Source organism: Zonotrichia leucophrys, chromosome 1 (assembly GCF_028769735.1).
Source record: "Zonotrichia leucophrys gambelii isolate GWCS_2022_RI chromosome 1, RI_Zleu_2.0, whole genome shotgun sequence".
NCBI lineage: Eukaryota > Metazoa > Chordata > Aves > Passeriformes > Passerellidae > Zonotrichia > Zonotrichia leucophrys.
In genome coordinates, this window is record NC_088169.1 from 5,883,624 (window position 1) to 5,955,001 (window position 71,378).

A 71,378-nucleotide genomic window follows, 5' to 3' on the forward strand; every position below is an offset into this window, starting at 1 on the left:
AAGAGAGTAAAAAAGGTAAGAGCATAAAAGGGTAAGCAAGTAAAAGGGTAAGGGAGTAAGAGCGTAAGAGACTGAGGTTCCTGTTACAATACCATAAATCTTCTTCTGTGCTGAATATTCTAATTCTCACTAACCAACTAGTACAATATACAAATCCTATAACATTTCCATACAGCCTATAAGAATCATTACATTACCATACTGTGTTACATTTTAAACCCTAAAAACTCCTCTTAGGACCCCTTCTGCCAAGCTAGTAGGGTCTGCTCTGACCCTTGGGCTGTCTGCAAGCAGAGGGCCATACCATTGTTTTCCAGTTGTTCAGTAACTAAGGGATCTCAAAGCTTGCTTTCATTTCAATCTCACTTATAGTTTCTATATTCTCAAAATCTTTTGCCGGACAATCATATTTATAAGGCTTTCCTGTTTCATCTTCCCCAACAGATGTCCCTGTTGTGCTCTACTCATCCTGCCCTCACACAAATCACTCCCAAAGTGAGCAGGAGGTGGGGGCCAATCCTGCTCAGGCTGTCCCTGATGTGAGCACACAGATGTACAACAGGCAAACGTGCACGTGGGGCTGTGTTTGTGGCCTTGGTTACCACAGGTGAGGATTTACACCTGCAAAAGTGATGGCAGTGGAAACCAGGCTCTGAGGGGCAGCCTGAGGTGAAGCCTGAGCCCAAACTCTCATTTCTCCCCTGCCAGCATCACCCCTCAGAGCCAGGTAAGTGCTGATGAGCTGAGCTGAAGCCAGGCTCTGCTCTCTGCACCTTGGAAAATTTTATGAGAAATCAAGCTGCTAATTTTCAAAGCAAAGAGCTCTAATCCTGTGAAATTATTATTTCCAATTATGCCTTGCAGGATGCCTGGTGCAGATCTTTTAGTCAGCCCTGTGAAAGCACAGGCATCAGAGCTGCTGCCTCTGACACAGCCCCTGAGCTGTGGTGCCTCGTGTGAATTCTTCCCATTGTTGTTTTAGCTCTTAATTTCAGGGCAGTCACTGCAGCAACAAACTTTGCTGCCACCTGACTAAGGAAGCAATGAGGTTGAGGAAGAAGAAAAAAAAATTAAAAATAAAAAAAATAAAGGTCAGTGTTGTTGCTAAGCTGTATGCTCTTAAAGCATTTCCCAGCAGCTTAGCAAGAAGTAAATGTTCACAACACCCAGCAGAACTGTGTTTTTGCAGAGCAGAGCCCAAGATCAATAGTATTTACAGCACTGGTTTTAGCACTGAGAAGCAGCTCTAGCTGAAGAAACACCAGCTCAGGAAGTAACACTTGGGGTGTGAATGTGTTACAGGAAACCCACGCAGCTCTGCACGGCCGCTGAAATGTCCTTTGGGTGTTGAAATGTCCTTTGGGTCCTGGGAAGGATCTGCTCTACTCTGGATTAGCAGAAGACAAAGGGAGGTTCCCAGGAGCCCACCTGTGAGGTTAAATTTCAGAGCAGAGCAATACTGAATGCTGCAGTAATACTAGACAGCAGTTTCCCCACAGGATTAAAATCTGTTTGAAACAACCACAAGCAAGAGCACTGGTTTCTGTTAACTTTGCTGGTATGAGGGAGCTGGAAGGTGGCAGTATCACAAAGAAGGAGCCTGAACTGTACTAGAAGGCAGCTGAAGGCACAGCTGGCATGAGGCTACTCAGCCATTTAGCCCAAATTAAAGTCTCCCTGTGCATTCATTGATGCTGCTGCTGCTGCAAGGTTTTTCCCACTGCACCTGGAGCAGCTTTCCTGCAGCCCTGGGCTCAGGTGTGCACTGCTGATTTCAGTTCTCTGGCCCATTTTGCCTCTGGTTGTGGTGAACAGCCAAAACCCTCCCCATGGACCTTGTGCAGGAGCCCAGGGATGCTGACTCCGGGCTGGCAGCTGCCAAGGGCCCTGGGGTCCCTCCCCTCAGCTCCCCCCAGCTCCCAGACTGCAGAGACCCTCTGGGCTGATCCCAGAGAGATCCCAAAGGGAGGCCAGCATCATTCAGGAGACTTCAGAACCATGCTGCTGCAATCTCAGTGAGCTGATCTCACAGGTCCCAGTGAGTTTTCCAGGTCTCATCTAACCCAAAAAGGGCCTGAATTTTATTTCATTACTGTCCTTAACAAAAGAAGAGATGAAAGTGCTAAAGATGGAGTTAGACTGGAGGGAGCCTGCAGCAAGGGGCTCGCAGGATCCACTGATTCCTTGCCTCTGCTTGGGGCTGACACACCTCTAGGGAAGAGGCTGTTAACCAGAGGCTGAAAGTGGCTGTCTGCACCCTCACCTGACACCAAATATTAGATTTTATTTAAAAAATGAATCAGTTGTTGGCCTAAGAAGTGCATGCATTAACTACGGTTTTGGAAAGCCTAGTGTAAAAGAAGTTCTTTTGAAGGAAATGGTGTCTGTGGTGTGTAAGGAGGTTGTTCACCAGCCTGAAGTGGATCTGAACACAGCCAGGGAGTCGTGGGCAGTGGCTCCATGTCCAGCTGCAGGCCGGGATGAGGGGTGTCCCTCAGGGCTCTTGCATGGCTTCCCCATTGGCACAGAGAGTGGATCCAGCCCACCCTCAGCACATTGGCAGGGGATGGGAAACTGAGAGGGGCAGGTGACACTATGGAAGGATGGGACCATGCAGAGGGACCTGAGCAAGCTTGGGAACTGAAAGCACAAGAACCTCACAAGGTTCAACAAGGCCAAGTGCAGGGTGCTTTACCTGGGTCAGGGCAGTCCCAGACACAAGCACAGACTGGAAGAAGAATTTACTGAGAGCAGCCCTGGAGAAGGACTTGGGGACGCTGCTGGACATGAGTTAGCCATGTGCATTGGCAGCTCTGAAACTCCCCATGCTGCAAAACAAGGGGGTGTCCAGCAGGCCAAGGGAGGTGATTGTCTCACTCCACTCTGCCCTCACAAGACTCCCCCCTGCAGTGCTGGATCCAAATTTGGGATCCTCGGCAAAAGAAAGTCCCATTGGAGCAGGTCCAGAGGAGGCCACAAAGACGATGCAGGGAATGGAGCACCTTTGCTGTAGATTCAGCCTGAGAGAGCTGGAGTTGTTCAACCTGGAGAAGGTTCTGGGGAGACCTTGTTGTGGCCTTTCAGTATTTAAAGTGGGTTCAAAAAAAGGAGGGAGTCTGATTTTGTATAAGAGCAGACAGTGATAGGACAAGGAGGATTGGTTTTAAACTAAAAGAGGAGAGATTTAGATTAGATACTGGGAAGAAATTCTTTATATGAGGGTGGTGAGGCCCTGGCACAGGTTACCCAGAGAAGCTGTGGCCGTCCCATTCTTGGAAGTGTTCAAGGCCAAGTGTTCAGGCTGGATGAGGCTTTGAGCAAACTGGTCCAGTGGAAGGTGTCTCTGCCTACAGCAGGGAGTTGGAGCAAAATGATCTTGAAGGTGTTTTCCAACCTAGACCTTTCTATAATTCTGTGAATGTGGGAATTACCTCCACAAGGTGAAGAGGGATTCCTGGGCTACCTCTGTGACAGTCATTAAACCCAACCACTTCCACATCTGCAGTGGCAGAGCAGCAGCACATGCCCATCCCAACCCTTTTCCACACAGGCTCTGTGCCTTTGTCTCTCTCAACAAATGGGAGCTGCAGTGAGCACCCTAAGGCAAGATCCACGGCTCTTTAGTCACTCTGCCAATGCCTACAAAACAGCCTTCTTGTTTAATTCCCCTTTATAAACTGCTTTCCTAAGCAGCTCTCTTCACTGGAATGTCATGAGAATTTTGCTGTGTTTCTAGACTAGAAGTGGTCCTAAAATCATGGCTGCAAAAAACGTCCTGTTAGCAGAGCTTGGGTGTTGAGCAAGTATATCAGTGCAGGCTCACCTAAAACTGCTGTCTAATTACACATTCCACTAAATAGCTGGATTAAAAAGGTCCAATCCTACAGGCTGTCATTGCTCACTCTGTTTTGATGTGGTATGTGAAAAGGGCATATTACATGGCTCTACACAGATATATTACTGTATGTGTTATGTTGTATTGATTAGTAGTGCTGTATTAACTTTTTAGAAGTATCGTAAATGTAGTTTTGTCGTTAAAATGTAACTTTTGTAGTTAAAATAGGAACTATGTATGTGGGATATTTTTTGTAAGAAATGAATGAGGTACTCACACCAGACAGCAGCCACAGGACACCTAAATCTTTCAGAGAAAGAGAATTTATTGCTCCATTATCAGAAGAAATGAAGTTCTTCCTGCCATGCTCAGCCATGAAGATGCCACTAGGATTCAGAGGAAGAAGCTCACGCTGACCAGACAGAATCCTGTGTTTGAATGGAATTTATGCATCATGGATGAGGTGTATCAATATGCAACAAGCTATTGTTTTTAAGGGTTAATCCTCTGTTAACGTGTGTCCTTTTTTGGGCTTATTTTGCCCAGAAAGGGGTACCCGGACTGTCCGTAACTCTTTGTTTTTATTGTCTCATATTGTCTTAATCCAAATTGTCCAAATTATTATTACTCTAATTGTATTACTATTTTTATAACCATTTTATTACCATTAAACATATAAAAAATTTAAAAACAAGTGATTGGTGTTTTTCACCGGTAGATGATGTGTGCTCCTGAGCACTCCTACATCCAGGTAAAGGTCAGGAAAGAAAAACTTGCTGCTGTGTTCATTTTTCCTGGTGATTCCCCATCTCTGGTCCATCCCTGTGGCCATCTGCAGCACAGATCCAGCTGTGAGGGGGCTGTGTGTGTCACTTTTGGGCAAGCTGAGCACTTGGTGCAAGGGTCAGAGCATGTGGGAGTACAAGAGGCTCCCTGGCCGTGGGTGCAGCAGCCTGAGGAGGGCTCAGGCTGGACTTTTCAGCTCTGGAATCTGTGCAATGATTTTTAGGCTGAGGGTCACATAACAAGGCTTTGCTCTGGAGCTAGCTGAACTTCCCGTTGCACTTGGAAGGGTTTAGGGAATGAGCTCAGGCTGAGAAGTCATCCTGCATGGGCACGTTAAAGACAGTGCTGACCTCCAAAGGGTGCTGCTCTGGGAGATGAGCTAAAGAGGTGTGAAACAAGGCAGCAGCACGGTGAAACCTCAGCTCTTTCCTTTGCACCTCCTTTTCTTTGGTTGATAATGTGATTTCCCCACCTCTTGACTATTTGCACCAGGTATTAGAAGAATATGGCCCATTTCTTGGGGGCTGCTTGGGAAAATCTTATTGTCTATGGACCAGAATGGGCTGGGAGATGAACACTTTGAAAATCTGATGTGATTTAAGGGTGAGAATAAGGCATCTACATTTGTCCATTATGTAGGGAATAAGAGACAGCTAACAGAGCAAGTCGCTGGGATGGATGACATTCCTGATTAATTCAGGTCTTCTTGTCAGTTTGGGTGTTGGTGCTTTTCAGAGGTTTGGAAAAGCTTTTTGCAGTGCCTGGGAATGGCAGCAATGACCCCTTAGCACCCCTTCCAGAGCTGGGCAGATTTGCAGACCCTGGAGCACATTTTGCCTGAGTGCTTTGTAAAGGAAAAGCCAACTCTGCAGTGTGGCAACCTCTGGGAATTGATGTTAAATGGATGTAGAGCATATTGTGATCTCAGGGCTGCACATTGCGTCTGATGTGCTGTGAACACACTGGAAAATCTGCCAGCACTACAGTTTCTGGGGATAAAAAGCCCTTGCCAGCCACTGTGAGCCATGGAGCAGCCACGTCCAAACCCTTGGAATAACATTCACTGGAGAAGGGCAACGTCCCTTCTGCTTGGTGTTGTCAGGAAAATTAATCCACAAACACCAGAGGTTTATGTCCAAAAAGGAGACAGAGGTGTCCTTTTACTTTATTCGAATTAAGGGAGAGGCCATGGGGCATTCCCCTGGGATCTCTCAAATTTTTGGAGGACACAGACTCCTTTTTATCCCAATTTCCCGGCTGTATTTCCCTTCTCTCTTTCCCCATTGGCTGAGGTACTTGAGAGGCATGGACTGCCCAGAATGCCTGATACCAGAGATTGCCCTCTAATGTATAACCCTCCTTTGGAATTTTTAATTCTTATGGAAATTAGGGTTTTTTCTTCCCCATTGTTTCTTTCACCTTTCAATATCCAGTTTCATTTATCAGCAAACATAAAGTTTATTCGTAAAAGCAAAGATCTTCTTCCATTCATCAATCAGTGGAACCCTTCCCATTGTTTCTTTTATCTCCCAGTGCTGGTTTTATCTACCAGCAGACCCACAGCTTGTTTGTAAAGACAAAATCTATCATTCCTCTCAGTGTGAAGGCATTTATCACAGTCCTTACAAGAGCTGCTCTTCTACTTACATGGCCTGGAATTCTCAGGTTCTGGGAATCCCAGAAGGACAGATGCAGTTTTTGGGAAGATTGTCCTCATTTTCTTAAAGACACATGCCAATCTTTATTGATGATTTATTGATCACAGCAGGTATTCTCTTGGCTGATTTTTTATTTCTTCAACACAAGTGGATTTTTCTTTGAAGGCTGAGATAACCCATCCCCCTGGATCAGGGCTTGCAAATAAAGCATCACAGCTGCAGCAGTGCACAGTGGCTGAAGGACTGGGTCATTCACAGTTGCAGCCTCTTGAAACTCTTGTCTTCAGAAAAAACAGAACCCCCCAAATTCCAGAAGAAGGTGGTGCTTGAGAGGAGAAACATTGCCCAAGGACTGGCTAGGTTTAGTGACTGGAAGAACAGGAGGAAGGGTGCTGTGTGCCAGGGTGAGTTGTGAGACTCAGGAATACTTTTCCCATAGGAAAAGTCCCTTTGCCCTCTGTGGATGCTTTCTTTACACACATTTTGAGTGGGGCCAGTACTACAGCCAGTGTGGTCATGCCTGAATCCCCTTTTCCCCTTTCCAGGCTAATCAGCACCAAAGTGTGAATGTCTCCTTGCAAGTAAGGGTAAGCACCTGGGAAGCAGTGCCTACCCTTGAGAGGAGCAGGGCTGATGGAGCCCCCAGGACCACATTTTGTTGGGGTCATAGGGATGATTTAATGTCATGATTTAATGTCATGATTTAAATCATCCATAGGAATGATTTAATGTCTGCCCTCCTTCTCTTATCCCTCCTGTGCTTCTGGGGCAGGAGCCAGCTTCCTGTCCCCAACACAGGCTGGGACAGGAAGGGGATGGGCACAACAGGGTCACAAAAGCAGTGAAATCTTCATGCCCTTCAGAGAATGGTGGTGTGCTTTTAACTGGATTGGGAAGAGCAGGCAGCTCTTGAGAAACACCAACTCTTTTCGGAACCCTGGAACAGGTCTGTAAAGCAACACAGACCCAGAGGAAGGCTGAACAGCACTGACAGGATTTAATCACTCCACAGCACAGAAATGCACAGGTTTCCTGGCTAATATAAAACTGGAAAGTCAGAGTGAGAGCAGGACAAGGCTTTGGAGGTAGAAAGGAAGGTTGAACACACTCAATCAGTGGCAAAACAGTGGATATCACTGAAGGAGAGTTACCTCAGATCTCTCTGTGTGGCTGCAGAACATTCCTCCTGCTGTGCTCTAGGTGGAGAAAGAGCACCAAGCCTTGGGCAGCAACTGGAGTTTCATTTGCTCATCTGCCTGAAAGCAGTGAGAAGGCTCCAGAACCATTCTCCTCCATCCACAGCTGATCACAAAGTGCATTATTTAAACCTCTCTGACTGAGAGCACCCTCTTTGGGTCACTGAAAAGCCCCTCTGTGATCTACAGGTCACTGTGTCAGCCTAAGGAGTGAGAAAAGTTATTCAAATGCTTTTATGTTTGCACACTGAGAGTTTAGATTAGGGACCTTGCATTTAAAAATTATTGTTCTGAATTTCCCTCTGTTATTGCACCCACAGCTGCAACTCCCCTCCACTGCACCACTTTTCCCAGAACTAACATACAAATTCTTTTATTTCTTTTGCTCAGCAGCTGCAGCAGGGATTTTTCTGTTTGCTTGTTTTCCCTCACTATATTTGGCCCCCCAGCTATGACCTTTTGGCAAAATGCATACAACATCTGGGAAGGAAAAAAAAAAGAAAGAAAGTGAAAAGAGGGGTTGTTTCAGACTGCAGATGCTGTGACAATCTTTATCATTTAACCTTAATTATACACAGCAGAGCCATGGCCATTGGTGTAGCATCAGCAGCAGCAGTGATCCCATCTGCTGTGCCTGAGCACAGCACTGTGCTGTGGGTTAAAGTCTGGGGAATTCTTGGGACTTCTACTGCTCAGAGTGACCCCAAGATATGTCAGAAAGTCTCTTTTCCCAGCCTGGCAGTCGAAGAAGGAGTCAGACTCTTCTATTCTAGTTCTCACGGTTGTTTATTGTTCCTTATCTATAATATTCTTTCTTCTGTCCAGCCAAGGTCCGTTCAGCAGGACAGTTCCAGGCACTCTGCCTGCCCCCAGGGCAGTGTTATCTTTTTATACCAAAAACTACGTGTACAATGTTTACAATTCCTTTCCAATACCTATCACCTATGTTAGACAGTGAGTTTCTACCTTAAACCAGTCCAAAAGTGCCAACATCACAGCAGAAGATGAAGGCCAAGAAGAAGAAGGGGAAAGGCTGGACATGCCCAGATTCTTCATCTTGCCTCTTGAACCTCCATTCTAAAAACCCCAAAAATCTATTTTTCAGCCCGTCACAAATTCACTAGTATTCTACTTCAACTTTCTTGACTTATAATTCTTCATATAAAGGTGGTAATTTGCTCTATGGGTCAAAATCAAAGTTACAGGTGTCTTGGGCTGTGTGCCAAGGTCTCTGAGCCCCCCGGGCAGGGGCTTGAACTATCCAAGACAGCCAGAGAGATGTCTTGGCTTCTGACAGGGAATGTGATGCTCTCCAGTTTGATTGTCCCATAGTCTGCAGCTCCTCCCCCAGAGTGTGCTTCTGTCTGGCCCATATAGTGGATATTTTCACCCCTAATGAAGGGGAGAGAAATGATGCATCTGACTCCATCTTATCAGAAGGCTAATTAATTACTTTACTATACTATATGATTCTATATTATATTGCACTATATTACATTACATCTGAACTGAATCTGCCAAGCACTCAACTGCATAGAATCTCGTGACTGTCACCCAACAGTCGTGTGTCCCCCCCCCCCACACACACACACACTGGGCCCTGATAGGCCAAGGAAACAAAACACCATCACTCTGGGTAAACAATCTCCATATTGCATTCTGCTTTTGCACAAACACAGACGCAGCAAATTATAAGAATTGTTTTTCCTTTCTCTGAGGTTCGGAGAACGTGAATCTCAGAAATATTCTCGGGAAGGTGTGCCTTGCTTTTCTCTGTGAAGAGAAATGTGGGTGCATGTTGGGACCCAGGACATTCCTCTGGCTGCTCTGGAGGACTTGAGACCCTGGCAAGGGGGCTCAGAGACCTTGGCATGGAGTCAAACACACCTGTGACTTTGATTTTAACCCATGGAAACAATTACCAACTTTGTGTGAAGATTTACAAGCCACAAGAGTTTGAATAGAATGATAGTTAATTTGTCACAGGGTGAAAATGTAGAATTTTTGGGTTTTTAGGATGGGGGTTCAAGAGGCAAGATGGAGAAATCTGGACATGTTCTGTCCTTCTCCTTCTTCTTCTTGTCCTCCATCTTCTGCTGTGATGGTGGCATTGGTTTAGAGTATAGACAGACTGTCTAACAAAGGTATTGGGAAATGACTGTAAATAAAGTACACATAATTTGTAGTATCAAGTTAGCAGCATGCCAAGGGCTGTCGCTGTGCCACAACCTGACCTGCTGAACAGATCTCAGCAGGTCAGAAGAAAGAATATATTAGATAAGAGAAAATAAACAACCTTGAAAAGCAGAGCTGAGGAATCTCAACTTCTTCTTCGGTCGCGGGGCTGGAAAAAAAAGACTCTTTAATACCTCGGGAGCCATTCCAGCAACACAAAACCCGAGAGCCACAGGCCTGTGTGCTCTGTTTGCCTCACAAGCTCTGAAAGAGACGTCAGGGAGGATTTTGTGGCTCTGCTGTGACTCTGGGGACGCAGAGCAGCCCTGGAGCTGGGGTGAGCACGGCAGAGGAGCCCTGCTGGCTCAGGCTGGGTCTGTCAGTGACGCACGGAGCCGGGCTCAGCGCTGCGCTCCCGCTCTGCCGCGCTAATCCTTCCTCCGGTAACCCCCAGCACCTCCCGCTAATGCTCATCCTCACATCAGTGCACACAAATCCAGCAAGAGGATTTGGGAGCAGCTTAGACAAATGGTTCATTAGGGTCTTTTCTCTGCCAAGGGATGTTTTTTTTTTTTTTTTCTTTCTGAGGTTCCCATCACTGAGCTAGTGTAAAAATAAATTCTCCAAGTCACCAGACAGCTGCCACCCTAACAGACTTGTCTGGCATCCAGGCGTGAGGGACAGGGATCATTATCCCATCAAGAGATGGCTATTTTGCTCTCTGCTGGATGGGCAGAGTGGGTCCCTTTGAGCCAGATAAAAGCTGTGATTATTTTGTGTTTCTCTTCAGCATGGGCAGATTTGCAGATCCTGTGCTGCTGCTCAGGTATTTCGGAACCTGGTAGAGGTTCATAGATTCACTCCTGTGAAGAGTCCTGCTCCCTGGAGCAGTCTTTGGCTGTTCAATCACTGTAGGTTTTCTGGTTTAACTTTAAATAACCCAATCATACAGGTAGCCTGTGTGCACACAGAATCTGGTGGAGAATTGAGTTGGTTTCAGTGTCTGTGGTACCAGCAGGTGTCTCAACACCTCCCACTCCCCAGCCTGAGTCAGTAACAAGCCTTGCCAGTCCAAACCCCCTTCATCAGTGCCCCTCTTAGATCTGATACTGCCTTCCTGCCCTGTCCACCATCTCTGCAAGGCACTCTGCACTGACCAACAGCTCAATTCCCAGTCCCCCATTGCACCTGAGCACTAAACAACTCCTGCAGCATCACCTGCAATCAGGCAGCTTGTGGAGCTTTCCTGGGTGGCTCAATGATTCATGCAATGATGTATGCATTCAGTGGTTAGAGCTTCCCCTCCAACCCTGCTCAGAGAGAGGCAGACTCAAACCAGGACTGGGTTGTTACTGCACCATCACCAAGTGGCTGCAGGGTTTGCAGAATGCCTTGTCCTGACCAGACCACTCTCTTTCCATGATATCTTCTCTTCCAGGTCTTCTTTCCTCCAGACCTCCTCCTCCTGCCTCTCCTTTGCCACTACATCACCACCACTTCCCCCACACCAGCAGATAAAGCCACTTTTCCTTCTGGCTACTCACTCTTCTTGCTGGCTACCCACTCCTCCCTGTATTCCATACTTTCCCAGTGCAAAGGCTGGGTATCAATCTTTGGAGAAGAAAATATCAAACCTTTGGAGAAGAAAATATCAAACCTTTGGAGAAGAAAATTCTATATGATCACCCTGCAGTGGGCTCTGTAGGATGATCTGCTCAGTGCAGGAATGCTCATATGGACTCTGAAGAAATAACCCACATGTAAACAGTCAAGAACACTGGAAGAAAAAAGAAAATTACTCTATGGATTCAAAGTTATGGCAAGTTGTGATTTATCTTTGGAGAGGTCTCTATCTAAAGAGGTATTTTTTTTTTTTTTTGAGGTTCACACCAAACCAAGAATGGACATAATTTCTCATTTCTTCTGAAAAAATAGCCAGATTTTAATTCCTCAAGGTGTTGCCTCATTTGCCATAATTATTTGTTTTAGACAAGTAAACATCACGTCACAAACAACCATATGCCCTCAAACTCTCTGATCTGAAAATAAAAATGGGTCTAATTTCAGAGCCAAGGGAATATTTTATACAAGGGGCCATGGAAAGCTCAGGGAGATGAGATCTGGTTGCAAGGCAGGGGAACCCAGCAGCAAGCTCTGTGAAGTTGCAAGCCAGATAATTTTATTTAAAGAAAGGACCAGGGGAGTGGAAAGGGCTGAAATTGTACCTCTGCCAAGTCATTTTACAGGATGATACTCACCTGAGATCTACAGATGGGGAGAAGCATCACTGCTAAGCAGCTGTGAACTTCCAGACCTGCTCCTGTCCCTGTTCTCCTGCTCTCTGGGCGTGTGTGAGATGCTCTGTCCACATCTCCCACCCTCTGGGAGCTGCTGCAGGCTGGGAAGCAAAGAGCATCCCTCATTCCCTATGCAAATCCATTGATGAAAACATAAAATGCATTGTGCCGCTAAAACTTGCTGAGCTTGTTTGACTAAGTGCCAAGGATTAGCAGCACGTAAATTCACCATTGATTTGACAACAATGATATTATGTGCCCTAAACACTGATGGGATTTGTTCAGTGTTTAGGATGTGGGCTCTGATGTGGAAAAAAGGGATTGCTAGTAATTTTTTAAGCCTCTTTGGCTGCACCAAGGCAGACTGTTGATATTATATAAATTCTTTAGATAAAATAAATATCAGTCTTAGGATAAGTAGAGTGGATGTTTAACTTTTCCAGCATACAGCTGAATTGTAAAGCTGACTGTGGATTGCTGTGAACTGTAAAATGAAAACTGCCCCACGCCTCTAAAAAGGGCAAAAAGGAGATGTTGCAGTAGAAAAAGAATCACAAAGGGCAGCAATAAAACAGATGATTATGCCTTAAAAGTGGTGGGGTGAAGATTTCTTTGTCAGTAGAAAACCAAAAATGTCCCCTCCACGACTTGTCCCCGCTGTGATTGTTCCCTCCCTGGCTCTGGTGTTCAGCAGCTTTGTCCCTTTTCTTGGAACAAAAGCCATGTCAGCATGAGTGGGGACCACCTGGGACAAACCTGGGGGTACAGGGCTGACCATTCCTTAGGCAGGAGCTGCAGAGGTGAGGGAAGGGAGGGTTGTGGTGGTTTGCACCAGGACAAGCTTGGCCAACTGTCTGGAGGGCAGGGGCTGCTCACCTGTTCCCAGCTGGGCAGCTCAGGGCTGTTTGAGAGGCACAGGAATTTGCAGGGATCTCAGGGATATGCTGGTCTTACAGAGAGACAAGCATATTCCTGAGAGCCCTGCAAATCCCTGCAAAAAAGCAAGCCCAGTTTGGTGGTGGTTTTTTGGGTTTTTGTTTTTTTCAAAGGTGCTCAGCATGTAGTGACCCACTAACCGGCTTCTTTTTTGTTGTGAACTATTCCCCAAGAGTTGTTTTCAAGTGGTCTTTGCTTTTAATAAGAATCACTGATTAATCTAATTAAAAAAAAAATAGTGCCTGCCATTTCTCATGCCAGGCCTGCAGCCCCAACCCCAGGTAAGCATGGTGTAAACTGCACTGATAACGTGGCCTCCCTTCCTCCCATCCCTTATAAACCTCAACAAGATGTCACCAGCATCCAGAACTCATCAGGATCACTGCTGACCTGCTTTCCATGGTGTCTGGTGGGGAGAGAAATGAGTCTCACTGCTGTTATAATCACCTGCTCCTTCCTCCATCAGCATCCCAGGTCCACCGTGGTGGAAAGTTTTGAAGCTCCTGGCCATGAGGAACAGGAAATGAGTCTTATTAAAACAGGACTTTTCCCTTAAAAAGAAAGAAAAAATTGCTCTGTGGTCATTTCTAGGAAAAGCTTTTAGTAAGTGCTTAGCAGCCAAAACTGATAACCAGGAGTGAGCCTGCCCTTTGTGCTTGACTGCTTGCATTCTGACTTCTATGACTTCATACTGACTTCTTGCATCCTTTCCAAAGCTTGATCTATGCAAGATTAAGAAAAACATGGTCTTTTCTTTCTTTTCCCCACTCAGCAGCTTTCTTACATACGTTAAGTGGTATTTTCCACAGCAGCAAGAGTGGCAAGAAGAAAACTTGCAAAAAAAAAATCACATTATTATTTACTGTAGCTTCATGTCCCTCTCATGATCTTGTTTTTGTAACTCAGAGATTTCTATGAAGTGGAAACAGTCTGACTGGCATGCTGCAACAATTTTATCATTAAATATTGCCAGAGATTGCTCAATCCCTTATATCATGACTAAAAAGCTGACATCTAAACACAGAGGACCTTTTAGATGAATATAGTTGTATTTTGGGGGTAGATATGTGTATTTGAAAGAAAAAACACTGGGATGCATTCCTGTTTTCCATTAGAACTATCTCATGGAAGGAGATTGCATCCTCTGCAGGGTGACAGAGTGTGGTATTTGCTGGGTCTCCAGGATGAAGGAAAATTGAGAATCTGACTCCCTGTTCTCAGAAGGCTAATTTATTATCTTATGTACTTATATTATATTAAAGAATGCTATACTGAAACTACACTAAAGAACAGAGAAAGGATACAGACAGAAGGCTTAACAAGATACTAACTAAAAACTTGTGACTGACTCCTCAGACACAGCTGGAGGTGATTAGTCATAAAGTTAAAACAATTCACATGAAACCAATCAAACAATCACCTGTTGGATCAACAATCTCCAACCACATTCCAAAGCAGCAAACACAGGAGAAGCAATCAGATAATTATTGTTTTCATTTTTCTCTGAGGCTTCTCAGCTTCCCAGGAGAAACAATCCTGGTGAAGGATTTTTCAGAAAATTTGACAGTGACAACAGGGTACACCTGACTTGAGCAGAAGTGCAGATCAGAGCAGGGTCTGTCTTTCTTGGCTCTCCTGGGGCTGCAGCAAAGCAGATGGGAACAGGAACCTCCCTTCTGTCAGCACTTCAGAATCTCCTACAAACCCTCCCCAGTCACTACAACTGACCAGTGTCAGCTGCACTTCAAAATTTGCTTTTTTCTTCACCCTGGGCTTGCACAGAGCTTGGCAAGGGGGTTGGAGACAGCCCTGGGCTCATCTGGAAATGGGGAGGTGGGAGTCAGTCATGGAGACAAACTGGGAGCAGCTAAACACAAGCAAGGGCTGGGATTGCTGATGGCAGCTTTACTCCGGAACATGGTCTGGGATTTCTTCAGTTTATCCTTTACTAAATGTCTCACTCCCATGCTGGCAATTACACATCATGGTTTAGGAAGGGATTATTTCAAAGGTAAGCTGGACAGCAGAACATTCTGGAGGAATTCCTCAGTTTGACTCATGTTCTAAACTTGCAATGAATATTTGGGGAAAAACTGCCTTTGATGCATTGCTCTGGGATGTGCTCATGACCATATGCATTAATTTTCTTCCATTCAATTTCTGGCAACAAATCTCACTGCTGTTGCTCAGCAGGTGATAATGATGCTCAAATGTTGCGTGTCTTGTGAGGTCTGGGCTGCTGAACTGATGCAAAATGATCATTTTCTCTTCTCATACCAAATTCCCACTGGATGGGATTCATCTCAGCAGCTTTGCTTGTGCAGAAGGAGATTAGAATTAGAATTAGAATTGCCTCCTCAGCTCCCTCCTGAGACACAGACACTGCTAAAGGGGTCTCATTCCACCTTTCTGCTCACCCACATGATGATGTGATCTGGAGGCATCTGTCCCCCCAGGCAGCATGGACAACTCATCTGAACAGGACACAGAAGCTTTAGACCATTGCAAGTCACATGTGATGCATCTCAGGAGATTGGTCTTTTCCCCAGAGACACACAGGCAGTGTGAAGTCTGCATCAGAAAAAAAACTGTAAGTGGTATTTACATTTCAGGGAAATATTTTTGCCCACAAAGGACAAAAATGTCTGCCTAAGACATATGGATATGATTAATTCTAGGGAAAGCCATGAAAATGTAGGTCCAGAAGAAAATAAAGACATAAAACCACAAAGTTGGCTGATGCTTTTCAATTATTTGAGTGTGTGGTAATATACATAAATTCAGATAAAATTCACTTGAAGACATATTTCTCATTTTTCTCTCACAAGTCAATTCCTTTCATCTCTCTGAACATACAGAGGGCTCTGGTTCCCTGTATATTGCCCACTGGCACAGGGTGCCCCGAGAAGCTGTGGCTGCCCCATCCCTGGAAGTGTTCAAGGCCTGGTTGGATTTGGCTTAAAGCAGCCTGGGCTCCCTCCTTCCTCCTGGCCTCAATAATCCAGGGAATAATCTGGGGGACACTCTGGAGGTCAGAGCTCAAGGGTTTGGCAGTTTTGTGAGGACTGAAGGATGCCCAGAGAGGATCCTGCCATTGTGTGCATTGCTCCCTGTGCTCCCACCATAACCCCTGATTTGGGAAACACAGAGAGGATGTTCCCAACACCCTTTAGGGATGGCATTCACACCTCACCCCTCACCTGGGCCCAAATGGTCTGTCAGACCCCCAAATCTCATTTTCTGTGTGAGCACAGTTCCCACAGTTCCTCTACCAGCCAAATAAATAACTCGCTTTGTGTGTTCTAGTGAGTGCTTTGGGATTTGAACTTGTTCCTGTGTCTCTCCTCTCATTTTTCCTCTTACCCTGCACATCAGGTGATGGATTCTACATCAGGTCACTGCTGCCAGCTGGATAAATACAGGTTAGCAGGTCTCTGGAACTGGCTGGCTGACGAGAGATTTTTTTTTTCCACTGCCAGGACAAATCTCACAGAGTTCTTGAAGAAAAAAGTCTTGGTAGTGCTTCATGACTCGTTTGCTTCCCCTTAATTCCTCTAACAAAATGACAAATTTGGTACAATGGGAATAAATGAGGGGTTAGGTCTCTCTTGTGGTTTCCCCCTCCATGGCTTGAGGAGTGACTGATCTGTTTTTAACACTTGATTTTAGAAAATCCTTCATGCCTGAGAGCCAAGGCCAGACCATGGGACCTTTTCTTGCTAGAGCCACGTAAGGTGGAACCTAAGCTCTTGTCTGTCTTCTTAGCAGCCTTTACTGTGGTTTTGCTTTTCATGAAGGAAAGTCTCTGTAACAGGATCTTCTGGCTCCTACAATTCCTCCAAGGTCAAGGATTTTCCAAGACCACACAGTGCCTGGATGCCAGGTGATTCCCAACTGGATATCACTCAGTGCTAGAAAAGCCTCAGTGCTTTTCTCAGTTCAGCTCCTCTGGCCTGGAATGATCTGGTTTCTCCCAAAGAAGAGGACAAGATCTCAACCACCCTTAGTTTCTGTAGTCCCTGACAATGTGAGAGGATGATTCAGCCCCTTGTATCTGGAGTGCCTTTTGGAAGCGCCCTTTCCTCTTTTTCTTTTGTTCTCTGCTGGCTGTAAAAGGTGCACAAGACTCCCAGCATGGGTGTTTCTGCTTCTCAGAGGCTCCTGGAACACAACCCCTGCATCTCTGGATGTGATGGAAATGGGTTTTCAGCTGTGGCCACAGGCTGTGAGCCCTGCTGTGGAGCTGGGCAGCCTGGCTGCCCTTTCAGAGCCCAGCCACCTCAGCTCTCTGGCAGAGCCTGCGGCTCCGGCGGCGGGCATGGTGCCCATTGCCCGGCAGCCCAGGGTGCCAGCTGACCCCTTAAAGGAGGCTTTTAGGGAAACAGAAATGAAAAACAGCTGTAACCAGAAATGCATGTTAAGCAGGATCTGTGCTGTGACACCATGAGATAAATGGATCTCCCACATCACTCCTAAATCAAAACAAGGACACTCTCAAGAGCAGCTTTGGGACCGATGTTACGGTGGGAGACCAAGCTTATTTTTCTTTCTTTCTTTAGCAACAGTATTTTTTTGTTGAAAGTTTTTGTTTTTTCAGACAAAAAATGATGCTCTGCATCATTTGTTAGCCCTGCTTCCCTGCCAGTCCTGCCATGATCCCTGTGCCAGGAGCGTCAGGCCCCTCTTGAGTGGCAGAGGCACTTTGTAGTGAGTTACAAAAAAGTTTCCTCTTCTTCAACCTGAAACCGACCCTTTTTCCTTGCTTGGAGGAAAGCTGTTGCATTTATTTGGAAGAAATATTGAGTTTCTGCTTCGAGGAGGGGCAGAAAAGAAGCAAATTAATGAAACCCAGGGTCAGGTTACGAAGACCATGGAGCAGATCTCTTTCAGAAGCATCTTTGAGTTGCCCACCGGGGTGTCCTGCTCAGCCTGCTTGATTCCACAGGGGACGTGCCAGCACCCCTGGGCACCCTGTGCCTCGCAGCCTGCTGCCTGGCATCATCCCTCCAGGACATCTGGCACCGATTCCAACCAGACTGTCATTTCCAGGTCAGTCTCCGCATTTCTGCTGACCACGTTGCCTCCATCATGAGATCATGTCTTTCCAGAGGAATCCTGCTAATGCCTTCATTCTGCCAGGCCGGTATATATAGGGGCAGCTTCCCTGGGGCTGCACTCCAGCCAAGGCATCGCCGTCTCCCCAGCAGCGGCGCTGCCCCTTCTGCTCTCCCCTTGCAGCCACAGGTCTCAGCAGCAGCAGCAGCAGCAGCAGCAGCAGCATGGACATTACCATCCAGCACCCCTGGTTCAAGCGTGCTCTGGGACCCCTCATTCCAAGCCGTTTGTTTGACCAGTTTTTTGGAGAGGGTCTCCTCGAGTATGACCTCCTGCCTCTGTTCTCGTCCACTATCAGCCCCTACTACAGGCAGTCCCTCTTCCGCAGCGTGCTGGAGTCGGGCATTTCAGAGGTAAGGGCCCTTTGATTTCTTCTCCTTTCCTTCCTCTCCCTCCTTGTGCCTCCAACTGCTCCTCTCCACCCACATCTCACATTTCCTGGACAAGGAAGAACCCAAAGCCACTGCCAGGCACAGCCCACCCACCCCTTCTTGGGCACAAAGGGGAGCCCTCACTGGGGACAAAGCTTCCCTTTGAGAAACAGGAACCATTCTGGCTCCTTTTGAGGGTTGTTTCCAACACAAAAAGGCTGGTTTTGTTCCTCTGTGCCCACCACCTGTGTAGTGAAGAAGAGCAAGGTTGCTGCCAGAATTAGTGCCTGTGAGGGCAGCTCGCCTTGGGAGAGGACCCTGGCAAGTGGGAGTTTTCTCCACCTTGGGAGCTTGGTGGTTTTGCAATCTCTCACTGAAGGACCCCAGAGCAATTTTCTGTAGGAGAATGTGTAGCTATGGGGTCTGTGATCTGAAATTCAGGTACAGGTGCTTTCTGTAGCCTTCTCTTACTGCTTTCCTCCCAGAGCTACGACCACAACGAAACCATAAATCACTGAAAGGACAAAACACGTGCTCCCAGAGAGTCTTACACTGGTTTCCATCCCTTCTCTGTGCCTGGCCCATCTGGCAGGCCACTAAGTGCTAAAGGGTCCCCTTTTAGTGCAAGAATAGCAGCAAGGATAATAACACCTCTCCCCAGAGCAGTAGCCAAGGTGCAGACACCAACCATGGCCTCCTGGTGACCCTGACACCAACCATGGCCTCCTGGTGACCCTGACACCTCCCACAGCCTCCCAGTGACCCTGACACCTCCCACGCCCTCTCACTCTCCCTGGGTCCCCACAATGGGAAGAAGACCCTGCTGAGGCCCAGAGTCACAGAAGGAAAAGTGCCAGAGCACCCCTTTTTTGTACTTTGACCTGTGGTGATGTTGGCAGTGCCCCACAGCCAGAGCTGGGGCCTCACTGTGTGACAATGCTCGTTTCAGGTGAGGTCTGATCGGGACAAGTTCACAATCATGCTGGATGTAAAACACTTCTCTCCCGAAGACTTGAGCGTGAAGATTATTGACGACTTTGTGGAAATCCATGGCAAGCACAGTGAAAGGCAGGTAAGTGGAAGTGATGGTGATGATGGAGCAGCTGGAGAGTCCAGCTCTGTTTTCCTTCTTTCCAACAGTTCTCAGCTGAAGGAAAAAAAAAATGACTATATCAGAAGAAGGAGTTAATTATGAATTGTCATTATTGGCATGGGCTGTTTCCATAGAGCCCCCACCTGATATCTGAAAATAACAAGCTAATCCACCCCTCTTTTGTTTATTTTCAATCATCATCTTCCATAACCATCAGATGACCATGTCCATTGTTCACTAATAACACTGAGCCAGACACAGAACATCATCTGGCACTACTGAAGCATGGCTGAGTTTTCATAAGCCAGAATCCTTAGTGAAAACAGAGTTTTTATATGCCAGTCTGGGAGAGAAAAGCAAGAGCAAACAAAACAAAAGAAAACCAACCAAGTGCCTCAGGCTTGGAAACTTTTAACATGGATGTCATGGAAATATCTGTGGGGGTCGAAAAGTGAATTATACCAGCAGGGGTTTAATTTTCTCATACACATTTTTGGCTAGACAAGGCTCTAGCCTGGAAACAGTATGTATTTTTAAATATAGTTATTATTCTCATGGCCAACTTTAAAAAAATAATTGCGACTTCTCATTCTTTTGGCCAAAAAAAGAAGGGGGCCAGGATTGTGTACTTTGGCTGACACAGCATTGCAGCCTGATAAATAAATGCATGGCTGCACACGTCTGCCTTGCCTTTACCTTCCCAGGCCTCCAGACTTTGTCTCCAAGCGTCCTTTGAAATCAGAAGCCCAAATCAAATCCCAGCCTGGGATCAAACCTATGGCCAAAATCACTCCCTGCTGCTGTGCTCAGCTCTTGCAGCTTCACAGGTGTCAGGGGGGACAAACCTGTGAAGTTAAGCCCAGCAGAGGCATGCCCAGCAGTCCTGGCAGTGCAGTGTCACAATAAGCCAGGGTGATTGTGGGAGATGGACAAAGGGAGGCAGGGGGAGTTTCTGACACGCCTTCCCCCCCTTTCCCCACTGCCTCTCAGGATGACCATGGCTACATCTCCCGGGAATTCCACCGCCGGTACCGCCTGCCCGCCAACGTGGACCAGGCTGCCATCACCTGCTCGCTGTCCAACGATGGCATGCTGACCTTCTCGGGCCCCAAGGTCCCCTCCAACATGGACGCCAGCCACAGCGAGAGGCCCATCCCCGTGTCCCGGGAGGAGAAGCCCAGCTCGGCGCCCTCCTCCTGAGCCCGGCGGCGCTGGGCCGGCTGCCACCACCTGCAGGTCCCGCTCCCAGAGCCTTGGCGTAGATATCAGTGAATGTCTAGAGGGGTTTCTTCTCTTGATTCCTCCCCCACTTTGTTTCCTCCTTTTTTTTGTTTTCTTCTTTTTTGTTTTCCCCCTCTTCCCTCGGATGGAACGGGGGGCTGGGTGAGCGGCTGGTGGACTTGGAAGCTTAAACCTGGTGGGGATGGCATGGATGGCAGTGCTGCCATGCTGCTGTACTTGCTGAAAGGGTCTTTGTCTGGTGCTGTATCCCATTTCCACCATCAGGCAGGAAGGAGTGCACGAGTAACACTGGCTGCTGGTGCACCAAGCCTCGAGGCAAGGCTTGGGACAGGGGAAAAGCCCTGCAGAATTGCTGTACCCCACAACTGGTTACTCTCAAACAGCAACAGAGCCAAGCCCGACACTCAAGGCCCCGAACCTGCCATGAGTTCCTTGCAACTGCAGGAGAAATAATAACAACAATAATAATAATTACCAATAACATCTCACCTTCGGGGGGTTGCAATGTGTATTTTTTTTTCTTTCAGCAAAGTGTTTAAGTGTCTCTGTTCACACCTCTGCCCTGTCATTTCCCTCTGGGACAACTGACAGGAGGACAAGCATGTCTTTCCACCGTCTTTGTAGGCCCTTGGGGGGGAGAGAGGGGGGCTCACCACTGTGCAGAGGCTTCCCATCCCCAGCCAGCTCTCCCCAGCCTGTGTTTGACACGCTGTCTCCCTTGCTCTCCTGTAACTCTAGGGTAGCTCCACCTCTCCCGCTGGTATCTGGCGCTCAACCTGAGAACGTGGTCAGTGGCGGTCAATAAAGTGATATAGGAAACACGCAACCAGCGTTGGGGGTTTCATTTCTTCCTTTGGAAGGCTCCTGAAGGTCACTGTGGTGCCCAGCACCACTTGGAGGATGTGCTTTCCACTGCTGGAAGTACTTTTTGTGAGGATGGCTCACCCTTTCTTTTGTGTTTCTGTTATCCCTCATGCAAACAAAACCAAAAGTGTCGGGACCCAGGACATTTCTCTGGCTGGCCTGGGTGATTCGAGGCCCTGGCAAGGGGGCTGAGAGACCTGGCATGGAGTCAAAGACACCTGTGCCTTTGATTTTATCCCATGGAAACAATTACCAACTTTGTGTGAAGATTTACAAGCCACAAGAGCTTGAGTAGAATGATAGTTAATTTATCACAGGGTGAAAAAGTAGAATTTTGGGGATTTAGAATGGGGGTTCAAGAGGCAAGATGGAGGAATCTGAGTGTGTCCTGTCCTTCTTCTCCTTCTTGTCCTCCATCTTCTGCTGGGATGGTGACACTTCTGGATTGGTTTAGAGTAGAGACTGACTGTCTAACATAGGTGATAGGTATTGGAAAATTATTGTAAATAAAGTACACGTAGTTCTTAGCATAAAAAGTTAACACCACCCCAAAAGGCATGGACTGTGCCACAACGACCTGCTGGACAGATCTCAGCAGGTCAGAGAAAGAATGTAATAGATAGGAGAAATGAACAAACCTCGAAAAGCAGAACCAACGAATCTCAACTTCTTCTGCAGTCGTGGGGCTGGAAAAAAGAGACTTTCCAATACCTCGAGGTCATCTCAACCACAAAAACCCAAGATAAAAGGATCAGAGAAAGAACAATACTCAGCAGCCTGACCACCACACCATTCCTTCAGACCCCTGGGTCAGTACAAACAGCGCTTCAAACCTCATGCCCAATGGTACCACGTGACATTTAATCTGAAATTAATGATTTTTAAAGGTTGTTTGATGGCAGTGCGGGTGGGGTGGAGGTACGAGCTCTCCCTGCAGTTGCCATGCATGAAATTCACAGCTCCAGTGTGTGTGAATACCCAAGAGTAAAGGTTTCAGCACTCATGCTCTGCTCAAACAAGTTTCCACACAGATGGATATCCAGGGTGTTCAGGAAAGGGCCCCACATCCCCATAATTTACCACATAGGTATGATCATCTCAGACAGTTTTTGCTCTGCCAAAAAGCTGAGCAGACCATTCCTCTTTGATGCTGATTAGCTATGGAAAACAGAGGAAATAAATGCAGTTGTTTGTTGCTTTTTTCTTTTTTTCTCACTGTGTGGGCTTGGATATTAATATGAGCCATAAACACAGAAGCTCTGAGACTATTTAAATTTAAAAGCCACTTGCTTCTGCCATATCTAGGCCACAACTCAGGGAGGGCTGGGACTTAAGGAGCAGAGGCATCATCTCTTATCCAGAGAAATTGAATGTGCCCCAGGGCTCATCCCCTAAGTGATCATTACTGGGACCAGCATCACAGCACCTGTTGCAGAGGCTGGGACAAGGCTGCAGGAGGGGGAAAGAGCTGCAGATGCAGGAGAAAGCAAAGGAGGGAGATTTCTGTCTGGTAATTAGAAAGCAATAAATCCCCTCAGCGTCTGACACTCTTTTAAACCAATTTTTTACTGAGATTAATTACTGGGCAATCTCAGAGCTTTCTACCACAAATTGTGCAGCCCCTGTTGTGTTTGCATCTCTGGGGGAAAGGCGTGAATGCGTGCATTTTGGGAAAGGGCAATTCCATTTCAGGGGGGAGCTGTGGCTGCAGGCATGGAAAGGACATTTTAACTGAAGCTGCCTGTTTGCCTGGTGCTAACAGGTCCCCAGCCTCTGCTGCCTTCCCTTCAGATGCATCTTTTGCCAGAGCCTCGGTGCCTCCCTGCCGTTTGCTGACACCTCTCCCCTTCCTGACAGAAACCCAGCAAAGCCAGGAGGAAAAAAATAATAAAATCCCAGACATTTGACCCCCATTCAAACCTCTCAGAGGTGTAAAAATAGGGAAACAGATTCTGAGCGTGATCTGTGTGCAGATGTTACCTGCAGGTGCCTGAGCAGCCGGTGTGTGTCTGTCAGGGCCATGAAATGACATTTGAGCCATTTGTGGCCCCCCTTTTATGCGTGGCTGGCAGAAAGTGAGAGTTTTGATAGGAAATGATGACAGGAAATCAGGGCAAGTTTGAGGCAAGCCAGGAGCCGCACAGGGGGGCAGCAGCTCAGGACCCATGCTGGCCTGACTTTTGGGGACACCACACCATGACTGCCTCCCTGCTCTGAGAAGGGATGATTTTAAAGCCTTTTGCAATCCATAAGCTAATTAAACCCATAAGCAGCTCTGAAAGCCTCTGTGCAAGGGCATTCGGGTGTCTGATGGTGTTTTGTGTGGGATAGGGAATGTGTCCCCAAACCCAGAGCCCCTCTGACCCCAAAAGGCTCATCCACTTGCAGAACAGCTTGAGCACTGCCACTAATGCCTGTGTGTCACTCAAAATATTTCAATTTTTTCACCCAGAAATCTTCCCAGTCACATCTGTCCAGGATACTCCTCCTCTTCTTCCTCTTCTGTGCAAAAATTATTGTTTCTCTTTGCTGAGATTAATTGTCATTTAAAGAAATTATTGTTATTCATAACCTATGGTGGTTTCAGGAAGGAGCTCTTCACCACAAATTTCTTTGCAAATTCACCTGTTAGTAAGGTGTTGATAACACTCTTTAAGGATTAACAAAATTTCTTGGAGGTTTTTTGGTTGTGGATGAATCAATAGTTTTATGGTGGAGGAAAAGACAGCAACAGGGAACTTTCAAAGTGTCTGGTCAGGTTGTAAAGTGTGGCCTTTAACCAGGGCCTTCTACTCAGAGTGACTATTCATCCTTTTTGCAGTGTGTTTTTATTACCTGCCCTCCTTTTCCACCCAGACTGGTAATCTTGTTTCCCCACAGCAAAGCAGAAATGACTTTAGCTTCTCCTCCAGAGGAATTACGAGAGGGCTCTCAGGAGGAGGCAGCAGATGGTGCTGCAGGGACATGCAGCCTCCTCCAAGTAACTCCTCTCATCTCACAGGCTCAGTGGGGTGGCAGTGACCTAGGGGACAGCAGCAGCTTCTGGTGGCACTGCCCTGCCTGGGCAGGGTGCCTCTGCCAGGGTCCTGTTCCTCCAAGAAAAATCCAGGAGCAAGAACTGGCAGGGTCCAACCTGCAGGCCACCAGCCAGGAAGATGTCCCTGAGTATTTGGGGCAGAGCTCCTGGCTTGTCACCCTCCTTGGCAGGGGGATAAAGAGGTTTCTCCTCATGCTGCTTACCCAGAGCTCACCCAGCCCTCTCTGCAAGGGAATGGGCAGTTAAGGGATGCTGCATCTTCCCCAGGCTGATCCTTCAGCTCTGGAATGCTGTCCCCTGGCTCCTGGCAGAGGGACAGCCCTGGAGACAGGCAGGGATTGCCTGGCCAAGCCGTGTCCCCACGGGGTGGCAGCCTTGCCTGTGCTCTGGCACTCCCAAGGGCTCCCTTCTCACCAGGGGTTCAACACCTCCCCAGGGAGATGGGACCCAGGGCACAAGGATCCAACCAGAGTTGCACAACTCTGGCATTTCTTGGTTTCTGACTGATTTACAAGCTAGCTAGTGCTACATAAAAGCTGGTAGTAGCCTGAAAGTTTACCAGCATTTTTCACCCAAAGCAAATCCTGCTGCATGCAATCTCTGCAACCCCTCATCTCCTTGGCATCATCATCATCATCAGGATTTGGGCTCTGCCACACAGGTCTCTAAATATGGAATTAAAATAGCAGTAGCTGCCTCAGTTAGCAGGAAAAAAAAAAAAAGGGGCTCCAAACACGTAAAAAAAACCCCATTATGCTCTCAAAAGAACACTGGGCACATATCTGCAGTTTATTGTAGTGTTGGGCACATAAATCTGGGATGTGCAGCCAGAGGAGACTGTAATGATGTGAAGCCTGCCCTCCCTAACTCAGACTTTGTCCCTCTGGTGTGACCTCTTGTCAGGACTGGCTTGGAAAGCCACCAGCTCACACCAGGGGAGGTGTGTCCCTGCTGTGTCCCTCATTCCCAGCTCCTGATCTGGCTTTTCCCGGGGGAAATGCAGTCAGGGCCCACCCGGAGCCCACAGAGCAGTCAAGGCCCATCCAGAGCCCACAGAGCAGGCCAGAGGCCTGGTTACATGACTGGTGCTTCACTTGCAATTAACTGGCCCTTTTAATGACAAATGTCAGCTTGGGACAAGCACAGATGTTCGTGGCATTTCTGAGAGAGCAGCACAAGTGGAATAAAAATGAAATCTCAGTCAGAGAGGCTGAGGAAGGATGATGGAGTGACGCAAGCTGACCAAAGCTCAGGAGACTTGTCTGTGCCTCAGAGTTCATCCTCCAGCTGATCCAGAGATCTGCCACACATCATGAGGGGCCTGAACTCCTCTGAAGGAGAAAATTGTCTGCTTGGGGAGGGTGAACCCAGCTGCCCCAGGGTGTGGGCAGAGCTGATCCACAAGGCCCTGGAGCCTCCCTCCAGCACTCATTGCTCCCAGAGCGGGCTGTGGTGTCTCACTGGGGTTTTGGGGTGGTTGAGGGTCACTCTGCAAGGGCCCAGGGGTACTTGGGGTGGATTCAGTACACAAGGGGCTCATGGACAGGGTGGCATTGCCTGGTGTGTCCCAGGGGAAGCAGCAGCTCAGCTGGGAGTCAGGAGAAAGGGAATTTCCATGACTTGCTTGTGGTGCTTTCTCTGCTAAAATTTCATAGCTGCTCAATCATGTCATTAACTTCTGATCAGAGGGAAAGGAGCATTGCTTAATTCAGAGCCTGCTCTGCCTTCAGGCCATCAGTGAGATCTGCACACCTGTGTATTTCTGCACACAAAACCCCAATACATCCAACACAGCATTTGCACACCAACAGTTTTATTTCCTCTGTGCCTTGAGTGCTGTGCTCAGAGATGCAGCACCCGGGGATTTTTACATCCTCATGCGTGAATTCCTGTGTTATTCCAAAGAACGAGCTCTGATCTCCCTTTCCGAGGCTTTCCTGCCCTGCCAGCCCGGCAGGACCCGGGAGGTGGCAGCAGCCCCTCACCGGTGGCACTGAGCATCCTCTGCCTTGAACAGAGGGGAACACACGATGGTGGCAAGGTCACACTCGGCATTTGCCGAGCATCTCTGTACTTTCCTCCACAGAATGTTGGGGTTTCCTTTTTTCCTTCCCTTTCCCCCCTCCTCCCCGATCCCCCACAATAATTATTTCAGGGTTTTTTTTTCTCTCTTTTCTCTGACAAGGCGCTCAGAGGGAGCAGAGCAGCACCATTGTCCGCGCTGTCTCCGTTTTTCCACCCACTCAGGCTGATGTCAGCCCCTCGCTGCAGGATTTAATGCATTGCTCTCTGCCTTCCACACTTCCACAACTTTTTGTTTCTCATTTTTTCCATCTGCTGGGGAAATCTCAGAGCCAGAGCCTGGCTCCCACCTCTGATGCCCTTTTCTTCCCTGCTGAGCCAGGCTGGAGGATGGGACATGCAGGATCACCCTGCCACTGAGTCATCAGAGTGGAAACAAAAGGGAGCCCAGGGGAACAGGCCCCTCACAGTGTTTTGTAGACCACTGAGGGTCAAAGAGGTCCCTTTTATTCCCCCTTTGTCCCTTGCATGAGCCCAGGACACTCTGCTGAGTCTTGCAGGAACAACATTTGGCTCTGATGATGTTGATATTGAGATAACTCAGAGCTCAGAGCTGAGCTGTAAAGGCCTTTGGAAGTCTGCTTCATAGCTCTCAGTGCTGACTAAGGAAGGTCTGGGGTTTAATTTCCTGCCATGTTTTTGTTGTTATTGTTGTTTGTTTTTACTTAAAGGGAACTATTTGGAATGTCTAGCCTTGTCTCCGTTGGTTTTGCTGGAAGGCTCCTTGGGCTTTTGGGAGGATTTGCATGTTGAACTCTCTCACACTGTAAACAAAGCGTGTCAAATCCCTCCCAAGGATGCTGATTTTCCAAAGCATTCTTTAAGATCCTGACCTTTCTTCTCCAGTAATTTATGAACTACTTCCAAACCCTCCACAAAACAGTAATGCAAAAAGCCTGACTTATTTATGTGCTTCAGCAGGCCATAGGGGTAAGAAAAACTATACATAGCCTTGTTTCAGCTCTGGATATGTCATTATTTCCCTCCCCTGTGAGGTTCATGACACCAGGATCTATGACCCTGTCCATGCGGCTGCAACCAGGAAGCCCAACAGGCTCCTTGAGCCCCCGTAGCAATTTGGCTTCCCCTGAGATGATTTCTGCTGCTCATTGATTTTCAACCTGTCAGCTCAAAGTCTCACCTGAATTTAATGCAAAACAAACACCCTGCCACATCAACACAGAGAAAATGGAATATGATGAACTTAATCAGCAGTGGCAGGGTGGTTCAGCAGAGTCTGGGAAAGGATTTTGTAGAGGAGAGCAATTGTTCACAATTTTTTGCTGGGATGTAGTTTCTCTAGCAACACACACCAGAGCTGACTTGCAAGCCTGCCAGGCTGGCTTTTCTCTTCCAGGCACTACTAAAGCCCTATCATTTTATCTCCCTATCATTTCAGCCTAATAAAAAAGGCAGCACAGAGCAATAGAGGTGGAGACTGGGATGCATGGAAGGCCCAAATAAGAAATAGTATCAATGGATGGGCTGGAGAAGTTGGCTATAACAATATTTCCACCTCCCTTGGAAAAAAGCAGCCCAGCCACATTCCACCTCTCCTGAGGGGCTGGCAGATAACTCAGAGGTAAAGTCTCCAGCTAAAGTATTACAGACACATCAACTCCTTTATGCTTCAGTAACACAAAATTTTAAAAAGTACAAACCAAAACACAGATTAGAGGCTATATATGTATTTTTCTCCTTTGATAAGATGAAGTGCAGGAGCCACTGCAGCACCTGAAATGCTTGTAAATACTTTCCAGAGGAGTGTAGAAAAATTCAGCAGTGGTCCCTGTGCAGCTGGGCTGTCCTGCTCTCCCTCCCACCAATGATGCTCAGGGTCAGCCACTGAGGGGGACTGAACTGGAATTTGAGCTTCTCATTCACATTTTTTCCCATTCAAATTGCAGGAGGTTGCCTCACTGTGTGAGTTCCATGTTTGAGTCATTAACCAAGCAGCTGAAAATGCATTAATCAAACCAAGAGATTAAAAATCCCACCCTAGAAAACCAAAAGAAAAACAACCAACCAACCAACCAACCACAAAAGTAATTAAAATAAGACAGGAGAGTCTGACAGAATTTTACCTGCATGTTTTGGAGTAAGGCAGCATAAATGGAAGGAAAAACTCACACCCACAGCACTTGTGATTTCATTAGCTCATACTTTTCACTGCCAGCCCTTGCAGGAGGAGTTTGCAGCAGAGGCAATGTGGGGACAGGAATCACTGAGGTGAGCAGCCACTGTGCCAAAAAATCCGCTCTGTCTGTGACCATCACAGCTCTTGGGTCAGAGGGGGGTTCCTCACCACAGAATGGAGTCCCTCAGTAAATCAGGTGTGAACTCAAGTTTCTCAGGCCTCTGAGGTAAAGTGCTCTCCTTAGCTTGGAATAAATCAGATGTGAATTCAAGTTTCTCAGGCCTCTGAGGTAAAGTGCTCCCCTTACCTTGGAACAGAACCAGACACTGAGGTCTCTGGCAGGTTTTGCTGCAGCCGCAGTGTCTCAGGACACAGCCAGGTCAAAGGGCTGCAGACAGAGAGAATATTTTTCATTATGTCCATTAGCACAGCTGGAAAATTAGAGATTTTGAGCTCTGAAGCCAATCTACAAGTCAGTGAGGACTTTGAGAGATGAGCCTTATGGGATGTTATGGGAGGTTTGACATCACTCCCTTCCACTGCTGTGGCTTGGTCTGCAGGGGAGGACAGTGGCAGCAGATACATTTCCCAGACTTTCTTCCAAAGTTTTCCTGCTTGATGCCTGTGCAGCCCTTCTGTTGGAACTCTGATGGCTGAAAACTTTGAGCTTTCTGAACTTAAGGGTGCCAACCCTCAAGTAAACACCTCGTTTGACCTGAGACTTTGGAAAAGGCTTCAAAACTTGAGTGATAGCACAGAAACAGTGTGTGTGTAGTTTGGGTAGTATTCTGTGATCTCACAGGGTGAAAAAACTTAGATTTGGGGTTTTAGTATATGGTGATATATGGGGGCCAAGGTAGAGAATTTTGGGTGTGAGTTGGATGGTTTTTTGCACCTTCTTCTTCCTTCTTCTTCACAAATCTGGGTAGTTTTCTCCAACTGGGTGAAAGATGTCCACATTGCGGGTTTTTGGCGGTTAGAAGCATAAATAATATAGATGTCAACTGTTTATTGGGTAACTGGGACTTAAATATCCTTGAACAGACATTTAGCTCACTTTCTTGACTTGTTAAACAGAGTTCACATCTTGTGAGTTTGTAATAGATAAGAGTAACAAACTTCAGAGTGAGACTTCAAAAATAACATCTCCTGATTCATCCTGACCTTGGAGCCAGAAAGAGCTTGGTATTCCAGCACCCTTCCGTAAGTTCACAGGTGCTGTCAGCACTCCTGTGTCTGACAGTGAATGGGAGCAGAGCTGGGAGACCACGCAACAGCAGCAGAAATCTAGTTTAACCTCTTGTCTGATTGTTATTCTCATATTTTCTGGAAAAATCCCTTCGCCAGGATTTCTTCTCCTGGGAAGCTGAGAAACCTCAGAGAAAAAGGAAAAGAATATTATCTCATTTGCTTCTCCCTGTTTTGCTGCTTTAGAATGTAGTTTGGAGATTGTTTATCCAACATGTGAATTGTTTTTACTTTATGACCAATCACCGTCCAACTGTGTTGGGACTCTGGAGAGAATCACGAGTTTTTAATTATTATCTTGTTAAGACTTCTGTAAGTTTCCTTTCTCTATTCTTTAGTATAGTTTTAGTATAGCATTCTTTTATATCATATCATATCATATCATATCATATCATATCATATCATATCATATCATATCAATCATATCATATCATATCATATCAGCCTTCTAAGAACATAAAATCAGATTCTCAATTCCTCCTTCATACTAAGGTCCCAGCAAATACCACATCTGATAAGTTCACTTCTCTGATGAACGTTAAAGAAAGAGAAGATGGAAGTCTGGATGTTACAGAGGGGTAAAGAGGTGGGTAGGATGCAGTTCAACTCTTATTACTTCTTGTTATAAGATAACCATGACAATTTGGTATAATTCTTTATGTTAAAAAGTGCACTGTAGAGATATAGAGTACAGAAACCTGGCAGAAAACTCTTCTAGACCATGGGATTGCTTTAAGGCTGGATGCTCTGGGTGCAAAAGCTGCTCGGGTTGCTCTGGGCAGACAGATTACATGAGCTCAGGTGGCTGCACAAGCCCTGCACAGGCAGGGCTGGGACAGGGAGAGGGAATTATTGAACCCCTTGATAGTGGGGACCAAAGTTTAAGTGTGACAAGATTTAAGAAGACAGAGGAGAGGCAGAAGAGGAGGTACATGAGGAAGGAACAGGGGGATGGCTTCAAACTGAAAGAGAGTAGGTTTAGATCAGATATTAAGAAGAAATTCCTCCCTGTGAGAGTGGGCAAGCCCTGGCACAGGGTGCCCAGAGCAGCTGTGGCTGCTCAATCCCTGGAAATGTCCAAGGTCAGGTTGGACAGGGCTTGGAACAGCCTGGGGCAGTGGAAGGTGTCCCTGCCCATGGGAGGGGGTTGGAACAAGATGTTCCTTAAGTTCCCTTCCAAACCATCCTAGGATTCTGTGATAAGCAACACGGGATATCAGCTGGGAATGCTCAAGGGCTGAATGCCAGGATCTGTGCCTGGAGGAGGCTTTTGTGGTATTTTGGGCCTGGTGGGTGGGTGCCCTGGGAAAAAAGTGTGGGTGCTCTTACTCTTGTTAGGACTCTTTGGCAGCATCTGCTGACAGAGGATGGACAAAATTCAGACATGTCCTGCCGTGGAGAAAAATCTCCTGCGGAAAGTCCCTGTAGCTAGAGAGCCAAAGACTCCTTGGGAAAGCCCCAGACTATCCCCAGCAGGAGGTGGTGGAGAAGCAGCCTCAAGGGAGGAGAAGAAGTTGTGCAGAGGTGGAAACCCCCCTGTTCTCCCCAAAGGGAGGACCCAGGGCCTGGCTTTAGGCTGGGGGCACAGTGACACTCCCTGGGGCATCTCCAGGGCATTAGCTGGGCTCCTGCAGGGAGAACATGAAGAGAGGGAACAACAATCACTCTTTTTGTTGTTTTTTTGGGTTTTGTTATAATTATGAGTTATGTACTCCACAGCAAAGCACCAAGAGAAATTGAGAGGTTTTTTTACTGGGCTCCCTTTGAATCCATCTCTCTTCTGGGCAGTGTCTTCCCCCTGAAGCCACTGCCTTTTGATCCATCCACCAGTCCCTGGCAGTGCCCCACATCCAAACTGGCTCCAGCTCTCCCTCTGTGTCACTTCCCTTCTGCAGCCAGCTCCCAGCTCCTCCAGCAGCTCATTCCTGCTCACCTGGGGGATTCATTCCCCATGTTGCACCCCAGGGCAGCTGCTCAGCCAGGTTGTCCAAGGGTGACGTTATGATGCTTGTATCCCCATTCCTGTGTTCTGTTTATGCTGGATATTATGTTCTGTGCCTTCAAGACTGGCTCTGAAGAGTGAAAGTTTTGTTTTGGCCTCTCATCAGCCTGCTCCCCCATGGCTGGCGGGACACAGAGACAGGACAGTATATAGTGCTGCTTTTGCTTTTTTTGCTTTTGCTTTTTGCTTTGCTCCTGCTTTGCTTTTTGCTTCTGCTCATTAGTTAGTTTAGCTAAACAGTCCAAATTTCCTCCTGGACTGTTTCTCCTTTCCCATTTTTGGACCTACTCGAGCCTGCTCCGGACTGGGCCCTGGGAACACTGAGAGTTTGCACCCTGTGGCCTAGCGGGGCCTAGGGCCTACTCTGGGCAGCAGCTGCCCCAGTGCTGGAGGGACTGAGAACAGAGCGACCATCCCCAAGAGAGACTATCTGAATTTGTCATCTTTTTCAGAGCAGTGAAAGAGTGGTGTCATCCTATACTGTCCATTTTGTGTGCTGGGGGTGCTGTGCCTGTTAAATAAACAGGTTCTTTCCACTTCTCTCCGAGGAATCCTTCCCAGCCGGTTGGGGGGAGGAGCTGTGTGGGTTTGCTTACTGGAGGGGCCCTTTGGAGGTTTTATCCCAAATTTGCCCTAAACCAGGACACAGGTGAAATTTGGCAGCAGTGTTTTCCAGAAGAGCCATTTCTGAGCTGGGATGGCAGGCAGTGAGCAGACACCTCTGGTGTGTGCAAAGGAAGGTGCTGATCTCTGTGCTGTGCATGTGCAGTGGGAATGACAAAGAAGTGACAGAATCACAGACTCACAGAGGGGTTTGTGTTGGAAAGCACCCTAAAGATCATCTATTTCCAGCCAAGGGCCAGGCTGCTGACATTAATAAAATTGTGACTTCACCCTTGGTTGTATGGACACAGTGACACCACCACACCAGGAGCACTGTGGGGACCAGCAGGCACCAACAATTCAGCTGAGCCTTGCAAAGTGCCAGAACCTCTATGCAGAGTGTCACATTCATATATTTGGAAAAATCCCTTCGCCCAGGATTTTTCTACTGGGGAGCTGAGAAGCCTCAGAGAAAAAGGAAAAAAAAAATTATTTGATTTGCTTCTCCTGTGTTTTGCTGCTTTGGAATGTGTTTGGAGATTATTTACCAACAGGTGATTGTTTCATTGGTTTCATGTGAATTGTTTTGACTTAATGGCCAGTCAGGGTCAAGCTGTGTCAGGGCTCTGGAGAGTCACAAGTTTCCATTATTATCTTTTTAGCCTTCTGTAAGTATAATTTCTATATTCTTTAGTATAGTTTAGTTTAGTATTCTTTAATATAACATAGTATCATAAAATAATAAATTAGCCTTCAAGAACAAGGAGTCAGATTCATCATTCCTTCCTGCCATGAGACACCCCTCAAATACAATAGCAGAGCTTCCCCTTTCCATCTAAAATCACAGCTGAAAATAACCCTCCCTTCCAAAGGATGGCCCTGTTTGAGCCCACAGTGCATGACAAGGGGGTTATTTATTGCCAGAGTGCTGAAAATAGGATTTTACAAGGAGAGGGAGGGTGACAAAGCCTATTCCCAGCAAGCTGGGACATTTGGACACCTGTTCCTGAGTTACCCAGTGCACTCACATGCATCAGAGATGTATGGAGTTATCAAGGTCTCCTTGCAACACTTCAGAGCCCACAAATTTTCCAGCTGGCACCAACACACTGCCTGGTGTCTGGGGCTCCCTTTGGATCCTGCCTGCACAATTATTTTGCTTGCAGTTGGATCTGGCTCAGCAGCAGAACTCCCCCAGCAGTTATGTGAGTTTCCCTTCACTTTTTTAAGAATCAAAGCCCCAGGCAAAACCAGAAGACTGCACACCAGTGGGACAGGTGAGGTGGAGGTTGCTGAGCAGCTGAGCTGCTCTTCTGGTGCATTTGGGAATGTCACTGGGGAAGGGACTGCCTCCTTCAGCCCATCCTGTCATGAACAGCAACTTGAAAGCCTGTCCTGCCCAGCATGGCTCACAGAACATTTTCTTCCCAAGCCTTAATGCACTCTAGAATGCAAAGCACTTCCTGACCACCCTTGAGCCAGCTTAGATCAATAGGGTGAAAGATCACAGGACCCAAATTCTGCTGCTCTAGAGGGAGAGGGCTGCAGGTCATCTCAAGGGCCTTGCCAGCATCCCAGCAGGAGAGGGACGCTTGGAGATGAAAATACAGGGAGCAGAGGAATAATCCTGCTTTCAGCTTGCTCATGCTTTTAGGGAGTTTGTAGGAGTGTGGGGAAGCTCAAACTGGCATGCAATGAGCAGGCAGGAAAGGATTTGGGATCAAGTTGTCATAGATGGATAATGAGATGATTGGCTCTCACAATTAAAAGACAACAGTTGTGTGAATATTAATAAAAGCTTTAGTGATGTATAGTTATGTTATTGTAGTTTAGATGCCCTCTGTTCTCCCCACAGTTCCCTTTCCCCCTGTATTGTTGCCATCACACAGCCTGGGCTGTCCAGGACAGGTACAAAGAAGCTGCACAGGTGTCCCTTGCATGGGGCAGCTGGGAATGGAAAAGCTTGGGGGTGCTCAGGGGGTGAGGCATGGCAACAGCTGAGCTCCAATCTGTGGGATCTCAGCACCTCAGGACTGAGGTCCCGAGTCACCGAGACCACCCTTGGGGGGCTCGGGAGTCCTGGAATGTTGCCAGAAGTATCTGGTGGCTGGACTTTGATCCTACACAGGAGACGACACTTGTATGAGGATAGGAGGATTTCACCGGAGTGAATGGTGAAGGGATAAGTTAATTAGAGAGTGAAACACAGGGTTTAGGATTTCTGTACAGGGGGGTTTAGAGAAGTAAGATGGAGGAATTGGGGCGTGTCCTGTCCTTCTTCTTCTTCTTCTTCTTCTTCTTCTTCTTCTTCTCCTCCATCTTCTGTGGTGATGGTGGCACTTTAGGATTGGTTATTACTAAAAGTGCACTGGTTAATAAGGGTAAAAGGTATTGGGGAAAAATGATAAATACTGTATACGTAACTTTGAGTATAAAGATAGGTGACCGCCCCGGAGGGAGGGAGTGTGCTCATGGCTGGCTGCTGAGCAGACCTCTGTCGGGCTGAGAGAAAATTTTTTAGAAAAGCAATTAATAAACATCGAGACCGAGAAAAGATTTGAAGCCTCTTCTCATCCTTTGAAGCGCGGGCTGCCCCAAGGCCACCCCGGGCCTTTCCAGGCCATCCAAACAGCCGAGAATCGGACACCAATCCAGTGACAAGAAAGCAGTTTGCACTGATAAATGGCACAGAAGAGCTGACTGACAGACTTTGGGAGGGGCCAGGGCTGGCTGATGCAGCCCCCAGGGGTATAAAAGCCTGAGCATCCACCTTGAAGATGAACTGGGGATGTGGTGTGCATGAGGGGCAGTTCCCAGTGCTGCAGCTTTTTCCTTATGCAGTCCTTTGTTGTATTTTTGTTAAGGTTTAATAAACCTTTTTAAATTTTCAAAGTGACCAGTTGTCTCTCTCAAGCTCCACCATCCATGCATTTCCCACCCCTATTAATTACTCCTCTCTGGGCTGTGAGGATGGGATCCAGCTCTCCTAACTCTGGAGGCCTAGGGCAGACATCTCATCTGAGCTCACTGTCCTTTTCCCCCTGGGCAGGCAGTGGACAGGAGTAGCTGCTCCATGGACACCCTCCAGCTGAGCCACTCTTGGCCATCTCCATCAGGAAGGGAGGTGCTGCTGCCAGGATGGGCTCTGTCCTTGGGCCAGGGAGCTCAGGAGGAGATAGTTCATCTACATCTGAGAGGAGAAATCTTACCCAAAGCACCCACCTGGTGCTCAGGAAGACCTGAGTCCAGACCTGGATGACTTTGCTCCTCATCTGAGTGCCTTGAAGCCTTCCTTGTGGAATGAGGGAGTACCAGGCTCTCCCTGTTGGAAGCATCCTGGAGCTCAGATGAGAGATGTGCACAGGCACAGACCCATGCAGAGCCCACGTGGTGGAAGGGGAAATTGTGACAGAAGTGTGAGGATTGGTAAGAAAGGAGAATAAATGGGAGTCTTGGTATGAAAACTCCCAAAGCAGTGACTGGCAGGAGCGGGGCAGGAGGGATGGCAGCTGTTGGTAGTAAGAGCCATCATGAGGGATACAGGACTCCAGGCAGCTCTCCAAAATGCAGTTTATTGTATCCAAGAGGTTACAGCAGCCCAGGGTGGTGGGTGACAGAGCTGTGCCCACAGCTGTCAGCTCCAGCTGCAGGCAGGCCTGGACACCCTTTGGTTTAGGTTACAATGCATTATAGACTTTTCTTTACTGAGCATCTTCATACAGTAGAACCAATCTGTACCTTAATTTTTACCTATAGCCTATCATAGCTACTATAATTACCATATTCATGTTACTGTTCTCCAATCACTAAAAGTTAGTACATTGCAGTTTAAGCTAGAAAAACTTTTTTCAGTTTTCTTGCAGTGGAAAATTCTGAGACCTTTTTTCTACTTGCCACATCAGCAGGCTTGTTTGTCTGTGCCATCTTCTGCCTGGTGAAAACATCTTCTTGTTGGAGGTGGGTTTATCCTTTGCTTTAAGTCACAAAACCCCTTCTAACCAACACACCCTTTGCCTCCTTGGTTATCCAGTAAGACTGGCTCAGCAATTATTTTCTTTTATATCAAAACTTGCTTTCATTTCTATTCCTTCAGATTCTACATGCAAAAATCTTTCTGCCAAGCACACATATCTGTGAGATTTTCTTGTCAAACTTTCATCCTTCCCAACAGTTGATGGCACCTGGACTGGCAGGTCTTAGAGAAGCACAGCCAGGGACTGCTCCTCAGAACACCCAGAGCAGGAGACAAAAGACTCAGGAGACAAAATGCTGATAACTCACAGGGAGGTGTGGCAGGATGGAGAGACTCATCAGAGCCTGAAGAGTGAAAAACACCTCTGAACCTGGACAGTGTCACTCAGGAGACCTGGTGAGGACTGGGCAGCCCTGGCAGCTCCTGGTCCTCTGTGCCAGCATGAGGAATTGTGGATATGAACTCCTCAGTGCTTAGGGTTATGTGACTGTGACAGTAGGAGGGAGTGACTTTTATTTTGTTTAAAAAAAATCTCTCTTCTCCTCTTATCAGGTCAGGCATTGAGTTTATTGCGTTTTTATTCATACTGCAGCATTGAAACAAGTCTTGACATGGAAATGGGCTCGGACTCAGTCTCTGGTCCTGGAAGGGTCTTAAGGCATCCTGGTGGATTTGTACTTACAGGGCCTCTGTGGTGTTAAGCTCCATCAGAGCCTAAGGTTACCCTGCATTTCCAAGTGAAAGGCATTGGCTCAGGTTTGCTTGAGACTTGGCCTTGGCTTGGTTGATAGGTCTGTGAATCCCTGAAACCCTTCAGCTTTGGCTCATTTTTACAGGCTCCTGATGAAGTACAAGAAATTCGCTGCTGCCCTGATCACAAAATACTCTGAGCTGGAAGGGAACCACAAGAACCATCACAGCCAGCTCCTGGCCCTGCATGGGACAGCCCCAGGAATCCCCCCAGTGCCTGAGAGCGTTTCCCAAACCTGTGCACAGCCAGCGAAGCCAGTGCAGTGCTGGCAAGGCTGGATCTGGAGCCTTTGGCCACTGTGCAGCCCCTTGGTCTGTGATTCCTATGCCTATGGAGAGCCTGACTCTGGGCTTCCACTTTTTTCTTGAACCTATTTTTCCTTGGAAATTTAAAGCAGATCTTCCTATGGGAAAGGTGCCTTCTCTCTTGTGGAAACCCAGGGCACAGGGAATATTTCTCTGTCTGCTCTGGGGTGCCCTGACCCCCAGGGCAGCACTGATTCTGACCCTCATTCATGGAGAAAGTTTCCCAGACTTCAAGATAGACCAGAATCCACAAAAGTGTGAAATAGACTATAGAGAGCAGTGTAGGTGCATCACTTGGTGGGAAATTGAGGTTTTGGAGTTTTTAGTTTGTTATGGATGGAAGCAAGATGGAGGGCACAGGATGTTGTCCTGGGTTTCTTCTTCCTTCTCCATGGGTTTGGGTGGCATTTTGTAATTGGGCAGAAAAGTCCACAATGCATCTCTGTGGGATCAGTTATTGGGTTAAAAGGGAAAATAATCCAGGTGTCAGTTCTTCATTGGATAGTTTAGTCTTAAAAGACCTTGTAACAAGAGATTGTTGCCATTTTGTGCCTTCTAATGAAAAGCTGCAGAACTCACAGCAGTGAGACTGTTTTACTGATAAGAAATAATAAACACCTGAGTATGAACATGAATTAGTGTCTCAAGTGCCTTCAGTCCTGACCCAGAAAAACCAACAACTGATACTGCCACACTTCTGGTCTGAGGCTGGCTCAGCACTTTCTGAGTGATGACCTGGTGAAAAACTCCTGGGGAACCAAGGCAGAGTGAAGGAGCAGTGGGGGTTTCAGTGCCAGGGTTTTGGCACACTGGGATAAACAAAGCCAATGGAATATATGCTCAGTGTGTATTCCAAGGCTGGGTTTTCTACTTCAGTGTCTGTTAAAATCCTGCCCTGTTCAGCTGCACACCTTTATCAGTGTTGCCATATTTCAGACATCCTTCTCCACGTGGGGTTATAGAGGAGCTACAAACTTCTCAGTATCCCCCAAGAATTTCTTAATTTTTAACACACATACACTTTAGAAATGGAGAAAAGGGTCAAACCCAGACCAGCTGAACCTATGAGGCATTCAGTTAAACAGAGCCTTTTTGTGCAAAGGCCAGGCACAGGGATGGTTTTGCAAAAGTCTTACCAAACAAATTGAAAAGAGTGGAAGTAGTTTGCCGACTTCTGTTCTTGATTTTTCACTTTTTGTGGTTTAGCTCCAGCTGGCAAATAAGCCCAATGGAGCCCCATACAACCCCACACCAGCCACTGTGATGAAAATTAACTCAACCCCAGCCAAAACCAGCACATCCCCTCATCTGCCACATGGTGCAAGGATCAAAGACTTCTGACACATCCCAGCCATTCCTGGAGACAGGCTTGAAAGGAGATTAACCTTGTTCTTCAAAGCCTGAAAGCCAGAGGGATATTTGATCAGGGCTGTGTTCTGCCAAGCTGCAGAGGGAGGCAGGTGGATGCTTTGGCTCTCTTGCAGGTGTGGGGGAGCACTGTGGGTTTGTACTTCCCACAGAGGGCAGCCAGACCTCTGGAGATGTTGCTTTAATTTCCTCAAATGGCTTTGGCAGACTGTGGTCAAATGGCTTAAAGGGAGGGGCTGAATTCATATTGGTAACTCAAGTGAACTCCAAAAATCTTTATTTCAGGGCCACCCAGAAGTGAGGCAGGATGCCATCCCTGGGGGCAGCCTGAATGTGGCAAAGAACCAAGAGATCAGTGGGGAACAGAAATTTGGGTTAGACTGACAGCTTCAGAGGAGACCAGCGGCACAGCCTGGACTTTGCTGTGTTTGCACACACAGGGGAAGGATCTGTATCAGAATTAAAACAGGAATTGCTGCTCTGACAAGACATTACCCATCAGCCATGGAGGAGTGAGCCTGCATTCTGTAACAGGCTTGGGAGGTTTATTCCAAGTCTTGCAGATGTGGGACTGTTGACACAAACCTAGAATTGGTACCTCTTTTGGAAAATTACCATTATGAGAAGACTCATTAGGGATAATATTCTCATTTCCTTTCTGGCAGCAAGTCTGCCAGCTAAAATAGACAGTAGGATGCTTTTCACTGATAGGAGAAGATATATCCCTGCATTTTAATTCAAAAGGATAAAATATTTTAATTTTTTAAGGCAACACAAGTAATTTATCTGCATTGTGGCTGTAGAGTGGGCAGGATTTTAATTATTGAGTTTCCATGGGGCAGCCTTAGGTCTTGGTGGGAATGTCCCAGTGGACAGGCTGAAGGTTTTGTTTCAGCTTTGAGCTGTGCTCTGCAGGATTCCCAGGTTTCAGGTCTAGTTACTAACCCTGAGGTGCCTTACAAAGGATTGTAAAGGTTTGGCAACCCTGAGATGAGAATCACATGAGTCTAGGCTGAGTTTAAGAAGATTTTTAGGAAGGTCCCTTGGGTCAAGCCAGGTTGAAGGTCCAGAGCTCTGTGACTGAGGCAGAGTGAAATGTGAAAGCTGTGCCAAGCCCCAGTGCCCATTGCCTGTGCTTTGTGCAGCTCTGGGTGCTGCACCTCCTCTGAAAATCAGGATGTTTCCTTCTCCACGGTGTAACCCAGCTTTGCCAATGGGATTTTGGAGACACTTTAGAGGACTAAAGCTTCTCCCTTGTGCCTGGCTTGGGCCCAGCACACCTCTTTTCTTGTCCCAGTTAGAAAATGCCCTTGCCCTGAGGGCAAAGATGTCTCCATCTCTCCTCACCTGCTGCAGTGCCCTGAGAGCACACATAATGAGATAACATTGTGTTCACAGGAAAAAATGCCCCTAATTCCTGGTACTGCAAATCTGTGACGACTCACCAGCCAGCCTGTGCTCGTGGGGAAAGAAAATCAGCCCTGACCCTGGCTTGGAGCACGAGCCCAGCTCCTGTCACTGGCCCAGCTCCTGTCACTGGGAGCCATTGGGAGCTGGCAGCAGATGCTGCTCTTGAACTGCACATTCCCAGGGGAACCAGGGTGTTTCCATCTCTGGCCACCCAGGTCTGGCACTGCAAAGCCCTGCCAGGGCATCCACAGGTGTTTTTGCCTGCTGGATGCTGCCTCCTTATTTGGAAGGGTTCAGCACCCAGCCACGGGTCAGTGCTGAGCAAAGCACGTGGCTGTTGCTTTGTGTTTGACACAGGTCACTTAATCCAGGTGTTCCTGGGCACAAATATCATGTGGGAGAGCCTGGAGATCCCTCTGGCTCAGGGTCATGGGCAAAGTCAGCTCAGTGAAGGTCAGTGAGTTTAGGCAGACTAAAATCAGGGCTTGCCTTTTCTCTGAAGAAAAGCAGAAGTTAGAGCCAGACAATTTTTGGAAAAGCTAGGCAGCCCCTGCTCTGCTTCCTCTTGCTCCCATTCTGCTGGGTGACAGTGCTTGCCTGGGGCAACCTGGAAATAAATATTTCCAGTTTAAAAGTACCTGTGCTCAGAAATATTCAGACAGCTCAGAATATTCAGAAATATTCCCCACTGAAATCAGGGAAGAAAAATAAAAAGTGCATTTGGGGTTTCTGAGTGAAATCCTGGGCACCTCAACCCACCCTAAGCATGTGAATGACTTCAAGGGGAGGCTGGCAGCTCCCAGTACCAAGCTGTCCTGGACTGACAAGCAAATTGTATTCTCTTTGCCATCTGTATGGCAGTTGTCTTCTGTTCAGTGGGCAGTTTTCCTTATCTCTTTCACAACCATCTGCTGATAACAGCTATTGAATGCCACTGCATGACTGATAAGAACTATAACATTCCATTGGGAGATGCTCCACCCAGAGGGAGGAGCCAAGCATTCCTACCTGGATATAATCTGGAGATTCTGGAACACCAGCACGGCTTCTCCACTGGATTCCCCAGAGAAAAGCAGCTGCCTCTCCCACTGGATATTCAGAGGAAGAATACATCCTTCTCTACAGGATCCCTGCTCCAGCAGAACCACCCCTGACACTGCAGGAGGGCTGCAGCCACATTTCCAATGAGACTGCCACCAACACCCTGACCCACAGGGTGTCAGGGTGTGTTCTGACTCTGTCACTGTTGTTTAGTTTACTGCATTGTTTATTTTATCCTTTTTTTTTCTTCCCTAGTAAAGAACTGTTATTCCTGCTCCCATATTTGTTGCCTGAGAGCCCCTTAATTTAAAATTTATAGCAATTCGGAGGGGGGAGTGGTATTTTCGGGGTCCCCTGTTGTGGGGAGGAAAGATGAATCTGACTCCATGTTCTTAGAAGGCTATTATATTAATTATATTATATTATTTATAGTATATTAATTATATTATATTAAGCTATACTAAAACTATACTAAAGAATAGAGATAGGATGCAGACAGAAGGCTTAACAAGATACTAATGAAAAACCTGTGACTCTCCAGAGTCCCTACAGAGCTGGACTGTGATTCATCATTAAGTCAAAACAATTCACATGAAACCAATCAAACAATGACCAGTTAGTAAACAATCTCCAAATCACATTCCAAAGCAGCAAAACACAGGAGAAGCAAATCAGTTAGCTATTGTTTTCATTTTTTTCTGAGGCTTCTCAGCTTCCCAGAAGAAGAAATCCTGGCGAAGGGATTTTTCAGAAAATATAACAGTGACAAGAGGGTTTACATTTTCCATTTCAGGGAAGGCTCCTGCCTTCCTTAGCAGACACCTGTCTTTCCAAACCAAGACACAAGCCAAGGGTGGGCCACGCTGTGCTGTGGCCATGTGGCTGTGGAGCCTCAGTCGGGATGGGTGCTGATGTGCTGGGGAGTGGGGCCAGAATTCCAGGGCCCAGCACTCTGACAGTTCCTGCCTGCCCTTGGCTGAGACAAAACTGTCCGGGTGACATTTGGGCAGAGAGAGGTACAATCTTTAGGCTTTGCAAATAGAGAGAGATTCCTTTTAATTATGTCCCTGCCTGTGATCCTCTTGTTTAGAGAAGGTATTTGAAACAGATGAAGGTTCCTGCTTTGCTTCAGCTGTCTGACACATCCCATCCTCTCTCCTCCTCCCCAGAGAGCCCTGCTGGCCCTTCTGCACTGTGCTGGGCTGTGCCTCCTTCCCAGCTGCACTTTTGACTGGGGCCACAGCTTGCTGGAAGCCTTTCTAAGGATTCCCATGAAGAATAAATCAAAACAACGGAATCAAACCAAAAATTAATTGTTTTTCCATCTGTTGAAAGTGAAAAAAAACCTTCCCCAGCACCCTCTTTCATTAATCAGTCTACTTTCTATCTGCTTTTGACCCTCACCTGCTTTATTTAACAATAAAATACAGGCAAGTGTTTTGATTATCTATTGTTGAGAAACTATTAATTCAAGGAAATGTTTGCAGTGGAAGGAAATTTAAGTCAAGGAGGATTTAACCTTGGAACAGTCCTGAGAGCAGTGGGAGTGTCTGCAGGGCTGTGACACTCTGGTCCAGCTCACCTCAGGAGGCAGCAGGAAGGGAAGGAGTTGTCCATGGAATACCCAGTTTTTCCTGCTCTCCAGAGCCAGAAATCCCATGGGGAAAAGTCCCTTCCTAGCTGATTTCGGGTTGTTGTTCTGTCCCAAAAGAGAACAGGGAGACAAGAGTGAGAGTGCTCCCCTGCTCCACACCTTTATACAGGGTGGGAGCATTTTCTGATTTAGAAAAGAAATTATTTTTCCCATAGGGTGTCAGAAAGCAGCCAATTCCTCAGATTTTCTCTGATAATGCTGATATATGGTACAATCCATGTGCAGAGATCCTGATGGCAAACACTGCAGTGCAAGGTAGGATCCACATCCAGGGTTTGATCCACCTGGAATCACAGAGGCCATTTGGGCAGCTGACTCAGATGTCCCCACCATCATCAATTATCAGGAATACCTAAACCACACAACAGGAGTAACTTCTGTGTCTTGAGACAGACCCTTTCCTCCCCAAAACTAGAGTCCTACATTTGTAACTCCTGGAGTGACAACAGGCAGACAGGAGATCTCCTTGAGTGCTTTCTCAACTCATAGCCCAGCTTAGTTGGAATAAAATAATAATAATAATAGTATTGGTAACAGTAAAAAGCAAATGGCAGTAGCAATAGCAATAGTAAATGTCATGGACATATTTTATGAAAAATCCTTTTGACAGGATCTTTTTCTCCTGAGAAGCCTCAGAAATGAAATGTAAACAATGATTATCTACTGCTGTGGAATGCAACAGGTGCATCTGTGATTGGCCTCATGTGATTGTTTTTAATTAATGGTCAATCACAGTCCAGCTGTCTCAGGCTCTCTGTTCAGTCACAAGCTTTTATTATCATTCCATTCTTTTCTATTCCTTGCTAGCCTTCTGATGAAATCCTTTCTTCTATTCTTTTACTATAGTTGTAATATATAATTTTCTTTTAATATAATATATATAATAAAATAATAAAACATCCTTCTGAAACATGGAGTCAAGATTCTCATCTCTTCCTTTGTCCTGGGACCCCTGCAAACACCACCACAAGTAGCAGTATAAAAAACTGTATAAACAACAAATGTAATAGAGATGAGGGGGAAAATCAAATTCTTTGTCCTGAGAAATGCAGTTTCCACCTACAGCAATCTAAAGTCTTGCTTCTGGAAAATGCCCGCAATGCCTCTCTCACTTCAAGCATTCCAGTGGCAGCAGGAGCCAAGCAGGAAAAGCGAGAAGGCAAAGCAGGAGCTGATGTGACAGCAAAGACTGAAGTGATTTTAATTTGCCCAGACAGCCCTGCCATCCCTGCCTGCCCAAAGGACACTCCTGCTAATGGGATGGGTGGCAGGTCCTGAACCCAGGCCAGGGAAGTTTCACATCCCTGCCCTGGGAGAGACCCCACATCCACCCCAGAGCATGGATCCCTCACCTGTGGAGCTGCACAGCTCAGAGGAGAGGAGCAATGAGGAAAGGGGGCAGAAGGAGGGACCAGGTGCTCCCAGGCTGGAGGGAGATGAGGAACAACCTCGTGCCATGGTGACCTGCCTGGTGGAACCTCCCCACACTGAGTGCCAGAGCAGAGCAGGAATGGGCTCCACATGCTGGAGACTCCTGTGGGACCTCTGCGGTGCAGATCAGGGTTTTAAGGAGGTAAATAGAAATGTCTGTGGGGCCCAGGAGAAACAGGGACTGCAGGTGCCAAAACTCCCAGGTTTCTTCTGGCCCTGTGTGCTTTGCTCAGCACCAAAGGCAGGAGGGGACAGGGACAGGGACCCTCCATTTCTCTGGAAACATCACTCTTGAGCATGGCCATAGAGGAAAATCAGAATCACAGAATCAGCGAGGCTGAAAAAGACCTCTGAGATAAAATCCAACCTTTGATTTATCAACCAGACCGTGACACTGAACGTATGTGCAGTCATTCCTTGACCACAGAGATGTTCAGGAGGAGTTGAGGGACAGGTATCCTCTGTTCAAAGGCTTTCAGAAAATCCAAATGCCACAGCCTTCCTCCAAGCCCATTCTACATGCTCAGGTTCCCTCCTTCCCCCCTTCCAGCTATATTTAGTCTGAGCAGCAGACATGGAAAGACACTCCAGACAAATCCTTGTGCAATCCACAAATCTCTACCTGGGCTGATTGCTCAAGTTGCCTTATTAGCATCCCACCTGCTTTAAGCACCCAGGCTACCAAATTAGATGGAAAAAACATGCAAATGCTGTGTAGCTCTCTGGCAGATTAGCATGCTTCCTGCACTGAGGGGGAGATGCTTGGAGGGGGGAGAAGTAGTAACTGGTTTGGTTAATTATCAAAGCAATTATAGCAAATTAGGAGAAGGGATTACTTAGAAAAAAAAGCACAAGTATCAATGCTGTCATATTGACTGGCTGCTGTAAGGGTGGCACAAAGAGCAGCTCAGGTGTCCATGAGGAGGCTTTGCCATGTAATCACCATTTTGAAAATTGTTATTTGATTGAAAGTTCCCAAGATTACTTGATTTCTTTTTCCTCTTTAAGATAAAGTTACAGTTTTTAGAAGAAGCCCAAGGGGAAGAAAGGAAAGAGCAACTTTTGATCATTTGCCATATCAGCAAAACCCACTCGCTGCAGCAGTGGGGATCTCCTGCTCCTGTTTCCCAAACAAATGGCTCAGCCAGCCCCATTGGCTGTCCCACCCCTCTGGGAGCAAAAAACATTCAGCTCCTCTGTTTCCTGCAGCATCTCTGCTGTCCTCAATGGCCCCTGAACCTCTGGATCCATTTTCTTCTCCTGTCTGCACCATCAAAGCACTGAAAGTTTGATACCTTTCTTCCCAGTAAACCACAGCAGTGACCTCAAACTATCTGATATCTTTATAAAATAAATGCAGACATGTAGTTCTGCTAGAAACCCAGAGCTGGAGGGTCCTGGCAGTGCCCTCTGTTATTTTTGGGGCATCCCAGAGGGCTCCTGCCTGGAAAGGGGCTGTGCTGCCTTGTCCTGCATCCTCCCCACAGTTGCTGCTGCAGTGCTGGGAATGGTCCCTCCTGCCCAGTCCCCAGGAATGGGAGGGTGAGTTCATGCCTAGTGAACAGAAGAACATAGGCCAGACAGAGCTAAATAAAGTAGGGATTTATGAGAAGGCCTCCATGGATGCACCTTGGGCAGCACCAGAGCCCAGCCAGGGCTGCACCCAAGATGAACCAAAATGGCCCCAAAATGCACAGCCGGGCATGGAGTCTCTCCCTTGGATCAGTTCTGCTCCATTTGCACCTTGCAGTTCATTGTCCCATTCCAGCTTTAGCCCAGGCAGTCCCACCCTGCTTGTTTTTCTCTCTCCAGCCCACGGTGTTTGTGCTCTTGGGCTGAGATTTGGATCATTTGTCCTTGGTGCCCAGCTGGAGCAGGAATTGTTTTGTCTCCCTGCTCTGTGCACAGAGCTCAGCATCCTGTAATATGAAGCCCAGACCCACACACTAAAGCAGCACAGAATCTGGAAAGCATAAAAGCTAAAACGAGAGTGTGCAAGGACCAACCAGCATCATCCCTTGAGGAAACACTCCCTGAGTACCCAGACAATGAGGAACACACGTGTCTAACACTGGGACCAGACTTCTGGACCTGCTGCTCCCTGCAAGAAAAGGTTTGTCCTCTTGAAGTGGCCAAAAGAGCTGCTCACTTCAGAAATGCTGGCCCAGGTGCTCCCTCTGTTTGGGATGAAATGCTCTGAGTTCTGTCACTGAGTTACACTGCAGGCAGCTGTCTCAGAGTGCTCCCCTTCCTCCGGGATGGCCTCAATTTTCATGCCTGCTTGCTGCAGTCTCAAAAGCTTGTTTTCAGTCGGGTTTGCTTGCAAAGCTCAATTAGCACTTTGCTCGCATTTGATCAGGTGCTAATTTAGCTCAGGGGACGATTTACCTTCCAAAATTTATGCTAATAGTTCTCTTCAAGAAAAAAAAAAAAAGAAATAACAAAAGGAAAAAAAATAAAGGGAGGGGGGAGGGAGGGATGACGAGACAGGATAGAGAGAAAGCAGCAGATAAATTATTTTTAACTGGATCAAAATGATGACATTCCTTTTCCAACTCATCCCTGGCTGAGTCATGCAAATCATCCTGAATGAGAGGATGTGCAGCAAGGACAGCAACCAGCTCAGAGAGAGCAGGGCTGGAGGAGCACCCAGGGCTCTGCAGCATCCCTGGGGGCTGCCCTGCCCTGCCCTGGCAGAGTTCTGCCATTCCCAAACCCTTCCTGTCCCACTGCATCACCTCACCCCAAAATATAAGATTTCTATCTGTTCCTTCTAACTGATGGCATTCAGTGGATGTACAAACTATTGCACAGGGTCAATAAAATGTCCTTAATCTGGACAAGTGGGGCATAAAAGCATTTCTTACAGCAGCCTTGCCAGGGAGGTGTAACAGCACCACAACCTCACCCTTTTCTCAAATAGCTTTTTTTTTAATTAGTTTTTTTTTTTTTTTTTTACAAAAGCTCTGATCAAGGGTCAGCAATTAGTTGAATCAGTTGAATTACTTGTATTAGTTGAATCAGTTGAATTAGGTGAATTCAGTTGTTGAATCTCTGGTATCCCCCTAGTACATGAAGGGGTTTGTTTCTCACAGACCTGATGTATCTGGGAAAATGAAATCTGATTTGAAAAAAAAAACAAAAGAAGGGATTCTTGAAAGTTCCCCAAAATCTGAGGAGTGTGAACATCACTGGTCACTTCCAAGAGCTTTTGTAACTCACTTATTGTAACTCACATTGCCTAGCAGAGCTGAGCCCTGGATATGTAGAAACTCCATAACAGAGTCAAGGTCTTTTTTTCCACCCTCATTTTGTATGTCTTAGGCTGCAGCAATTCCATCAGTGCCTCAGATTGTTATTCAACAACTGAAAAATTTCCCTGCCAGAGATATTCCCCAGCCCAATAACATATTTCACATCACTTTTTGTCTTATGTAGGATTTAAAGAGCAAGTTTATGAGTGTGAGACTGAGCCCAGCAGATCCCCTGCCCTTGTCCCCTCTGTGATGCCACCCTTCAGAAACTCTCCTTCACCCTGCAGAAAGCAACCAATTTACTCTGGGCAGGGGAGGAGGGGGTGGTTTAATAAAAACTGCCGGGATATCACTGGAACACAGCACAAAAGGGCAACAGGATCTACATAACTCTGCCCAGAGCAGCAAAAATGCTTTCATTCCTGTGGTCCAGGCCCAGGTGGGATGCCAGCAATTATTTGCTGCTGCTGTTAATGTTAATGAAACAAAGAGAGAGGATCAGGCACCATCCCAGCTCTTTGGTAAAGTCACTTTACTCAAAATTGTCAATGGGTCTGAGCTTCTACTGGGCTGTGGGCTGGGAAGATAAGCTCAAGATTAGAGATTTAATGAGATTTTTATTTTCCTTCTTTTAATTTTAATTTGCTATAGCTCAAGCATTGGTGGCTACCTACTTTCCTTGAGAACAGGGTGCCGGCCAAGGCAGGGCTATCCAGAGGCACAGCCATGGAGGTGCAGGGAGCATCCCAGGATCCCCGAGTCCTGCTGGACAGCAGCAAGTGTGTGGGGCCATTTTGGGGTTTTGTGATTGAAATGGTTCTTGAGGTATTAGAAATTTATAGAGAAATAGAGATATAGAGATTATATATTTTTATAAAATTATTATATCTTTATCAAGTTATTATATCTTTATATAAAATGAGATATAGAAATTATATATTTTTCTGCCAGCCTCATGACCGCAGAAGTGCAGATTTTTCAGTTTTGCTTTTCAAGGTTGTTTATTTTTCCTTATCTATCACATCCTTTTTCTAACCTGCTAAGATCTGTCCAGCAGGTTGGGTTGAGGCACAGTCCCTGCCATTGGGGTGGTGTTAACTTTTTATACTGAGAACTACATGTGCTTTATTTACAATATTTTTCCAATACCTATCACCTATGTTAGAAATTCTGTATTTTAAACTAATCTAGAAGTGTCATCATCACAGCAGAAGATGGAGGACAAGAAGAAGGAGAAGAATGACAGGACATGCCCAGATTCCTCCATCTTGACTGTTGAACCCCCATTCTTAAATCCCAAAATTTTACTTTTTCACTCTGTGACAAATTCACTATCATTCTATTCAAACTCTTGTGGCTTGTAAATCTTCACACAAAATTGGTAATTGTTTCCATGGGTTAAAATCAAAGGCACAGGCGTTTCTGAGTCCATGCCAAGGTATTTGAGCCCCCTTGCCAGGGTTTCGAGTTCTCCAGGCCAGCCGGAGAAATGTCCTGGGTCCTGACAGAGCCAGGTCACCTCTGGCTGGGTGAAGCCTTTGGAAGCTGTGGGACTCAGTCCTGGCTGGAATCCCTCTGCAGTTGCCATTTCAGAGGGCAGCAGTGCAAAAGTGTTTTCATTTCCCCACCCCACAAACGTTTATTTACATGCCTCACCTATCCTTCCTACCCAAAACCGTTTCCACTTATTTTCTTTACTCTGTTCAAATTGCTTTTACAGCGTGTCTAATGCCCCACAGGTCCCTTCAATTCACAACTGCTGTTATTTAGTGAAATGTTTTCCCTAGGTCAACAGACTTTCATTTCAGGGTAGATAATCCTCGGTATATCCCCTGCGGGAGGTCGGGCTCTGCTCTGCAGCTGAGAGACTCTTTGTCAGGGTAATAAACTGAAAGCAGGATTTAGAAGAAATTACCTAGAAATTGAGTCCTTTGCTGCAGCTTTTTATTCCTCCTTTGAGGCATGTTTTCCTAAGGGCTTTTCAAAAAGAGGGATCAAGAATATGTATTATCTTTGCGGAACGGCAGCAAGGCAGCAGACAGATTAGTCTGGCAGGGAAGGGCACACATGCAAGGGCCACTACAAAGACAAAAACAAAAATAAAAAGGCTCTACCCTTAAGTAAAGATGAAAAAAGGTTGTGTTGGGGGTTTATTGTCTTTCGTATGAAAGCGTGCACTTAAAAGCATTGTTGATTTTTCTGGATTTTAATTCCTACATGGCTTTCCTGAGAAAATAAAGTATATATATATATATATATATATATATATATATATATATAAAAAAAATGTATAATATATAAAATATTTATATATAAATATTATATATAATATATAATATAAATTATATGATATGAAATGCATATAATATAATATATATAAATATATAAATATATAAATATATAAATATATACAAATACAAGAATATAAACATACTACTACATAAATATAAATATATTGCATATAAATATAAATATATTAAATGTAAGTATAAATATAACTATAAATATAAATATAACTATAAATATAAAATTACATAGCCTCCTTAGCAAAATATGATTAATTACACGCAGGTGTGTTTTATATTTAAATACATTTTATGTGTGTAATGAATGTGATAAATATTAATTATATTAATATGTAAAGTACTATTACCTTGCTTAGATTATGACACCAGTGGATCTGAATGTTTTTCCTAAGAGGCCCGTCTTGGATTGATAGTACTGACCTCCAGTTTTCTTGGTGCATTTTTGTTTCAAAGGCATTTTAAGCAATGGCAAAGTGTCTGATTTCCATCTTCCCCATCTGCACTCTCTTTAAAAATAAATTTTCCTGGTTTCTCTTTCCCCTCTACACCATTCTGGCACTCTCTAGTATCTGGTAATTTCTTACAGAGAGAGCAAACCCAGTTCTTAGGCAAAATATAACCACTCATCAGTGCCATTTCAGTCTGCAAAAATCTCCATGAATCAAGGAGATCTCCCTGGCAGTCAATACAGGAATGCTGAGCCTCTGCAAAAGCCAACAACCTTTGGCTCTTGCAGGTTTGGCTGCCTCCTGTGGTCTGAGCCCAGGACACAGCATCCCTCTGAAAACCCCAGCTCTGCAAAGCTTTTAGGGCCCTGCACTGTGGTCACTAAGCAGAATTTATTAATGGATTAACAGCAGCATTTTTACAAGCTCTGAGGGCCATCACCATTTTGTGTGTCAGAGGCACAGAGAAAGCACAGAGGGGAAGGGAACTCCTGGGTCACTGAATTCCTGCCCCTGCTGGGGCAGACAGCCAAGTCTCATGAGCCCATACATAAATTTACCACATTACAGCCCAGAGATGCTGGTGGGGGAGAAGAGAAGGGGGAGGGTCTTGCTGCTTCTCTTGCATTTTGGAAAATGTTCCAAAACCTCCTCAGTCTTCAAAATTAACTTCTGGGCTATGTGATTTTCTGATTATCTGAAGTAATTTACTTTTTTCCCCTTGTGTTCAGTGTGAAGGTGTAGAAAAAGTTATCAGACTCTCAGGTCTTTCAATGTTGTCCAGTAAGGACCAGAGAACCACAGAATTAAAGGTTAAGGGGTGGGAATGAACCTTAGAGATCATCTCATCCCACCCCCCCTGTCATGGGCAGGGACACTTCCCGCTGTCCCAGGTTCAACCTGGCTTTGAACACCTCCAGGGATGAGGAAACCTCATGGTGAGGGCCTTTACCATGATCTCAGTAAAGAATTTCTTCCTAATATCCAAGATAAAATCTTTCTCTTTCAATTTGTACTCAGTTCCCCCTGTCCTGTCTCCACAGTTCCAGACAAAGAGTTCTTCTCCAGCTTCCCTGCAGCCCCTTCAGACTCTGCAAGGTGCTCTGAGGTCTCCACAAAACCTTTTCTTCCCCAGGCAGAACAGTCACAGCTTTCCCAGCCTGTCTTCTTTGTGGAGGTGCTCCAGTCTTTCAGAACCCAGGACATTCCTCTGGCTGCCCTGGAGGACTCGAGACCCTGACAAGGGGCTCAGAGACCTTGGCACAGGGTCAAAAACACCTGTACCTTTGATTTTAGCCCTTGGAAAAAACAAATACCAACCTTATATGAGGATTCACAAGCCACGAAAGTTTAAGTAGAATGATAGTTTGTTACAAGATAGAAAAGTAAAATTTTGAGTTTTTAGAATAGGGGTTCAGAAACAAAGATGGAGGGATTTTGGTGTGCCTTGTCCTTCTTCTTTTTTCTTCTTGTCCTCCATATTCTGCTATGATGGTGGCACTTTTGGATTGGTTTAGAGTAGAAGCTCACTGTCTAACATAGGTGATAGGTATTGGAAAATTATTGTAAATAAAGTACATGTAGTTTTTAGTATAAAAAGACAACACTGCCCTGAAGGCAGTCAGTGTGCCTCAGCCTGACCTGCTGGACAGATCTCAGCAGGTCAGAGAAAGAATTTATTAGATAAGAAGAAAATAACCTTGAGAACCAGAGCTGAGGAATCTCAACTTCTTCGGCTGTGGGGCTGGGAAAAAAACACTCTCTAACACATCTTGGGGTCATCCTGACCACAGAGACTCTAAGACCAGTCCTCTTATCAATGTTGTGCCCTCCTCTGGACTTGTTCCAACAATTCCACATCCTTTTTTTTTTGGGGACACAGCACTGCAGGTGGGGTCTCACCAGAGCGGGGCAGAGGTGGGGAATCAGAGCCAGCTCAGCTCAGTGGGAGATCAGCAGTGAGCCCTGTGTGTTCCTGCTGGAGCCTGGGCAGTGACTGGCACAACCACATCAACTGCTTCACCTTCCTCTAATGGAAATCACCATTTTGGATAGGTCCTAAAACATCTGGAGTAAGTAAATTCTATGAAACACAGAGCTCAGCTTGATGATTTTCAGCCAACCCATGCATTTCCCTCCCTTACTACCATACTTGTAATTATTTTTTCCTGAAGGAATTACCTAGAGCCCATGTGCGACTTAGATCAGTTTAATTCACCTGTGATTTCCCCTTTCCTGTCCCTGTCTTTGATCTACAAATTCTCCAACCATCTGATGCTATTTTTGGGGGGTCTCACCACACCAGGATGCCAATGTGTTACTCTGACACAGAGTGGCAAATGTGCTCTTGACATGGCATCATTAACAAACACACACCAACCAGCATTTTTTAATGCTAAATATAATTTCCCAGAAGCCAGGGGATAGGAGCTGAAATAACAAATTTATGGTTCATGCCCACTGCCTGATTTGTCTTCCTGTCAGCATCATCTGAAGATAATTCTCCATTTTGGTGAGAATTAATCTGTGAAGAGAAAGGGAGGAGGGGACCAGGACTAGAGCCTGTTGACAGAGGAGCTGCCTCAGTGACAACAGTGATTTGTTCCCTGTTATCACAAGGAGAAAGTCAATGCAAAGCAGGGGAAAGTCAAACGTTTTGAGGTTGACTGTGTGTTTCTCAGTCAAAGAGCCAAACTCTTCCCCTTTGCTATCTCCCCTGGGGCTATTTGGGTGCTGGTGCCCACTCTGAGCAGTGCCAAGGGGTGCCAAGATGTGAGTTTGGGCATGGGGGGAAGCGAGTCTGCAGGAGAGGGGTTGTACTCTGCACTCTGCATATTATGTAAAAGGAGCATTTCCATGCACTAAATAAGGGGATTATGCAAGGAAGAGATTGCTACTGAAACAAATTGAATCAAACCCCCCAAAAATTGGCCAAAAAAACTGTGGCTGACTGGCCTGAGCACAGACATCTTGTTGCCCTTGGCTGGTTAAAGTGGGGAGAGGAGCAGCAAATTGGCTGGAACTTCTTTAAACTTTGGTGTAGCCCATTCCAGCCTTGTGCCAGCAGTGCCATGAGCTCCAAGGGCAGTGTCTGGAGCCAGGCTGGGGTGATCACCTCCCTTCTGGCCAAGACATTGCCAAGGGCCACCCCATGGCTTCTCCCCAGCTCCCAAAGGGATTCCCTGAGCAAAGAAAATGCTCATGAAAACCCAGAAGGACCTTGGCCTTATCTGGATCAACCCTCCAGGAGCTTCCCTGCTCTGTCTGGGAAGCTGGATGGGCAAAGAGGGTAACAGCAGCTTCCACCAGCATCTTCCACCTGGGGTACCCTTGGTGCTGGATATTCCCACTGAACATACTCCCCTGAATGGTTTTGATTTCCACTGAGCATTGTGCAGCCCCTCCTTGCCCTGCCCCTGAGGAGGATGAATGCTCCTTGCTCCTGCTTTTGAGAGGAGCATCTCCCTGTGTTTCTCTGCAGGCCACCTGCAGAGCAGTGAAAACCAACTGTGGGGAAGTTTTACTGCTTTAATTTTTTTTTAATGGAGCAATTTTTCCAACCCTACCTCCTGCAAAGCCAGTTGACTTAGTCATCCTGGGCTCCAGATGTGCAGCTGCCATACAAGTTCTGTAAAATGAAGTGAATTATCCTCCACAGCAGCCTCTGGCATCTTTGGTCCTCCCAAGGCCAAGAGTGAGCGCCTGGTCCTTGTCCTTTGAGATTTGACATTTCCCCTCTGAGCAGTGCAGAGCTCACAGCTGCTGCTGCAACAGGGTGAAGCCATGCTGGAGGCAGTGCCAAAATTCCCACAGATCATGGTGCAGCCCTCAATTACACCCAGGAGTTTCATTTATTCCTGCTGTTTGTCTTATGAGCCTTGTCCTTTTGCATATGCATATGCACACATCCAGATACAGACACACACAGCTTATAAATGGAGTTCTTTTAATGCTCATTGATTTTATGACAAGAAAGGCTGACTCCAGATCAATAATCTTTGATTTTGGGGTTCCCAGATAGTTTTGCTGGGCTGTGGCATTCCCCACCTTCCACCTGAAATGCTGATGCAGGAGTTACCACTAATAGTTCTGATAACACACTGCAGGCAGAAATCTCTTTGCTCTCAGCCTGATAAATGAGGGAGAAACTGTGTCCTCATGAGCAGAAAATGAACAGCAAAAATGAATTTTTGCTTCACTGGGGCATGCAGAAAGCTCATGTCTTCACTTCCTTCACCTCAGATGTGGCTCTTAAAAAAACGTGGTGCACATGGTGAGCAGGGTGCCAGTGGCCATGGTGGCCATGAGACACACAGATACACACAAATGGTAAAGTTTGGCCATAAAACACCTCCTGACCCTCAGGCTCTGTGCACAGAGCATGCAAAGAGCTCTGGAACTGCTGCCTGCAGCCACAATGCGCCAATGCCAGCAGCATCAGTCCCATGTGGCTGTCCTTGAGGTGACATAGGACAGGGGGTGTTAATGCTGCAGCCAAGGTGTGTCAGCAGACAGTGTGGCAAGGGTTTCATCCCTCCCTTTTGGCTTTTCATCAAAAAAGCAGCACTGGTTTTGTGCCTGACTGCTGGGAGTCCCCAGAGGATAAATGAATCCCACCGCCAGGCAGGGAAAAGCCTTGAGAGGAAAAAGTGAAAGCTTTTCCTAAACCTTCCCTTCAAACCCAGGGGGTGGAGCAGCATCTCTGCCTCCTCTGGCCAGCTGTCCCAGGGGACACTGAGCAGTGACTTCAAGCTCAAGTGGAAGAGCTTGGAAATACTTCTTTCAAATGAGTTCTCTTTGGGGTAATGATATCATGAAATAAATCAGAAGGGAGCATGTCATCCTTGAATCACTGTGGAGCCCACCTGTGACATGACTCATGGCCTTGGTGACTTATTTAGGATGACTGAACCTCATGAGAGTCCTGTGATTAAGCAGCCACCAGCACTTGTGAAGTGCCTTGACTTGTCAGGGCCCCAAATATAGAAGGTTTTTGGTCAGACTGGAGCAATGTTTTGATGAATAAAGATTTCCAGGGGAGCCCACATTTGCCAGCAGCAGGAAGAACAGTGATTTTTTTTTTTTTTAAGTGATGCTCCCAGCCCAAACTTGGCTAAGAAAGAAGATATCATCTAGGGACTTTGGGCATGAATGCTAATGCAAACGCCTTCACCATCTGCTTCACTTGCACAAACACACAAACACACTCAGTTTATAAAAATCCAATTCTCCCTGCTGCTTTTTCAAGCCACCCACCCCACTGCAAGGGGAGCAGTCCCAAACCCCTGGATCCCATCCCAGGAGTGCTGTGGTGGGCACACAGTGCTTCCTGCTCTCCCCTCTCACAGGAGAAACCTCAGTTCTACAAACAGGCCTGGGAGGTGACACCACCTGTGTGTCCATCCCTGCCCAACCTCAGCTTCCACAGCCCAGCCTTGAGCCCTGGACATCAGGGCTGGTCCCAGGGGAGCCAGCACAGCTCCAGCTATTCCTGGACTGGTCTCAGGTGTTAGGAAAATTAATCCACAAACACCAGCAGTTTATGTCCAAAAAGGAGACAGAGGTGTCCTTTTACTTTTTTGGAATTAAGGGAGAGGCCATGGGGCATTCCCCTGGGATCTCTCATATTTTTGGAGGATGCAGCCTCCTTTTTATCCCAATTTTCTGTGTGCATTTCCCTTCTCTCTTTTCCCATTGGCTGAGGTACTTGAGAGGTACAGACTGCCCAGAATGCCGGATACCAGAGATTGCCCCTGTAGTGTATAACCCTCCTTTGAATTTTTAATTCTTATGGAATTCAGGGCTTTTTCTTCCCCACTTGTTTCTGTCATCTTTCAATGTCTAATTTCATTCATCAGCAAACCTAAAGTTTATTCGTAAAAGCAAAAGATCTTTTCCCATTCATCAATCAGTGGAACCCTTCCCATTGTTTCTTTTATCTCCCAGTGCTGGTTTTATCTACCAGCAGACCCACAGTTGGTTTGTAAAGACAAATCCACCATTCCTCTCCCAGGGAATCCAGCACAGCTCCAGCCATTCCTGGGTTGGTCCCAGGGGATCCAGCAGAGGTTCCAGCCATTCCTGGGCATGGCCAGGAGCCACACTGGGATGGCTCAGCCATCCAGCAGAGGGAAGGGCTGGGGCTGCCTCCTCCAGCCCACACGCTGGGGAGGGAGATTAAGATGCACTTCACACACACTCCAGCGTGACTGCAGAGAGCAGTGTCCTTTAGCAAATGGTAAATAATTGCCACTTCACTCTGCTGGCAGCCAGCACCCCCGTCGGCAGCTGGGTTTGTCATTTTGCATCCCCTCAGTGGCTCTAATTTCAAATTTACAGTAACATATGCCCACAGAGCTGCTGGCCTTCCCCCAGCATCATGGATGCTTATTCCCTGCTGCCCTGTGCTGTGATGGGTGAGGAGTGAGTGACATCTCTGCCCTGCCACGGATCTTCTCTTGGCCTCCTGTGGTGGGACAACAGAGCCTTTCTGTTCCTTCCCCTCTCATTTGGTTTTTATTATATGATTATTATTTAGACTGGGCAGCTGGGGACCAGGGTATTTCCAGTACACTTATTTTGCTGCATGTCTCCCATTATTGTCAATGACAATTGCATGGCCAAAACTGACCAGATCCCATTGAAGATTTACCCCTCAGGTCAGTGTTTTAAAGAGATGAGTTCCCCCTCCCCCTTTCAGAGCCTTTGCTGCAGTCATTCAGTGGAGAGAAAATTGGAAGTGCCTGTGCAGGAGGAGGAGCGACTCGGTTAGGAAATGGAAATCTGCATCAGGAATGGGTTATGGAGGGACAGGCAGAGTGGGAAGAGTGGAGCCTGACCTCCACCTCCAGCCTCACCCTGCCATGTCAAGGCACAGAACATCAGCTCACACCCAGAGATCCTTTTGCTGTGGCAGTGTTAAAACAAGGCTACAGAAGAATTTTTTCTTTTAAACCTCATTTGCTTCGTAAAATCTACCTGAAAGATAAACAGAACATTTATCAGCCCTTTCCTTCTGACAAGTCACCAGCTTTATTGAGGGTTTTGGGTCACCTAGGAGAGGCAGCCTGGTAGGAGAGGGGTTTTGTCCCTACGCTGTTACCTGGCACAGCACTGGTGGTGCTGCCACAGAGCTGAGCAAGGACAGGGCCACCTGGACAGAGTTTCTGCCACTCTCTCCTTGAAGATGGTCACACCTGGGAGCTCTCTCTCCTCCAGCAGGCTCTGCTGGAGGAGTTATTTGCCCCTCTGACACTGGCCATAAATTTCAAGGCCAGGAGGAGTCATTACAGCCGGCCAACCTGACCCCTGGTACAGCACGGGGCGTGATTTGTGCGTCATGCCCGGGACTCGCTTTGGAGATCTCATAAATCACTGACAAAAGCAGCCAGTCCTGATTTTAAAGCTGCAAGCCACTGTGCCGTGTCCCTGGGCAGGCTGTTGAAGTGGCTAATTATCCCAGAGGAGTACATGGCTGCCTTTATCCCCACTGTGAGCTGCCCTGCCTGTGTGCATCCATGGCATTGTGTCGGGAAATGGAACCACAGGGCACAGCTCTTCCCAGGGGCAGGGATTGTCAGCCATGGTCACATCACCCCCTGAGTTCCTCTGTGAAAAGCCAAACAAACCATGTTTCTGTAGCCTGACTAGCCAGCTCGCTTCAGAGAGGCTCCTACATGGATTTTTCCCCCCGCTTGTGTCAGGAGGTCGTGCAGGTCCAAGTCAAACAGAAGAGGGGTCAGGAGTCCACGCTCTCAGGTGGGTGCCCAAGCCCACCTAGAATCACCAAGGATGGGAGAGGAACAAGCCCTGTGTTTAACTTTGTGGCCAGGCAGAGCAGGAAGAGCAGAGAGCAGTGTTTATAAAATCCCAGCTGGGAGGGCAGGGAGTGAATGTGGAAAGGATGAGAGACCCTGTGCCAGGTCACTCTTACCCAAAGCTTCACAAGACAAGGGAACCCAATCCTGTCAGAGGGATGGGGCTCCTGCCCCAGAGGTGGGGCTTGGGGCCCAGGAAGGGTCTGAGGTGCTCCAGGGTTTTCTGGAGTGTGCCCAGAGAAGGGCAAAGGAGCTGGGGAAGGGTCTGGAGTACAAGAATGATGAGGAGCAGCTGAGGGAGCTGGGTGTGCTCAGTCTGGAGAAAAAGAGGCTCAAGGGGGACCTTCTCACTCTCTACAGCTCCCTGAAAGGAGGTTTTGGGAAGGAGGGAGTTGCCCTCTTCTCCAGGTAACAAGCAGAAGAATGAATGGAAACAGCCTCAAGTTGCACCAGAGGAGGTTGAGACCGGTATTAGGAAAAATTTCTTCACCAAAAAGACATTAAAAGCACAAAAGCTGGACATAGCTGGACAGTGCCCAGGCAGAAAGGGACCTGGGGGTACTGGACAGCTGACTGAACATGACCGAGCAGAGTGCCCTGGGGGCCAAGAGGGCCAATGGTTCCTGGCCTGGATCAGGAATGGAGTGGCCAGCAGGAGCAGGGAGGTCATTCTGTCCCTGCAATGGGCACTGGTGAGGCCAAACTCTGAGTGCTGTGCCCAGCTCTGGCCCCTCAGCTTGGGAAGGACCTCGGGACACTGAGCACATCCAGAGGGGCTGTGAACACAAAGCCTGTGAGGAACCCCTGAAGGAGCTGGGGGTGCTCAGCCTGGAAAAAAGCAGACTCAGGGCTGCCCCCATCGCTCTGCACAGCTCCTGAAAGGTGCCTGTGCTCACCTGGGGCTGGACTCTTTCTCCAGCAGCACTGACACAAGCAGAGCACACAGCCTCAAGCTGCACCAAGGGAAATACAGGTTGGAGAGCAGGGAAAAGGTTTTTATAGAAAGAGTGAGAAAGCTGTGGAATGGCTGCCCGGGGAGGTGGTGGAGTCCCCATCCCTGGGTGTGTTTAACAAAGCCTGGATGTGGCACTGGGGGCCAGGGTTCAGTTGAGCTGTTGGGGCTGGGCTGGACTTGATGGTCTTGAAGGTCTCTTCCAACACAGGGATTCTGGGATTCTGTGAATTCTGTGATTAGAACAGGCTGCCCAGGGAAGGGGTGGAATCACCAGCCCTGGAAGTGCTCCAAACCAGTGCAGATGCACTTAGGGACATGTTTTAGGGGCGACCTTGGCAGTGCTGGGTGAACAATTGAACTTGATCATCTTAAAGGTCATCTCCAACCTGTGGTGTGAGCAAGCGGCCGGCCCTGAGACCCACACCCATCCCTCTGGATGGATCCATCCCTCTGGACACACGGTCCAGGGCCTCACACCTGCCCAGCTCAGCCAGAGGAGACCCTGGCCCATGTCCCAGGCCAGCCCAAGCCCACCCCATGTGGGCAGGTCCTTCTGCCAGGGTGTCACCGTAGGACACAAAATAAAACAACGTGGACATTGGAATGTCTAAGATAAAAAGAAGGGAAGTTTAATTTCTGACTCCAACATTTACAGACTTTCAAAAGTGACAGTGGATTTGAGGGTGACAGTGCCACCTCTCCTATGACACTGGACAAACCAACAGCCCATTGAATTTCTCCTCCTCCATAAAAAATTGTAAAACAACAATTATTTACATAAAACTGTGTGAGAAGTCTGTGACAAGAATGTAAACATCAGAAGGCTCAAAACAACTTAGAAGAACGGGGCAACACTGGGGGAAGAGAGGAGGCAGCTCCCAAGGCAGGTGCTGCTTCCTAAAGCTGGGCTTGGCAAGGCCAGAGCTTGGTAACGTGGAGCTCACTCAGAACCTCTCTCATTTCTGGAGTTGGGATCAAGGGCTCTGATTTGCTTCTGTTTGGCTGAGGATGAACCACTGAAGGGAATCTAACTTCAGGCTGCCAGCTTGGTCTGCAAGGAGCCAGAGGAGGCTGCCCTGCACTGGGGTTGTTCTTGTTCAGAATCCAGTCATAAAAATACACAACAATTAAAAAATAGTAAAACCAAACTTAAAAAGAAAGTAAATCTTAATTAGATAATATATTCAAATAATTTAGCCTTATACCACCATAAAGAGAACTTTATAAAAAAAGTATATCTATACTAATTAGTATCATAATCCTTTAAATATTTGTACCATATCTACTTCATTGTATCCAACAAACAATAAACAAAACTATTAAAAAGTGGTTTTAGTTCAAACAGGACGGGGAGATGTTGGAACCCAGGGCACAGGGAACATTTCTCTGCCTGTCCTGAGAAATCCTGATCCCCAGGAGAACACTGCTTTTAACCTTTGTCCAAGGAGAAAACTTCCAAGGGAAGTTTTTGGGATGAATTGGAATCTGTGAGTGTGTGAAATAGATAGTATAGTTTATCACAGGGTGAAAAACTTAGAGTTTTGGGTTTTTAGTGTGGAGGTAGAAGACAATAGGAGGTAAACTTAAGTGGAGGATTCTCACAGGACCAGTCCTTTAAAAGCAATCCAGAGGCCAGAGTGAGCTGGCTGCTGGATTTTCAAATGCTCAACCCTTCCTCTCTTGAGGGAAAGAAACAATTTTCTCTAAAAGGGTCAGAGACAGTGGAATTAGTCTGCATCTTTTCACTGGAGGTCATTGCATCTTCCCAGCTGGCACAGGATGGAGTGCTGGCGGTACTTTGATGCTGATCCTTTGGCACCTGCATTTCAGGTTTCATGCTGGACAGAGGAAGGAAGTTGCAGGAATGAGCAGGAAGTTCTCCTGCTCATTTTTCCCATGTTCCAGCCTGACCTGACCTCTGCAGGAGTCAGAATGATTTCCAGGGTGGGTACATCTCACAGCACTGGGCTGCCTGCTCATGAAGCTGCCCTCAAGGCATGGGACCTGGTAGGAAAAGGGAAGGATCAGTGAGGAATTTAAGCAGGTGAATGTGCTCCCATGCCACCAATCTGCTGTTAACTCCAGAGCACCTGAGGTGGGAGAGAAATACAGGCCCCAGACAACAGGTGATCACCTCTTGCATGTTAAATCCTGTAATTACTTTCCAATTATTCTTTTCTTTCTGATGGTTCTGTTGTCACTGTCAGAACAAAACCAAAACCCACATGTTTGTGAAAGGACAGATAAAGCTCTCTGAGAGCCAGTCTGCAGCACAGAAGTCCAACTGCTATTTTGAGTGCAATCACAAGTACCAGAGTTTCCTCTGTGCAAGTTCCCAATGTCCCCTTATGCTGGTTTTCCTGATCCACTGCACAGGTCAGAAGACCCTTGGGAAGGTGAAGGGCAGGAGGGAACAGAGGGAGCTGTGCTAACAGTGCAGTGAGTTGAAGGGCAGAGTCCTCCTAATCTACCCTTGAGATACTGTCACAGGTGAGGCTGAGGGATGCTGTGTCCCCTCCTGGTGGAGACATCTGCTGGAGGTGTCACCAACACCCTCCAGGGATGTCACTCCCTGTGCTGTGGGCACCTTGTGCTTCTACACAAACTCTTTATGATCCTCTTGGCACACCAAGCCTCTTTTCAGGTGTCTGTTTTCCTTTTCTGGACACATTTCCTCTTCTGTCATGCCAGATACACCAATGGCATAAAACACACAATATTTCTCTAACAGGTTTTCTATTTTCTTTACTGGAATTTATATTTTTAAAGAGTGACTCCTTCAAGAACTGGGATCTGAGAATCCATGAACATAGTTCTGAAAAGTTCTTTTTTCCAGTCCTGTTAATCTACTGAGCAAGTGCAGCAATCGGGGTGTCCTGGGGCGACGTTATGATGCTTGTATCCCCATTCATCTGTTCTGTGCCTTTAAGACCGGCTCTGAAGAGTGGAAGTTTTGTTTGGGTTTCTCTTATCAGGGACACAGAGATTAGCAGTACATAGGGCTGTTTTTTCTCTTCTTGCTTCAGCTTGCTGCTTTGCTTGCTCCCTTTTCTGCTCTTGCTTCTGCTCTGCTTTTGCCTCTGCTTATTAGTTTAGCTAAACAGTCCACATTCCTTCCTGGACTGTTTCTCCTCCCCTGTTTCTGTGACCATCTCGAGCCTGCTCCGGACTGGGACCCGGGAACAGCGAAGGTTCGGCTGCAGCAGCTGCCCCGGCGCCGGAGGGACTGAGAACAGAGCAACCACCCCCAAAAGAGACTTTCTGATTTTGTCATCTTTCTCAGAGCGGTGTCATCGGGTATTGTTCATTTTGTGTGCTGGGGGATGCTGGGCCAGTCAAATAAACAGGTTCTTTCCACCTCTCTCCAAGGAATTTTTTCCCGAACCGGTTGGGGGGTTTTGCTTTCTGGAGGGGCCCTCCTTTGCAGATTCTTTAACAAATTTGCCCTAAACCAGGACACGGGGGCAGAGTTTAACACAGCCTCAGAAACTGCCCTTGTTGTTCTCTGATTTACCCTGAGCTCAGTTTGCCCCAAAATCCCAGTCCTGGGCATAGCGAAGATGCACCAAGGCTCTTGAGATGCTCCCCTTGCCATGGATCTGCCTGGACCCTGCAGCCAGCACTGATCCTGAGAGCACACACCCTGCTGGCCTCTGCCTTGGCCCTACAAACCCATGCACATGCCATGATGGCTGGACAATGTCCTTCTGGTTATGAATTTTGGTTATTTTGATTAAAAAGGGTGTGATAGAAACATGTATGGTCCTGCAGAAGAAGCTGGTATCTAAGTAGATTCTTGTTATGACTTCATTTGTGGCCAGCTTCTGTAAGTGATGAGTTGGATTAAAAGGACAGGCTGGTTTGGGGCTTTCTGGTCCTTTCTAGAAAGGACTGTGGGATAGCTGGCACAGCTTGAGATCTGTGTCTGTGCTGGTATTGCCTCTTTAGGAGCACAGCAGAAATGGGCATTGCCCTTCAGAGGAGGCATTGGATGTAGGGGTGTCACAGACACATTTTATGAAAAATACTTTCCTTAGGATTTTTTCTCCTGAGAAGTTGAGAGGCCTCAGGAACAAAATGTAAGCAATGATTATCTGCTGCTGTGGAATGCAACAGGTGCATCTGTGATTGGTCTCATGTGGTTGTTTCTAATTAATGGCAAATCACAGTCAGCTGGCTCGGACTGCCTGTCCAAGCCACAAGCTTTTGTTATAATTCCTTATTCTTCTATTCTTAGCTAGCCTTCTGATGAAATCCTTTCTTCTATTCTTTTAGTATAGTTTTAATATAATATATATCATAAAATAATAGATCAGGCCTTCTGAAACATGGAGTCAACATTTTTGTCTCTTCCCTCATCCTGGGACCCCTGTGAACACCATCACACAGGGGCTTTGTCTGTCTTGGCTCCCTTCACTTGCCTCACCCTGGGGACTCCAAATTCTCAGGCCATGAGTGGGGCTTTCCAAAGACAAATCTGAAATAAGCCATATCTTGTTTATTTGCCCCAAAGCAGTGCCCATGATTCATCTGCAGATTTTCATGTCTAGCTGGATGCCCCTGTTCTACTGATTTTTGCAGCTCTGCTTGTAGAGAACAAGTTTAAAATCAGGGGACTGGACAGGATCTCCTGGGTTGTTGTGTCTCATCTTCCTCTGTCACCCACAGTCATGTTATGCAACTGCTTTCATAGCCTTGCAAAGCTGCAGCTTAAAATGAGGCAGAGCTTTGCCCCTAGGATTCCTTCAGGAAAGCCTTTGCAGAGTTTCATTCCTCCAGCAGTCATTAATGCTGTCATTCCTTGGCTAAACATAGTCAGGGATGGTTTAGAGGCATTTGCTCAGCAGCCAGAATTATCCTCCAGCTTAAATCACTCATCTCTCCCTTCAGTGGACATGCTGGGAAAAGAAAAGTGGTTATGGGAGAGTGGCCACATCCCCCCAGAGCCCCTCAAGCTGCCAGGGTCCATCTCAGGGCGCAGGGCCAGGTCCAGAGCTGGCACAGGAGATGTCCCCAGCAGCCCAGGCACAGTCCCAAGGTCTCAGTGAGCCCTCATCCCCTGGCACTGCTCTCCCCAGGCCCTTCTGAAAATGCTGATTCCCTTTGCATTCTCCTTCCCCCGTGGCTCACAGCCATCCCATGCTTGAGTGATCTATCTCTGCTCCTTTGTGGATAAGCTGCCAGCATGGAGCAGGAATTCTTGTTCGTGGTGTCCAAGCACACGGCGGTGCAATTTTTACTGCTCAATTACATCCCATTTGTCTCAGTCTCACCCTTAAGGGCACCCAGCCCCTCCTGCACAATATTTCAGCCCTTATCAGCACCAGCAGTGACTCCCAGCTCCACGTCATTCCTGCCTTCTCTGCTAGGGTCATTGAAAGAAAATAAGGATTAAGATAGCATCCAAGACAGCTCCTCGACAAATTCCACCAGGAGCTCACTGCCAAATTTCAATTCCCCTTTCAGCATGGCCTGTTTTCCATCCATTGGCTGGTTCTTGACCCAGACTAAATCTCTTTCAGGGCACCTCATCTTAATGAGCACATTCCTGCTTGGCAGCAAGGAGTCAGGCAGAGCTGGTGTCCCCTGTGTCCTGACTGCAGCACGTCATGCACAGCCTGCAGCTGGGAAACCCATCCCTTCCTCTGCTCCATTTCTCCTGTGTTCCTCTGTCCTCCCTGCAGAGCTGCTCTGTGACTGTTCACAGGGGTTTTTGGATGAGGGAAGAGACGAGGATCTGACTCCATGTTTCAGAAGGCTTGATTCATTATTTTATGATATGAATTACATTAAAAATATACTAAAAGAATAGAAGAAAGGGTTTCATCAGAAGGCTAGCTAAGAATAGAATAAGAAGGAATTATAACAAAGGTTTGTGGCTAGGACAGAGAGTCCAAGCCAGCTGACTGTGATTGGCCATTAATTACAAACATCCAACATGGGCCAATCACAGATGCACCTGTTGCATTCCACAGCAGCAGATAATCATTGTTTACATTTTGTTCCTGAGGCCTCTCAACTTCTCAGGAGGAAAAATCCTAAGGAAATGATTTTTCATAGAAGATGTCTGTGACAGTGCTCTCCTGCAGAGGACATGGGTGCCTGGCTATTCCCACTGCATTCCCCAATCCCTTTGCCCTCCCTGCTCCCAGCTACCACATCAGCTCTTCTCCCACCCTTTCCACATTCCCTGCCTTGGTGGCTCCATCAGCAGCTGTCAGCCTTGCAGTTACAAATGATGGTCCTTCCTGCACACCAGGTTGGAGATATCCTTGTCCCCTACACCTGATGTTCCCTTTATCTCATAAATCCCAGGCACTTGCTCCCATTTCCCTTTGCCCCCTGCTGCTGCCAGTAGCTGCTGCTCACAAAAAGTGCCTGCTGGGATCACAAAGTATTCTTTCATGCTGGACTGATGCACAAAGCACCTGAGCTGAGCCACATATTTTTGTGTATTCCTTCCTGCCAGGTTCTACTTTTCTTTACTGCCCTCCCTTTTGCTCTCTGTTGGTCCCCTCTGCATTTTTAATATTACCACTGTTAAAGTTTTATAAGCTCAGGCTGGCATTTTTATGGGTGTAATATTCTTACAGCTCAGGATGTTTTTGAAATATTATATTTATTTTTTCCCGGCACTCAAAACTCATTCAAGCTGGCACAACAGAGGTGATTTTAAAACTTTAAGCAAGGTTAAAAATCTTCCTTTTTTTCTGCTCCTGCTTTAGAGCTCTGAAACTGTTTTATGGCAGAGTGTGGTTGTGTATCTGAGTGCAAAGAAGGCAGGGAAGCAGAGAAAAGCAATAGATAATTGTAATCGTTGGGAAATTAACTCTGTGCGATCCATTTTGTCTGTTTTGGCCCTCCTGAGCATCTCTGGGAGGTACTCAGAGCCAGCTGCTCTCTCTGGTTATGCTGAGAGACTAGTTTTTCCAAGCTCTGAGCTGGATAAGTCCCTAAAGTGTCACCTGCAGCTAGGAAAAGTCAACCACACCAAGTGTGGTGCAGCAAAAGACGTGATGCTGGCAGTGATGGGTGGATGGGGGTCATAAATGTTCAGGCTCCAGGCTCCATTTTCCCTCATAAAAAATGTCCCTAGACCACTTGACTGAGAGAAAGATGGAGCGTGATCTCTAAAAAAACTCCATCTTTTGGGTTCTTATCACATTGCCCCCAAGAAGAGTCTGATTTTATTTAAAAAAAATAATGAAGGAACACAGTGGTGAAGATTTCTTCCTATTATGGATTACATCTTCTAACATATATTTCCTTTGCAGAGCAGATCACACATCAGCCATCTGCATGCACCAGACTCCAGGCATGGATGGGAATTGTGGCTGCATGGGAACACCCCTGAGGTGCACAAGGAGTGACATCAGAGACAGTAAATAAATGGCAATCTTTTTAAACCTGTTTTGAAGGAAGCAGTTGCAGTGCCTTTTCAGCACACCTGTGTTCACTCACTGAATAAATCCTTTCTTCACTGTTGAGCCAGCTCAAATCCCGAGCCCTAAAGGGCCCCCACACATTGTGAAAGTCCATTTTTCCTGTCCTGAACCATTTCCAGCCTGCCTGAGGTGCTCAGCTTTGAAATAATTTCAGCAGTAGTTTCTTTCTAGAACACTAGCACAGCTTCTTAAAGCACCTTAGCAGTAATTACCAGGTTAGCTTGCAGCAGATCTGGGTGATGGGTGGTGCTGCTCCAGAAAATGAGACACAGGGAGCAGCACAAGGTCATGCAGAAGGGCTATGGCAGAGCAGCACTTCCCTCAGCACTAATTCTGAGCCTTTTTCTAGTCAAGATAACAAAATGCAATCAGCCACTGCCTAACCATGTAGCCCTGGGCAGATTTAGGTACCCTGAGGATTGGCTGACACTCCTGCAGAGCACCAGCTCTCCATCTCTTTGTGGTTCTGCACACTCCTGGCAGCAGGTGAGTTGAAACTAAGGAGAAAAGATTATGCAGTCATAGAGAGGGGGAAGACAATTACTTTGACTTCCAGCTTTCAGTTGTGCCTGCTTCAGTTTCACCCCAGGGAGTCACCTCAGCAATTCAACCTTAACTCAGCCACCACTGGGCAACACAACCCAAATTTTACAGAATTCACAGAATCACTGGGTTGGAAGAGACCTTCAAGATCATTGAGTCCAGCCCAGCCCCAACAGCTCAACTGAACCCTGGCACCCAGTGCCACATCCAGGCTTTGTTAAACACACCCAGGGATGGGGACTCCACCACCTCCCCAGGCAGCCAGTCCAGAACTTTATCACCCTTCTGTAAAAACCTTTTCCCTGCTATCCAACCTGTATTTCCCTTGGTGCAGCTTGAGGCTGTGTGCTCTGGGTGTGTCAGTGCTGCTGGAGAAAGAGTCCAGCCCCAGGTGAGCACAGGCACCTTTCAGGAGCTGTGAAGAGCGATGGGGGCAGCCCTGAGTCTCCTTTTCTCCAGGAACTTCCCTCACTTCCCTCATGTGAATACACCTTCAGAACCTCTTGCACAGTCAAAGCTGGTGCTGTTTGCTTCCATGCAACACCAGCAAAGCTGCTTTTTAATTAGCATTGTTCTGTGACTTGATCTACCTTTGAGATGTTTGCTGAACGTACATCAACAGGAGCCAGCTACTGTGGATGGGCAAGAGGCCTCATGTTGGCCAGGAATCCAGCCAGCCCAGGGTTTGGCACATGGTGATGTGCTCTCTGAACAGGCAGAACATCTCTCTGCACTGGTTGTGGTGGGACTGAGGGCAGGGCCACGACCCCACAGCCACATCTCCCTCCAGCTGTACTTATTTGTGTGTTGAAGATTGCAAAGCAAGATGTTTTCCATTACCATCGGTATGGCAGATTATCTTTTGCCAAGTGGGCAGTTTGCCTTATCTCTCTCTTTCAGTGACCACATTCACACTTCCCTCGGGAGGGGACATCTGCTGATAACAGCTATTGAATGTCACTGCATGGTTGATAAGAACTATAACATCCCATTGGGAGATGTGAGCCCAGAGGGAGGAGCCAAGCATTGCTACCCAGATATAATCCAAAGGTTTTGAGACACCAGCACGGCTTCTCCACTGGATTCCCCCAGAGGAATAGCAACTACCTCTTCTCCCACTGGATCTTCAGAGTTAGAACACATCCTTCTCTACAGGATCCCTGCTCCAGCAGAACCACCCCTGACACTGCAGGAGGGCTGCAGCCACATTTCCAATGGGACTGCCACCAACACCCTGACCCATAGGGTGTCAGGTTGGGTTCTGACTCTGTCAGTGTTGTTCTAGTGTACTGCACTGTTTATTTTGTCCTTTTATTTTTTTTCTCCCCTATTAAAAAACTGTTACTTCCTGCTCCCATATTTTTTGCCTGAGAGCCCCTTAATTAAAAATTTATAGCAATTGGGAGGGGTGGGGAGGGTTTACATTCTCCATTTCAGGGGAGGCTCCTTCCTTCCTTAGCAGACTCCTGTCTTTCCAAACCAAGACATTATGGACAGGGGATGGTGCTGCCCTCAGGGGATTCTCCCTGTCCCCCTGCAGATTGCAGATTTACAGGAGTGCAGGCAGAGATGCAGGAAGGAGTCTGTTTCCCCACAGCCACAGATTTGGTGAGGACAGCTTCCTTTTGATTTGGTTGGCCTGGAGAGCTCTGTGTCTCTCTTGGTGCTTTGACAGCCAAAACCACTCAGGACACAGAGGAGCCAGGGCTTCCCTGGGCCTGTTCATCCCTTTAGCTTGTGACAGCCATGCCCAGGCTCATCAGGACTCCTCTCAGACTCACAGCTGTGGTTTGAACTATCATTGCTTTCCAGGGCTTTCCTCACCCTCCCAGGGCACCTCTTGATTTTGCCAGAGGGAAAAATGCACATTTCATTGGGAGAAATATTTGATGAGTAGCTCCATTCATTTTCAGGGAATTAGCACTAGTTAAACCAATCATCAGACAAGCAGGCATGGATTTAAAGCCTACAGGGATACATTTACAACAGCCAGCAGTCCATAAACACAGCTACAGCTTCCCTGCATATGGTGATAGTACATGGTTTGTGCATGGGGTTTGGTGGGAGGTGGCTGCTTCTTACCTTGCACCACAGATAATGCTTGTGCAAAAGCTCTGTGCCTCCTTAGCAGCTGGAAAAAGGTGGTGAAATGCTTCCAGGCTGTCCTGGGCTGGCTGTGAGCCTGAGATCTCATTGCCAGAGGTACCCAGTGACCACATCCCACACGTGAGTGCAACCCACAGCTGGCAGAGGAGATGCTCTGCCTGTGCCACAGGGTCACTTTTAGTGTCTCACCTCAGACATCTGGGTGCCTCCTGGTGCTGGTGTCCTGGGTGGACCAATGCAGCCTCTGTGTCCCCAACAGTGACAGTAAGACCAGCACCCCCCTCACAGTGACCAGCACAGATCTGCTGCTCTCCTTACATCCAGCCCCTTTCCTTTCCAGAGGAAACTGAGGCAGGAGATTCTGCTCTGAGCCTGTGATTGCCTCCCAGCTTGGCAGAGGATGAGACACAATCTGATTTCCTCTTTATCTGACTCCAGATGGGTTGTTTCAGCTGCATGGGCTTGGAAAACACCATGGCACATCTGCAGCCCAGAAATGGCACAGGGGGAGGGTCAGGAGTGGGGCTGGGCTCATGGTGCGCCATTCACATTCTTTGAAAAAATCCCTTTGCCCAGGATTTTCTCCTGGGAAGCTGAGAGGCCTCAGAGAAAAAGGAAAACAATTCTTATGTCATTTGCTTCTCCTGTGTTTTGCTCATGTGGAATGTGTTTGGAGATTGTTTACCCACAGGTGATTGTTTCATTGGTTTCATGTGAATTGTTTTGACTTAATGGCCAATCAGGGTCCAGTTGTGTCAGGGCTCTGGTGAGAGTCACGAGTTTTCATTATTATCTTTTTAGCATTCTGTAAGCATCTTTTCGGTATTCTTTAGTATAGTATAGTAATAGTATAGTATTCTTTAATATAATATAGCATAATAAAGTAATAAATTAGCCTTCTGAGAACATGGAGTCAGATGCATCATTCCTTCCCTCCTCGGGGCACCCTGCATATACAATATTCTGGCAGGGGTGCAGAGCTTGGCACAGCCCCATGAGGACCAGGGCATGAGGTGGGCCTTGCTTCTGGCTGTGGGGATGGCACAGAGTGGGGACACCCCTGCTTTGGAGCTTGGTGCTGGAGGAGCTCATGGCCAAGGACTCCCCCTCTGCTCAGGTCCCCCTGCCTGCCCCATGAGAAGCACTGGGGGCCCCTCCTGGGTCACCACCAAGTGAGAAGGACACAGGGCAAGGCTGGAAAAACACCTTTTACCTCCTCCAGGCCTGAGCAGGTGAATGGGATTGTTGCTGGATCACCCCAAGGGTCAAACCCTGAACCCCTGGCCCTAGATGTGCTCCCAGGGCTTTCACTGGGGCTTTGCTCCAGTTCTCCTCATGCTTGAGATCTCAGCCAGGTGCACAGCCTGAGGCAGCGCTCAGCATCCCCAAAATCATGCAGCCAGCTGCAGGCAAGAGACCTGTGCCTGATGGCTCTGGCTCCTTATGCAAGCTCCTGGCTGGAGAATTTTCCTTCTTTTTGGAGCAGGATGGTGCTCTGAGGAGCAGCACTGCTTATCTAACACAGGACTGAGGCAGGACAGCCTGTGGTCTGGCCAGACCTCTGCTGCCCTTGGGAACCTCGTGGGGATCCTGCCAGGGGCTGATAAATGCCAACAAAAGGATGTCAAGCGCCAGCAGTTGCTTCCAGGTTTGTTTATCCCTCTGATTCCTACCGAGGCGCACAAAGAGTTCACACGCAATCCGCATGGAACGCTCTTTATAAAAACAAATAAAAGGGCTCTTGCTGCTCACAATCAGCTTCCCTCCAGGTCTATTTTAGCCCTTTGCCTGAGCAGCAGCTCCTTCAGAATCAGGGGCTCTGCTGATGGGAGTTACTCCTGTCCCTCAGCAGGCACCTCGGTAATTTTCCCCAGCCGGTTTTACGTCAGCAGAGCC

The 71,378-nt window shown here is 47.1% G+C and overlaps 1 protein-coding gene across 1 annotated transcript; it reads left to right on the forward strand.

Moving 5' to 3' along the window:
- The first annotated feature begins 18,139 nt into the window (after nt 1-18,139).
- CRYAA (crystallin alpha A) lies at nt 18,140-20,662 on the forward strand. Its single transcript, XM_064703172.1, has 3 exons — nt 18,140-18,351; nt 19,319-19,441; nt 20,453-20,662. The coding sequence occupies exons 1-3, from the start codon at nt 18,163-18,165 to the stop codon at nt 20,660-20,662; spliced, it is 522 nt and encodes a 173-aa protein (XP_064559242.1). The 5' UTR covers nt 18,140-18,162.
- The last annotated feature ends 50,716 nt before the right edge of the window (nt 20,663-71,378 follow it).

Excerpts from the sequence above, each read along its gene's own strand:
- CRYAA (XM_064703172.1), top strand. The coding sequence starts at position 18,163 with ATGGACATTACCATCCAGCACCCCTGGTTCAAGCGTGCTCTGGGACCC. Across the intron at positions 18,352-19,318 it reads TGGAGTCGGGCATTTCAGAG|GTGAGGTCTGATCGGGACAA; the intron begins GTAAGGGCCCTT and ends TGCTCGTTTCAG. Across the intron at positions 19,442-20,452 it reads GCAAGCACAGTGAAAGGCAG|GATGACCATGGCTACATCTC; the intron begins GTAAGTGGAAGT and ends ACTGCCTCTCAG.